Raw genomic sequence first — 72,089 nt, forward strand, 5'->3', positions numbered from 1 at the left:
AGGAGAAGGGAGAGGTGACGACGGTGATAGGACCTAGGAAGGCCCTGAAAGCTGTCAACCTCAACGAACCGCGCGCCCAAGTCCACCTCGGACATCTGGGCGGCAAGCAGGAGCAGCGGTGGTATCTGGACTCTGGTGCCAGCAACCACATGATGGGCTCCAAGGCAGCCTTCTTCGAGCTTGACGACGATGTTACCGGTATGGTGAAGTTTGGTGATGGCTCAAGGGTGGCAATCCAAGGGCGCGACACCATCATCTTCAGGTGCTAGAACAGGGAGCACCGCGCGCTAACGGATGTATATTACATCCCGCAGTTGCGTTCAAGCATCATCAGCATTGGTCAGCTGGATGAGTGCGGTTGCGAGGTACTGATCAAGGACGGAGTCCTCAGGATCAGGGACCGGGAACAATGACTTCTTGCCAAGGTGAAGGGGTCCCTGAATTGGTTGTACCTGCTCGATCTGAAGGTAGAGCAGCCAGTGTGCCTGGCGGCAAGGCACACCGAAGAACCATGGCTGAGGCATGCTCGGTTTGGACATCTCAGCTTTGACGCGATTGGTCGACTGAAGAAGATGGTTTGAGGGCTACCCCACATCGAGCACGGAGGCGAGCTATGTGATAGCTGCCTGGCTAGGAAACAGAGGAGGCTGCCATTCCCAAAACTGGCCAAGTATCATGTGGGGCACACTCTCGAGCTCGTCCATGGTGACCTCTATGGGCCAATCATGCCAGCCACAAACGGTGGTCGGAGGTACTTCCTCCTGCTCATGGATGATTGAAGTCACTATATGTGGCTACAACTCCTGATGAACAAGGACGAAGCGGCAGTTGCGATCAAGAAATTCAAGGTGCGTGCGGAGGCCGAGAGCGACAAGAAGCTCCGCGTGCTGAGGACTGATCGTGGCAGCGAATTCACTTCAATGGAGTTCATTGCATACTGCTTGGATCAAGGTGTGGTGCGCCACCACACCACGCTGTACTTGCCATAGCAGAATGGCATGGTGGAGTGAAGGATCCAGATGGTGGTCGACATGGCTTGATCCATGATGAAGGCAAAAGGCATGCCGACAAGGTTCTAGGGTGAGACGGTGACCACAGCGGTGTTCATCCTCAACCACGCTCCCGCAAAGGCCCTGAAGGGCAAGATGTTATTCAAGGCTTGGCATGGACGCAAGCTGAGCGTGTCCTTCCTTCGGACATTCGGCTGCATTACCACATCAGGAAGACGAAGCCAATCCTCACCAAACTAGAGGACAGGAGCACACAGACGGTGTTCCTGGGCTACGTGGAGGGTACCAAGGCATACCGGCTCTATGACCCACGCAGAGACAAGGTACTTGTCTCACGCGACATCATGTTCGACGAGAAGGCAGCTTGGGACTGGAACAGTCTGAGCACGGGGGAAGCTGGTGGCTTCACTAGCACCTTCGTTGTCAAGCATTTGGTCATCCACGGTGGTGGAGACGCTGGGGAAGAGGTGTTGAGCACTTCAGGAGGGGTGCCAAGCACTCTAGCAATAGAGCCAAGCACTCCTGGGGATGTCCTGAGCACTCCGAGAAGGGTGCCAAGCACTCCAGGAGTTGAGCCAGGAGGTCCTACAGTGGTGTCAACCACTCTAGGATGGGTGCCGAGCACTCCCGTAGTGGAGCCAAGCAGCCTTGCAGTGGTGCCGACCACTACAAAACTAGTGCTGAGCACACCGGGGGGGGGTGTAGACCACTATATGAGTGGTGACGAGCTGTCCAGGAGTAGTGCCGAGCACTGAAATCGGGGTGCTGAGCACTCTAGGTGCTATGCTGAGCACTCCGGTGGAACAGGGAACTCCATCAATACCGATCGAGTTCGCCTCACCTCCAAGTGACATCACTGAGTTTGAGGATGCCTTCCACGATGGTGAGGAGGTGCAGTTCCATAGGCTGGACGACATCGTCGAAGGCACAGGGCCCTCAGGCCTAGCGGGTTGGCTGCTTAATGATCAAGAGCTGCTGCTCGTCAGCGTAGAGGAACCACCCACTTTCGCGCTGGCCGAGCGTGATGGAAACTGGTGACGGGCGATGCTAGAGGAGATGAAGGCGATTGAGGAAAACGAGACATGGGAGCTCATCGATCCACCTCTAGGATGCCGTTCGATCGGCCTAAAGTGGGTGTACAAGGTCAAGCGGGACGAGCTCAGCGCCGTTGTCAAACACAAGGCGCGCCTCATCGCCCGAGGCTTTGTTCAGCATGAGGGCATCGACTTCGAGGAAGTCTTTGCGCCAGTAGGGCGCATGGAGTCTGTCCCTTTGCTACTAGCCTTGGCAGCAGCAAAGGACTGGCGTGTCCATCACCTGGATGTAAAATCAGCCTTCCTCAATGGCGAGCTAGCAGAGACGGTCTTTGTCAGGCAACTTTTGGGTTTCCCCGTTAAGGTAGCGGAGCACAGGGTGCTCTGACTGCACAAGGCGCTTTACGGGCTGCGACAAGCCCCACGAGCGTGGAACGCCAAGCTTGACGCCACACTAGGCGAGCTTGGGTTCCAGCGGTGCGCAACCGAGCACAAGCTCTACACACGGTGATGGGGAAGGAGGAGCTTGTCATCGACGCGCGTGCTGAGGACATCGATAGCTTCAAGCGCGAGATGGCAGCTCATTTTTGAATGAGCAATCTCGGCGCACTCTCCTACTACCTCGGCATCGAGGTGAGACAAGGGAAAGAGGAACTCATGCTCAGTCAGACCTCGTATGCCTTGAAGCTGTTGGAGCGGAGCGGCATGGCTGAGTGCAAGCCATGTGTGACTCCGATGGAGGAGTGACTGAAGCTAACGAAGGCCAGCACCGTGGCGAAGGTGGATGCAACACTCTACTGGAGTATCATCGGCGGTCTGCGCTACCTAGTCCACACGAGGACAGACATTGCGTTTGCCATGGGCTACGTCAGTCGCTTCATGGAGGATCCTAGAGAGGATCACTAGACTACGATGAAGTGGCTACTGCGCTACATCAAGGGGACGATGGATCAGGGAATCATCTTCCCCAAGACCGGTGGGAGTAGGCTGCAGCTCACTGTGTTTAGTGATGCAGACATGGCGGGGGACATCGACGGACAATGGAGCACCTCTAGCGTGCTTGTCTTCCTTAGGTCGGCTCCAATTTCATGGCTGTCGCTGAAACAGAAGGTGGTGGCGCTGTCTATGTGCGAGGCAGAGTACGTAGCTGTGGCCACAGCAATGTGCCAAGTTGTGTGGCTACGCCGGCTGCTGGGTGAGCTGACCGGTACGGAATGTCACCCACCAGCACTAATGGTGGATAACCAGCGCACCATCGCCCTCGCAAAGAATCCGGTTCTTCTTGACCGGAGCAAGCACATCGACGTGAAGTTCTACTTCCTCAGGGACTATGTCGATGGAGGGCAGACCATCATCGAGTTCATCGAAACTGGTCGGCAACTCGCGGACATCCTCACCAAGTCGCTCGGATGTCTTCAACTCATAGAGCTAAAGGAGATGATCGGCATGGAGGGGGTTCAAGGGTTAGCAGTAGGATTAGGGGAAGAATTGTTAGATAATCTACTGTTCCCTTGCGTGAACACACGGTAGAGGAAGGCGGCGCTGAAAAGGTACTCTGTTGTGGTACTGTAGCCATTGCAGGGGCAGGCGCCGAAGGGCTCACCCGCCTCACTATAGCCATAGCAGGAGGAGGCGCCAGACTTAGCCCTGCTGTGTTATCTAGTCACTATTGCAGAATGACAGCTGTACTAGGATTAGATGGATAGAGTTGTATATATAGTTTGCCACTGCAACTCAGTAAAGAGAGTTTAGATTTGTCATCTCCTATATAGGACTTCGGCCAACGCTGGTGTCTCTGGCTGTGTGTGTATGCTCTGTTCTTCCTGTCTTCTTCTATCTCTAGCCATAGTGTGTGGTCGAACAATGTCTGTCATGCTCGGCCGTGGTCGGCAAGACTAGTGAGTGGTCGAATCACCTGAGCCGGTGATCTTGTGGGCTAACATGAAGTCATTTGTAGTTACATTACATGATGGCACAGGTCGGCGGGTTGTCCTCGAAGACAAGCATCGGGTACAGCATAAGCAAGCAGGCCGGTGGCATGGGCGTCGGGCAGTGCGACGGCATGCACGACCGGTACTGGTAGCCGCCGCCGCCAACGCTGCTGCAGTAGTGCGGGGGCTTGGGCGGGCTAGGCGAAGGGATGCACGGCTGGCAGCCACCGTAGTAGCACAACGACGACCATGAGGGGGTTTCTGTGGTGGCAGCTTGGACTAGTGGCAACCAAAGTGCAGCGTGGGGCAGCTGCACGGCCATGCGCTGGGGCCGGGCTGTGGGCACGGATATGGGTAATAAGGGCACAAGTATACTAGCTTGCACATGGGTTTGGGCTTGGGCTCAGGCTCCGGCTCGGGCTCCTTTTCTTTGATGACCTCGATGTTCTTGATGATCCTACTGGCCTTGGCCCACAGGCTGTAACTGAGCTTGTTGGCTTCGAAGGGCCTAGAAATGATCACCTTGTCCTTCTCATACTCCACCTTCTCGATCATGAACTCGCATTGCTCTGCGTACATACACACATTTAATTTGCTTGCCTGATGAGTGAGTGAACCAAGACGGCTACTTTTTTTAGCTGCCCTACCCATTCCATAATCTAAGATGTTTTGATTTTGTTATAAGTGAAACTTCTTCAAATTGACCAAGTATTGTATATATGTACAAAAAGGTTAACATCTATAAATCAGTTTTACTAACTAAGTGCACCATTTAGTATATTTGTATGACACATTTGTCTTGTGTTAAAAACATCTCTGAGTTTTTTCAATAAATTCAGTTAAAGTTGAAGATGATTGACTTAGGTAAATCTATAAAACATGCATATTACATTTTTGAACAAATAAAAGGAAATATTTATATATATGCACCTTGGATGCAGCACAGGACCTTCTGGATCTTGGTGCTACAGCGGCCGCACTCCACACTACATGAAAAATGGTTTGTAGCAACGAGACAAATTTTTTGTAGGGGCGGCTGGTGATGGAGCCGCCCCTATAGTGGCATGCTTGGGAGCCACGAGACCAGCCGCCCCTACAAATGGGTCGAATTTATAGGGGCGACTCACTCACCAGCCGGCCACGGTGTTGATATTTGTAGGGGCGGCTAGTGATTGAGCTGCCCCTATAAATGCCCGCGTATAAATACCTCCGATTTGTACGGGCGGCTCAATCACCAGCCGCCCCTATAAATGATCAACATATAAAACAAACTGCAGCATCTTCTTCCTCCTCGGGTCACTCACTCCAACCCATGAAAGAAAGGTGGGGAGGCCTTGGGCACCTCCCAAAAATTACTCTACTTAGGGGGAAAGGTTTTGGTCTCAAATCCTTTGGTGGAGAGGTTGTAGAAAGTAAGAAAATACTATTCCACACTTTTTTTTGAAGTTTTAATGGTTGGTTAGTGAGTAATTAGAGTTTTGCTTTTCTCTCTCTTCTATGGTGCTTGAGCTACTTATGAAGCAAATTAGACCCAAGTTTTGAATGTACTTGGGTAAATTAGGTAGGGGAACAAGGTCATACCGTTATTTGGTCCATGTTTCTTGATTTTAGTGAACAATTAGTTTATTTTATGGATGTTTCATGTGCATGTAGATCTAGATCTAGGGTTTGGTTTTTTTATTAATTTTGTTTTTATAAATTTATGTTTGATGAAATTGGACTAGGGTTTGCATGAAAGATATTGGGTAAAATATAATTGTTGCTAATTGTTGTCTTTGAATTTGTTTATTGTAATAAACAAATATGTATTTTAATTATTTATGGATAAATGGGCCATTAATTAATTTTTCTCTACCATGGTGTGTTTGTATGCTTCATGTAATTATATTTGATTTATATTCATATATATCTGAAGTATATACAATGTTTGTTTTGTTGTTGTTGTAAAAGATGGAGTATAGGAACTCTTGGATGTATGGTTCGTTAAGGTTCAAGGCATGTTTCCATGAAGAGGTGGATAAATTTATTGAAGCCGCAAAGAAGCATGCATCGACGTTGACAGAGAATCAAGATACAATTATTTGTCCATGTGAAGATTGCAAGAACCGTATGGCATGGACAGATGTGACTATCATCTGATCACATTTGATTATGTGAGGATTTGTTGAGGACTACACAGTGTGGATTCATCATGGTGAAATGGTTATTGTTAACGATGAGGATGAGGAGTAATACGACGACGAAACCCTAGAATCCCTGTCCCAATATTCAGCAGAGCTTGATGCACGAATGGATCTCGAGTTTGGCAATGAACAAGGTGGTGATGCTGGTGGTTGGGATGGTAACGATGAAGGTGGTGCCAATAATGATGGTGGAGCACATGTCAGGGATGAAGATGATTTGGAGGATATGATTCAAGCCCTTGGACCATATATTTTACTAAAGAGCCTGAAAGGTCTAGAAAATTAAGAAAGGGTGACAAAAGCATCAAAGGAGACTGTGTATGGTGTTGAAAAGGGCTATCCGACACATTGGACATTGCTACATTTTATGCTTGAGCTACTCATCCTGAAGGCTAAGTACGGTTGGTCAGACTATAGTTTCAATGATCTATTGCGTCTCCTATCATGGGTGCTGCGATAACCAAACTCAGTTCCCGCCAACACATACCAAGCGAAGAAGGTCATAAGTCCATTGACAATGGGGGTTAAAAAAATCCATACATGCCCCAATCACTGTATACTTTTTCATGGCGAAACGTTCAAGTCACTGGACAAATGTCCCTGGTGTGGGGACAGCCGGTACAAGAACAATGACCTTTACGATGGGGACGAAGCCTCCACAGGGAAAAAGAGGAATAAGGGTACAAAAAAGGTGGTACAAGAATCTCAGCCCCCAGAGGACACTCCATTAGGCAACGATGCAAAGCAGAGAAGAATTCCTGTCTTGGTAATATGGTACCTACCAGTGACCAACCGCTTGAGACATATCTTCCTAAACCCTAAAGAAGCCGCACTCATGACATGGTGGGATGATGAGTGCAAGGTGGATGATGATAAGATTGCACACCCGGCTGATTGTAGTCAGTGGAAAAGGTTCGATGAGAAGCACAAAGAATTCAACGATGACCCAAGGAATGTACAGTTTGGCTTGAGCACCGATGGAATGAATCTCTTCAATGAGAGGATGAGCGACCACAACACTTGGCCAGTGATCTTGACCATGTACAACATCCCAATGTGGTTGTGTCAGAAGAGAAAGTACCTTCTCCTCACTATTCTTATTTCTAGCCCTAAACAACCAGGCATTGATATAGACATGTTCCTCGAGCCTTTGATGCAAGAAATGGAGAGGCTATGGAGGCATGGGGAGTCAATGTACGATGCGTTCCGAAAGGAGGACTTCATATGTAGAGCAATAATATTTGTTACTACCAATGATTACCCCATGCTGTTTGCTTTGTCTGGACAGATCAAAGGGAAGACGGGATGTTTGGTTTGCTTGGATGGTACTACATGGGTGTACCTAGATGCATCCAAAAAGATAGTTTACCTAAGGAACCTACGCTTCTTAAAGACAAGTCACAAGTACCGCAACAAATTATTCTTTAGATTTTATGACAACACCCCTGAGATTGAACCCCCTCCGGAGAGACGTCATAATGGAGAACACGTGTATAGAATGGTGAAAAACATACGCGTCGTCTATGGAAAGAAGAATCCAGATGGGACGAATAGAGATAGAAGCACACCCCCTGTCGAAGGCATACCTTTCAAGAAACAATCGATCTTCTTTCAGTATCTGCCTTATTGGCCAGACTTGGAGGTCCCCCATGCCATTGATGCTATGCATGTGCAGAAGAATGTCTTTGAGAGTCTCATTGCTACCTTGATGGACACAGGCAAGTCAAAGGATGGTCTAAAATCATGGAAAGACATGGTGCAGCTAAATGTGATGCCACAGCTTCACCCGGTACCTAAGGCTAATGGAAAATACACTCTACCCGTGGCATGCTTCAACCTAACACCAGACGAGAAGAGAGCTATATGCACTTTCCTGAGGGGGTCAAAGTCCCAACTGGGTTTTCAGCAAATGTGAAGAAGCTAGTGTCGATGAAGGACTTGTCAATAACACACTACAAGGCTCATGATTGTCATGTGATGCTGATAGTGTTTCTACCTATTGCAATCAGGGCTATAAAGCCAGAGTTCTTGAAAATGGCCATCACCCGCATGTGCTACTTCTTTTCGAAGATCTCATAGAAGACGATTGGCAAGCAAGAGCTGAGTGACCTACATGAATTTATGGTGGAGACACAAAACCAACTATAGATGTGTTTACCTCCTGCTTTTTTTATATAATGCCACATCTCATGATTCACATGGTTCAATAGATACAGGCGCTGGGCCCTTGCTACTTGTATGAAATGTGGTCCTACGAGCAGTTCATGTCGGTTCTAAGTCGATACGTGCATAATTGAGCATACCCAGAGGGCTCCATGATAGAGGGTTACAATACTGAAGAAGTCGTCGAGTGCTGTCAAGAGTACCTAAAAGTATAGAAAGGGATTGGTAAACCCGATTCTCGTCACAAGGGTAGGCTAGCTGGGAAGGGCACCAGTGGTAGAAAAGTATCATCGACCATGATTACAAAGAGGTGAGTCGGGCGCATTACAGTGTCTTGCAGAATACACAACTAATGCAACCGTACATTGATGAACACTTGACTATCATTATGGCGGAGAGAAATGGTCGTTCGGATGATTAGGTCATGAAACAGCACAAGCAACGACTAACTACATGGTTGAAGGACCAAAACATACCGCCTAGAGAAACCATAGACTCTATTACCATCAGTAGGTTGGCGGAGGGGCCATCGAGACAAGTGACATCTTGGAATGCTTATGACATCAATGGGTATACGTACTATACCCACGCAAAGGATAGTAAATATATGAACCAAAACAGTGGTGTTCGAATAAAAGCTCTCGATGGATTGGGGCGAAAGATCCAATACTTTGGCATCATTGAAGAGATATGGGAACTTGAGTATGGAAGGGATATAACGGTGGCCCTATTTCGATGCCGCTGGATCAAACAACACCAACTGAATGAGATCGGATTGAGAGTCCTGGACCTCGAGAATCTAGGCTACCAAAATGACCCTTGGGTGCTTGCTTCATGTGTCGCACAAGTTTTCTATATGCCTGACCCACAAAGTAACCTCCCTCCGAAGAAGACAAAGCACGTGGTTGCCTTCGGGAAACAGCACATTATCGAAGTTGATGGCATGGATGATGTTGAAGCTTACAATAACTACGATGAGATGCCGCTATTCACAGACTTTCCTAAGAAGATCAGGGTTGTGGAAAAGAACCTGCCCAAAGACATATTGCCATGGGAGCGAAAATGTGTCAAGAGAAAAGTCGTTACAGCGGGCTAGCTAGTTGTTGAACGTGGATTATTTGTGTAAGTGTGTGTTTGTAAGACTTCATTTATGCATGCGTGTAAGACTATGTATTTATGTATGTATGTAAGACTATATATTTATGTGTGTGTGTGAGACTACATTTATGTATATGTGTGAGACTATCCTTTGAAACATACAGATAAATCTATTTCAACATCCACTCTATTACTACTAAAACTTTATAAAATCACTTAACACTTTATGAAATGAAGAAATAGCCAAAATAAAAGTAGGAGATCTTGATGAGTTATACAACTTTTATATTCATCACCTTTACCGTTGAAATCATTTAGTGGTTGAAAATCAGGTTTGAAGCTGTCATTTTCTAAAATTCAAAATTTGAACTATTCAAATTTTGACAAATAAAAAGATGACCAAAATAAAAGTTGTAGATAGTGATGTGTTCAACAACTTTTATATTCATCACCTTTACAGCTGAAATCATTTACTGGTTAAAAATCAGGTTTGAAGTTATTATTTTGTGAAATTCAAATTTTGAATTGTTCAAAATTAGTGACAAAGATAGATGACTAGACTAAAATGATAGAGCATGATTTTAGAAAATTTTAGGAAAAAAACAATCACATTTGGAGTTAGTATGAGGGAGAAAAACTAGTTACAAGTTTTAGCCACAGATTAAAAAGAGAAATCACACTTGTTCATAATTGATCATCATGAACAATTGTTATTTTTCTTTTTAATCTCTAGGTAAAATTTGTAACTAGTCTTTCTTCCTCATACTAACTCCAAATGTAATGGTTTTTTTTCCTAAAATTTTCTAAAATCATGCCCTATCAAGTTACTGTATTGATTTGATCATTCTTTTCGTTTGACAAAGTTTGAACAATTCAAATTTTCAAATTTAAAAAAATAACAAGTTCTAACAAGATTTTGAAACACCAAATGATTTTCAGCTGAAAAAGTGATGAATACCAAAGTTATATAACTCATCAAGATCTAAAACTTTTATTTTGATTATTTCTTCATCTAACAAAATGATAGTAAACCTTGTTCACAAATCAACATGTCTCTCGTATAGTTTATGAAACTATGAGTGATATGTGAATTTGTGAACAATGTTTACTAATACTTTGTCACATGAAGAAGTGACCAAAATAAAAGTTATAGATAGTGATGAGTTCAATAACTTTTATGTTCATGACTTTTATAGTTGAAATCATTTAACGTTTTAAAATCCTATTTGAAGTTGACATTTATTGAAATTCAAAATTTGAACTGTCCAAATTTGGTCAAATGAAAAGATGACCAAAATAAAAGTTGTAGATAGTGATGTGTTCAACAACTTTTATATTCATGACTTTCTTATTTTAAATAATTTAAGTTTTCAAAATCTTATTTGAAGTTGACATTTATTGAAATTCAAATTTTGTATTGTTCAAATTTGGTCAAATGAAAAGATGACCAAAATATAAGTTGTACATCTTGATGAGTTCTATAACTTTGATGTTTACAAAATTTTCATTTAAGGTCATTTAGTGGAGATGAAATTGTTTTAGTTGTTTTAATTTTTAAATTTTCAATTTTTAAAATATTCTTTTTGTAAAGAACAAAATATATAATTATATCTGTATATATGTATATCATGAAATTGTTTATATATATTTTTATTTATACATATATAGAATAATTAAAAAATTATTATATAAATTTACATTGTGTTCTTTATATATAAATTACAAAATTATTAATTAAAATAAATTGAAAAATATTTGTAGGGGCGGCTTACTCAGGAACCGCCCCTACAACTCGATTTGTAGGGGCGGCTTACTCAGGAACCGCCCCTACAAATGACCTTCGGTATATAAGCTCGGGAGGTCAAAATTATTCTAAGTCTTGGGCGCTTTCTTCTCCACAACGCCGTTAGGCTGAAGTTTTTCTCTACCGCCGCCGCCTCTGTGCCCTACCTCCGCCGCCTCCGTGCCCTACCTCCACCGCGCCCTACCTCCACCGTGCCCTACCTCCACCGTGCCCTACCTCCGCCGCGCCCTACCTCCTCCGTGCCCTACCTCTGCCGCGCCCTACCTCCTCTACCTCTGTGCCCTACCTCCGCCGCGCCCTACCTCCTCCCTGTAGGGCGCCGGCGCCGACGCCGTGGTGATGGCCGTGTTCGCGGACGGGTCCCTGTTCAGCCCGTTCCTGTTCGGCAAGTTCTTCGACCCAGCCGACGTGGGAGTTTGAGTCCGACTAGGGTTTGAGAGGCCAAGGCCGGCCGGCCCACCGTCGCCCCATCTCTGACCTCGACCTCTGACGCTGTGACCTCCATCCCTTGGCTCTGTCCTTGAGGTCTCTCGGCCCGCTACCGCGCCGTTCCAGCGTCGCCATGCGGGGTTCTTCCTCTGACCTGGAGAGCCGCCGCCGCCTGTCTCCATCCTCGACCTCCCTCGCTATGGCCTCCGTCTCCTCCAGGTACGCCAATCCCCTTCTTCATTCCTACTTCTTCTCCAGGTATGTGCTATAGGTAACTTTTATTAGTCTTTTAGTGCATGCCTTGGTGCAACAACTCGACTAGAGTGACTAGTTTACTAGTCATATGACTGGTAGCTCAATTTAGGCATGGACGACTTGACCTCAATGAGTTGGCCTTGGAATTTTATCCCATTTCAGTTTGAGGCCACAACCCAGTAGAGTTCTAGTGATATAATGTGATATTGTGCTCTCCATAAGTTGTGCTATGCTAGATTGCTACTTGACTTGCTACTTTGCTAGTGCTACACTGCTACTTACTCTGGAATATTTAATCTATATTTGTGCTAGTCTTTGTGCCTCTGCCACCGATTATAGTTGCATATTTATAAGACCAAGTAGAGGTGCAATCTTGTGAAAATCTTCTTAGGCAAATCTACTTTGTTTCTACATACCCAAATCTAATTTTTTTAAAGTTTCACTCACATGTCAAGTGCATTAGTAATATAACACATATGCACATACTCCAGGTCCAGTATATCCCTCACCTAAGCAATAACAGAATATTAGTAGCCATAGTTCAATTCGTAAGTGATAAGTGTATTTAATGAACAGAAAAATTAAGAAAGGAAGCCTAACAAAGCATATTAATTCCTCTCAGGGTGATGTTTTAAAAGAATAGTGATTGAAATACTATACCTAATTTTTAAGGGAATGTTGAAAACGGCGCCACGATATATCAGATAAATGGCAATGGAGATACTGCTGTAGTGTTGATAGAAAGTGATAAAGTTTATGCCTAAATAAAGTCATACAACAGAAAGAAAGACAGGCAGTTAGTGCCAGAAACCAAAATAAAGCCACATGACTGTTCATTATAGGTAAAAATGCTATTCATGGGCACAGTACAAGAAATTAGAAATGAGCCAACAGGATGAGCAAGATCCAGTATGCTTTGTTGACTTGCTAAAATTAGTTTACGCAATTGCAAATCAAATATTTATATCTACTACATATGCAACTGAATGGATAATTGCCTAATTGGATATGAACTTTATATCTACTTTACTATGATATGAACATGCCTATGTATATTGCATTCCCAAAGGAATACCAGAAGCAAGATAAGATTCAATAATGTATCAAACAATTTAGGAAAAAGTATTTCATTCCTAATATTTCAGTGACAGCATAAAACTGATAACTGGAATATAAGGTTGGTGATTGGGTGCCAAAGTTTTAGAAAGATTCACAATGTAAGTACCTCACTTTCATTACAAAATTTAATTTCTTCAACACATCAGGTCTGCTATCGCTGGAGCGACTGATGAACTGTGTCAACTCCTGTGATAATGTAGCAAGAGAGTCATATATTCATATACATACCAAAGAAGTGCCATTACCATATGCTTTGCTTTATTAATTTGCTCCATGTTTACCCGTTAATAACCCATCACTATAACTGATCAGCCCAGCAAATTATTGACCAAACTGATCAGCCCAGCAAATTCTGAAGCCATTTCATCAATTCTTTATTTCTAAAGCCATTGCAGTGTGTTGATTTCATCAAACAGCAACGATTTAATAACTAGCAGAAGCCATTGCAGTCTGAGGGGGCAGCAGCCAAATGTCCTAGCAATTTGCCATGTCTCCTGCTAGTACTAGACTGATTGGTCTCTTCTTTAACTTTTTTTGGATCAATGTCTCTTCTTTAACTGAAGTGTATTGTCTTGAATCTGTGAACCCCAAGCAGAACCATAATCTTGAATATGTGATTTCACAGACAAACCTGTAGTTCTTGATCTTTTAGTCGGCTGAAATGATATGGCTCCTTATAAATTGATGTGGGATTATCACATGTCAGCACAGGTTGTTCTTAATCTTCTAAGTTTGCTTGGTGGAAATGCTACTCTAGTTTGCTAAAGATATATTTCAATAGAACAAATATTACATATCTGACTAGCTGAATTGAAACCTTCTTAACTGCAGAGTTCTCAATTCATGTACTTAATCCACTGTACTTGCTTCCAAGCTTTGTTTGCTGCTTTGTGCCTTTTCTTACCATGCCTCTACTGCAGAGGTCCTGAGTAGACGATAAATTGGGGCTTGATGATGTAGGTGTTATTTTCATTTTTGCATCTCTGCTACTAGACGTTCAATAATTTGCTGCTTAATTAGTACTAGGTACTTATTTAGTTTAGTTACAAATTCTGGTTTCATGTCTTCAATGTGGTTATCAGTTTCATATCAAACTAAAACATTAGGTTCTGGTTTCATGTCTTCGATGTGGTTATCAAGTTACAGTTTCCGATTTTTTGGGCATAGAATTTGGCTTTCATGCTATCAGGTTCAATATAATAGAATTGGGCATAGAATTGGGGTTGGTTATATCTTAGTGTGCTGGTCATTCTTGTTTCTTCCTTTTAATTTGCGGTGTCATATCTCTAAAATTTGTCAGCTTGGTCCCTGGTATCAAGTTCTATTGGGGTTTTCTCTGAAATTGTGCTGTCCTCCTTTAGGTGGGCTTGCCCTCTGCTTTAACTTGTACTGAAAACTTGTAACAGATGTGATTCCTTAAGTTTAAATATCTGTACTCGAGAAAATAATAGGCATGTGAAACTATAACATTTTGATTTCATATACGCCATGTCAGTCCTAAATAATTTTAATTTGGTTCAACATCTTATGGCTTGATTTTTGTGGCCAATCTGGTAAACAAAATCCAAACCTAGATTCCTTTTTTTTTGTTTGAACCACATAGCAGTGTATATGTGTATATGATCATATGAATGAGCTTGAACAATCTATGTGGTATGAGTTGCCCATTGCCCCTCTCGGTTTTCGGTTCATATTTTTATTTGTAGAATTTGCTAGTACTTAGGCACATGGGTGTGATTGCACTTGCGTGGGTGGATTAAATGCTCGACGATAGAAAGTGGTATGAGTTGCCCATTGCCCCTTTTGGTTTTCGGTTCATATTTTTATTTGCGGAATCTGCTAGTACTTAGGTACATGGGTGTGATTGCACTTGTGTGGGTGGATTAAATGCTCGACGATAGAAAGTAGTGTAGTGAGACAAACAAGACAGTCTAGGGTTATTAGTGTGTCGATTACTTTCAGCATTGTATTATTATTTGGCTAGAAATTTTCTCTACTGTTGAACAGCATTACCTGTAGTTCTGTTCTTTAATCTTATGAGCTATAACCTGTGTTACCTCTGTTCTTACTGTTCTAGACATCAGTAATTTGATCTTGGTTATATTGCTGTTTTTCTAGGCATTTAATATTTGTTCTAAAACCCTGAAATTGGTAAGATTGGACTGTCTCATTAGTCTAGGATCAGTGATCACCAACAAGCATTGGAAGGCTGCCTAAAGCAGTTACCCACTGATTTGAGAGCAAATATATATAAACAACCATGTTTATGCACTTAATAAGCATTCTTCATCTATATACTTGCCATGATAAATGTTGAAATGATCTTGAGTAGCTATATTTCTTTTATACAAGCTATGGAAATGATCTGGCTCCTTTTTTATCACATTTATTATGGATTTTGTTTGGATGAAATGCTTGTTATATTCGGAAATAGAATAGAAGCATGTCACTTATATCTCAAAATTAACAACAATCCAAAAAACCAATCCCTGCAATGGCCTCTAGTTCTGATGTCATTAAGGCTGAAGCATTCAACCTGAGCTTGTGGTCTTGTCCTAGAGTAACCAAAAGTTGAAAAATGCCAACGTGGTCAAAGAATAGGAGTACGATTTTTTTGTTTTAACATATACCAACTATTATATTGACATAGTCGGATGGTGTATTCTGATTGTCTGATCTGCCTATCAGGTTTGGAAGATATTAAGCATATGATGTTTATGTGTGATCGAGCAAAGTCAGTATGGCAATCCATGCCACAACTTAGACTCAACTCAGGCATATGAGGTAGCTCATATGATGATCGAATGGCCCCCTACTTATAAGCAGCTGTTGTTTTTTTGCCACCTTTCCTATCCTCTATGTTTGGGAAGCAGCTGCTGCCTTTTTTACACCTTTTCCTCTCTATGTTTGTTAAGCAGCTGTTGCTTTTTTTGCCAAATCTTCCCTCTCCTCTCCTCTCCTTTATTTTGCCGATGATGAAATTGTCTAAGTCCATACATTATATGAAATATGAGTTGATGATCAAGAACTTGTGAGGAACTTGGCATCATTAGCAGCTGCTCCTACATTATCTTCTCCTCTCTTCTCTGTTATGATGCCTTGATGCTCCAAGTTCATGATCAAATAAAGATTGACATGTTTCTGAGGCCTCTACTACTGCTACTACTTATTTTTTTGATATATTGTTGTTTTATATGACTACTTTGGTTTATAGACCTTTTTAATTTCTTATACCTTCTCGTGTATCTAAAGCACACTTTCTTGCGTCTATTAGAACAAAGCGTGAAATAATGTCGCGGACACCAGACAGTGTAGCCCGATGCCCCGAGCATGATGAGCAGCCAACCTATGAGGAGCAAGCACTAGAGGACTAGCTTACTCAGGAGCAGTTCAATAACGAGTTAGAAAAGGATTTAGAAGTGATGCTTACTTAGGAGCAGTGTGACGAGGAGGAAGGGGGAGCAGAAGGAAGAGCAGGAGAGGCTGCTGAAGGCGAAGAAGAAGAGGATGATGATGATGATGACTCAGAAGAGGGATATGTAAGTCCCGAGGATCCTTTCCCACGTGAAGTTAGAAGGAGGCCAACGGAGGAAGATTTGGACAAGGATTTTGACCTGAACGAGGAGGTAGGGATAAAGCCTTAGCTTATAAATTTTGCTAAAGCTTTGGCTGTGTTACCTCTGCTAACACTTTAACCTGTCATATATACAGGTCCCTCCTGAAACTCAAAAAAGTCGACGTCGTCGTCCGTGACTCTCGCTGGACAAGACGGAGTAGAGAAAAGGAGAGCAGAGGCAACAGCCACAGAGACAGACATTGAGGCCTCTGCTCCACAACCTTAAGACACAACCACGACTACCAAGCCTAAGAGGAAATGAGGGGATAGAAAAGCAAATCAATATCCAGATAAGGCATGCTATGTGATAACAGAGGTCGGGCCAGTAGGAGAGATTCTTGAGCCGAAGGAATTAAGAGGACAATTCCATAATGCAATCAGGGCCCTAGTAAGAGATAAATTGAACCCAGCAATCCCTAACTAGAAAGAGGTACCAGAGAAGAAAAAGGATGAACTATGGGATAGGCAGCTAAAGCTCAATTTTAGATTTCTGGAGGGTAAGCATGAACTAGTAAAAAATGCTTTTAGGATGATGGGAGAGTCATTCCAATATTGGAGATCGGAGCTCAACAAGAAGTATATCCAAAAGGGGTTAACTCCCTTCAACGAGTTCGGCAACATAACTCCTAGTCAATGGGAGGAGCTCGTGGCTCAGAAGACTTCACCGGAGGCATTGGAGCTCAGTGCCCGTAACACCGAGCTGGCGAAGAGGAACAAACACCACCATCATCTAGGCCCCGGTGGCTACTATGCCAAGGAGGAGCAGTTTAGGAAGATCGACAATGAGGCCGCAACTGCTGTGAATATCGATGTGACGAATTTGAAGGTACGCTCAAGGAATTGGATATATGTGAGGAGTACCGAATCATCCGGCGGTAATCTTAAATTTGATAAGCCGGAAACCCAAGAGGTAGTATCAAGGATACTGAAATATGCTGAAGACAAAGAGAAGGGCTCATTCAATCCTTCTAGAGAGGGACAAGCTTAGCCTTGGCTTGGGAAACAAGGAGCACATAGGCTACACCAGGGGGCTAGGGAAAAGGATGACCTGGAAGCAAGGATTCGAAGAGAACATGCACATGTACAAGAAACATGATAGAGACCGGGAGACTAATCTTGAGCTCTAAGTGAAGGCTCTAGTTGTGAAGGCGTTGGAGGAGCAAGGACTGTCTACAGAGCCACGGATATTAATGACGCCGCCGGAAGAACTGGCATTAGTTGGCAGCCCTCCAAAAGTTCCTAGCAACCAAGGTTCTACTGCAGCCACAACCCCCGTCGATCACATACAGGAACCAACTAGTTACACCTTGGTGTTTCTTAGCGGCCAGCAAAACATTGTGATGGAGGTGGCAACAGGTGTGGCACATCCTCCCGGTGGCTTACACCACAATAATAAGATACCGCTGGCCTACACTAGGGTCGAGGTGCATACCGTGAAGCCTAAGTTTATGTAGTGGAGGATAGACTATGCAACTCCCAAGGTGCTGGTGTTACTCGAAGACGTAATGGGACAGTTCATCCTCTGGCACAAACATGACATTATATTGACTACTTCTTCGCCGCATCCCCCTCTCCCAAATTTGGAGCGAGTTGTTGAGGTCGGGGAGATATTTTCACCGTCTCGCGACCACCACATTTCTGAGATGCCACATTCTTCCCCGCCTCCTAGCGAGCATGTGCCTGATAAGCCACAACCTTCTCCAGCTCGTACCGAGCAAGTGCATGATGAGATGCCGCAGTCTTCTCAACAAGCACAGCCGATACATGAACAACGAGTGCCTCCTGAAGAAGGTGATGCACAAGACAATGAGGACGTGCCTGAATGGGAACTTTGAAAGAAGCATCCAATCACCATAAGACCAATTTATGTTTTGATGAAAGACGTCTCGTTGGTGCATAAGTGGTATTCCCATGACCAGTTCAAGCCTAAGAACCAAGTTAAAATAGTCCCATCACGGGCTTCTAAGGAGGCCGTCACTAGCAAACTCCACCAAACAGCAAAGCAGTATCCAAATGTTGATGCCATCAAATGGTCAAAGGATTGCCCGAAAACATATAAAAGAGGCAAGCCCTTCCTACCAAATCGGGACATCCAGTGCCTACCACCTGGAATGAGAAGGTTCCATGATTGGTACTTGCGTGTTCTCCCAATGAGCATAGACCTCGTACAAGCATGTTTCCCCACCGGCACATTTGGAAGCCCAGCTGGAAAAATTGTCTTTGACTTCAATGACATGCAGACATGCTTTCACCTTAGAGTAATGGAGATGAATCTAATTCGCACGTGGTGCCTGTAAGTCCTTGTCCTCCCGATATGATATGAATGTAATCTTTGAATTTTATTGTAACTAACCCACGCCGTGATTTATAGAATGCAAGTGCACATTGTAAAACAAATGCCAAGTGTGAAAGCCAGATATATAGACCCTCAAGCTATAGCACAAACAAATTTTAATTAGCCTAAACAGTGGAAACTGGATGACAAAGAGCTAGCTGCTGGAAAGACCCTTCGGGAGAAAGAGCACATCCGTACGAAGAAACTAAGAGAAGAGTCCCTTAAGGTTTCGGCATACATTGCCCTGGCTTTTAAAATTCTTCAACAACACTCTACTATATGGCTACCATACAACTTCGAGTAAGTTCAACTCTATACTTAAAGCTTTGTTCGATATATTTTATTCGATGCAAAAGAGCTTATCTAGTTCTATGATTAAATCCATGCAGCAACCACTGGATTTGTATAGGCGTTGATGTCGGGAGGAGCATGGCATGGGTCTTTGATTCAATAGATAGGGACCCAGTGATATACAAAGACTTCATATCGATTCTCAAGACGTATACATATCGACAATCCTCATTAGCTTATATGTTTATATACATACTTGTAACGCTCACTTTTAGATACTAACAAGTTGTATTTGCTAAAATAATTTGAACAGGGTATTTAGGTTCTATGTCACTAAACATCACGGAAGGCATGATCCAGTAAGGAAGGAAAAGCTAGCTATAAAAACACTATGTGCGGTAAGTGTAACTTACTTCTTCGGTGCCCCAAGCAGAAGCCTGGGAGTGTACATTGTGGATACTATATATGTTCTATGATGAGTAACACCGGTGCCTACAGGAAACACCCCTTAAGGATAAGTTTGAACCTCTTCACCCGTAGCATAAAAACTTCGTACATGGTATGAAATACTAAACCAAAACTTGTTCTCTTGTAGTGGAAAGAAGAGAAAGAAATGAAAAGAGACCCATACAAGGATGACCAACTCTTAGAGCTCGTCGGCGACCTTTGTAACTTCATATTGGACCAGATTGTACACGTCAAAGGCACCTACCATGATTGAGAGTCCGACTTAGGTAGAAATCCTCAGTACCAACACATTCGTGAGACTGAAAGGCTAGCTCTAGGCCGTTGATAACAATGTGTATGGAATTTGACATTGGTTTTACCTTGTGAATTATGTCTATTTAATGATGGATTGTATATATTCTTGTGAATTGGACTTGTAATTGTAGTTTATATAATACTCTTGTGCTTATAGTTTATATAATACTCTTGAGCGAACGCGGTTCGAAACGTTGGTCGCGGGGTGTTCGATGGGGCGTTGAGCGAACGCGGTTCGGAACGTTGATCGCTCACTCGCAACGCGAACGCGGGAATACGCGGAAACAAACAGGGCGGTTCTGGTCGAATTTGAATTGTAAATTTGAATTTTTTTTACCGGGAAAATATACTGTAGGGGCGGTTCTAGACTAAACCGTCTCTACAAATAGGTATTATAGGGGCGGCTGGTAATACAGCCGCCCCTATAAATCGATTTGTAGAGGCGACTGATAACACCAGCCTCCTCTACAAATCGATTTGTAGGGGCGGTCTGGGAACCGCCCCTACAAATGCATGATTAATTTGTAGACGGTTTGGTAGGGGCGGCTGGCTAAACCGCTCCTACAAATAGTCTTGAGCCGCCCCTACAAATGATATCTGTAGTAGTGCCAGGTCCACCGTGATCTTCAACTTGCCCATCTCTGCACCACACAAACTTGCATGCGCATGCCATGCGTGAACTCAGCTTAATTAGTAGGAAAGGTCTAGAAAGAAATGTGCCTTTTAATTTGTGTTCCCTGCTGCACTTTTGCAGAGATCGAACCAACTCACTAGCTAATAAATACTACAAATTCTTTCTTCTTTATGACAGGGTACGAAAGTTCACCTTAATTTGCAAGTGAAGACGATTCTTATGAGCAAATGAAGGGTGCTTGTGTTGACGAGCTATATATATTTGGGAGAGGAGCGAGACTTGTCATCTTATCAATCAGATGAGAGAGCAACATACATATATATAATAATGTCTATATATAGATGGTGGCACTGTGTGTACATATATAGATATAGCAGAGGTTGCCTGCGAACGACGCGATGCTGCAGTAGTCACAGCGCAGCAGCATCTGGTGTAGGGATCACGTTCACGCCTGCAGCGATGGCGAATTAAAACGCGTGCATGTATCGATCGATTCTGGAGGGTTAGGATTTCATGCATGAACCGGGTTCAACTTCTCCCTCTCGTACGTCCTCTCTTGCTTCTCTGTCAAGAAAATTTGGTGCAAGGCATTGTATGTACATATATAGATGCTGTGTATGTACATATATAGATGCTGCATGCCTGCATGCATGGCTGCATTGCATTGGGCTCGCTGGTAGGTTACAACGACGAATTTGAGTTTGTGTGTGTTCCATAGTCGTCCAGGCGGGTTGAGTTGTTGGATTAGTTGTTGCTATGGTTGACGACGACCTGCTGTGCAGTAGGCTGCTACATACAGTACGTACGTCCTAATTAATAACCCTAACGTCAACTTCAGCTTGCTACCACGTACAGTTAGCCACTGGTAATCATTGAACGCCGCCTAATTAAATCAGTTGCTCGGTGGTCAGCAGGATGGTTCCAACGTATGTAACGCTGACTGATTGCCAACTAACCCAATTGATAATGATTGATTACCAACTAAACAATTGGTATCTTCATTACCTCTACTAAATTTGATCTCAATATTCGGTTTTTGTCATGCTCTTCAAAACTGGGATCGTCTCCTCTGTCGGATCTTCTCTATCACCGGTCATTTGTTTCACGCACGTGCTTCCGCACATGCTACAATATCAAGAGACATAACAATTAGCTAGATCTTAATGTCTAATATCTGTGACTAATAAAAATTGCATATATATGATTTATATGTTTTTTCTTTATTTATTTTCTAAGACAATAGATATATAGATGCTACGTAATCTATATCCGACTGTGATGAACTACTCAATTAGTTCTCTATATACATTGCTTTCTCATCCTATACATAGTTTTCCCTTTTCATAGCTACTCTGTGTTCATTTTCTAAGACATTAGACATGTGATGACTTCATTGAGGTGGAGAACAATGAACTCATGAAAGAGAGGTGGAAAGGCTCAAGAAAGAGTTGTCTACATGGAAAGGAAAGTATACAACTCAAGATATAACCATGACAACATGGTGAAAAAGATTGAGTAGGGTGCAATTGTGACGTGATTCAAGTGTCACAAAGAAGGACACAAGTGTAAGAGCTCAATGGTCTCTCTCAAACTCACTCTCATGAGCTCATCCCAAATCCTAATGCTTGTGTTCATGTTGGACGAAGGAGAAGGTGAAGCTGAGATCAAGACTGCCACCTCCATCTCAAGTGTAAGCTCATGATCCTCATCAATCAAACCCTTGTGTTCATCTCCCTAATTCATTTGCTCATATGCAAGGCAAATTTCCTCTTACTCTCCAATATCGAATCAAGCCTCTCCCATGGCACAAGAAGGATAAGTAGTGAAGCTTGAGCTTCGTGGATGCATGTTTGAGACCCTCATATAAGTAAGTTCAACATCATCTCCCACTCGATCTTGCTCCCAATCTCAAAATCTAGAATAGAGTACCCCACACTAGAGGCATGAATGTTGACCATACCATAGGCTACACAACCCTAGGACTTTGCACAAGCACACCATTGAAGTCCCTAACAGACCCTAGGAACACCCTTCACAAGCCCTAGACTGTAGACATCAAGAACACTAAAAACACCTATGAACATAGGTTCATTTGACTATTTGATAGGCCTTCATTCCGATTTTGATAGATTGTCCACGAATGCATGGATCGTTTCATGACACATTTAGTCCTTTACCCAAAGGCACGACAAACCAGGATTCCACGGACTATCCGTTCAACATCGATGGACTGTCTGTTGTTCTACATAGAAGCTTTCCATAGGCATCACACGTTAGACACACTTGACATACCCTCTATCAACCCATGAGGAATTATATCACGACTCCACTGACTATCTAGTAACTTTTCCCTTAACCACCAACACCACCATAGGCATCACACGTAATCCATGACGGACTATCCATCAACACCACCAAAAGCCCTACGGAAACTTTTCCCTTAACCACAATCCATGAACTGTCCTTCCTTTCATGTGGGACTATCCGATGAATCACAAGAAAGTCACACTTAGTTATGCCTTAATCTTGAGGCTTAGCCAACCTGACCCTGACCCATCCTAATGTAGTATCATCCTTAGAAACCTCCATAAGATCTTGTTTATGATCCTCTCTATCTTCTTAAACCTTACCATCTCGTTTATCCAAATTTATTGATTTGCTCGAGTCCTTCTGAATTGACCTTTGTTATCGCTCTCTTGCAGGTCAACATAACGTGATGCTCGTATACAACTAGTCATGATGGCTTAATATCACCAAACCATCATGACATGCAGGCACCTCTATCTAAGAAGCCCTATTTTGGATACGTATATATGTTTCATATGTTAAAAAGGTAGTGCACTCACGATAAGGATGTTAATTAAACAAATTTTGATTCATTAATGGTAGCTCAACTCACACCTAAGCTAATAGACTTAGTTAATAACCTCTTTGTAATCAGACGTATATCCCACTTGGTTGACCTAGACTTGATAGAATTCGAATGTGAGTGGGAACTCACATTCGCGCGTTATAGGAAGGTACACTGGGTTTCTTAATCAATTAAAACTTGAAGGAAAAGGAAAACTTGATAGGCTCTATAAATTTATTATGGACAACCTTGAACTTGACTTAAGTAGATAAACTTGCTTGTGAGATATAGCTCAATGAGGGGTAAGGCTTGTGCGAGTGTGAGATCTTGAGTAGCATAGCTCGTGGAGAAGTTAAGGACTGCCTCTTTGTCATAGTGAGTCAGAGTAACCACTCGTACAAACCACATATTATTTATGGGCATGATAAGCCTGGTATCTAGTGGTGACTAGATATAACCGCGTGGATTCGGCTTGAGTTGTAGTATGGGATAGCTAAAAGGGCTACTACCTCGGCTCATCATTGGACTGTTCATGGGCGATTTAGCCATACTAGTGAAAGGTTGGGAACTTGAGGCAACCCTTATTCATGCACCAATTTTATTGGAGGTACTGATAAGGACATGACTACTATGCCCAATTTTTTTCTCAATCTTCCACGACACATAAATTTGAACTCCTTTCAATTTCTCAATTAGTCTATTATTAGTTTATGAATAATATTCAATTACTCAACCATAGAGAGGGGTGTTGTTTTCAAATCATATATCATGACACAAGGCTCTTATTTTGAGGTAATTACTGCCAAATTTATTCTAGTGGTAAATGTGGACAATGTAAAAAGCAAATATTTGAATGATCTATGTTAGTATTTTTCGTAATGTCAAAGGTAGGGTATATAGAATTAGACATCGAGGTACTTGTGTCAGTTTTTCCTAAGGAAAAGTCCCATTTACTCCCTAATTTTGTGTTCTATTTATCCTATAGAAGTTCTGTTGGCCCAATCTATCCCTTAATAAGATTTGTATTTTTTTCTGCATGAGTTTTAAATTTAAACTTTATGGGAAAATATGTTACATCATAATATAATTTTCATCATTATTTTTATATGTTTGGACCTAATAGTAAATTAACATATAGATACAAGAGATTCAAAAATAATTATGAAAAATAATAATTTATTTTCTTACATAATTTATAATGTCAGGTAGCACCCCACAAAATTGAACACAAAATTCAAGTTGAATGTGCAGAAACAAAAAATACAAATCTTAGGGGATAGATTGGACAAACTGAAGTATTTGTGGGGTAAATTAAACACAAACCTATTTAGGCGGCCATCCGCACAACGTTTTAGATCGAAAGTCATTGGTAAATTTGAAACTTTCCTGTTTCATAGTGTTGATGATAGAATTTAGAAGCATTTGAGGGTACTTGGATTAATTTTTTTCTCATAATGATAAATGTGTATAGTGTTTATATATAGACATATTAGGTCCAATCTGTTGGGAAATAATGACTATTGCCTTCAGCGATGAATAAAGTTTACCAAATTGATTGTCAGAGTTTTTAGGTATATATACATTAATTTGATAATTTTAGCGTGTCTTGTAGAGCATTAGTTTATACTCCCTCCGTTCCAAATTATAATTCGTTTGACTTTTTTGACCCCAAATTTGACCGCTCGTCTTATTCAAAAAAATTATGCAAACATAGTCGAATTTAAGTCATTCTTGAAGAACTTTGGTTAATAAAGCAAGCCACAACAAATGAAGTGATATCTAGCACAATTTTTTAAATAAGACGAGTGGTCAAACTTGGAGTCAAAAAAGTCAAACGAACTATAATTTGGAACGGATTTAGTACAATTTTAAAGTAGCCTGTATTAAGTTTAAAAGAGCTAGTGTTAGTAATAGAAACAATAGAGATTTTGCCGCCATAGCATCGACAAGTAGATCTATCTCTAATGCAGCATGATGATGATCCGACACACATATATTTGACACCTGTATACATTGGCATAGATGAAAATTGCATCGCAGAAATGTATTCCTAGAAAGATAATATTCTGTAAAATATCATATATTTGATGAACTGCCGTGAGTTTTGGTACACAGGTAGCTACTCACTGATAATGAAATGCCCAAGCATTTTGTTAGGTAATAGAAAGCCACTTCCATAATTAAGTAGCTAGGCATGAATACAAACCACACATACGTAAACATATACTCAATTACCTAGAGTATGATCTGTTTTGTTAAGTCTGGAACCAGTAGCAGCAGTGGCATGCAGTAACATTACATTACGGTGCAAGCGCCATAGGGCGGGCTGTCGTCGCAGACCATCATCGGGTACGGCATGGCCGTCGGCGGCAGGTACGGCGGGTAGCCGCCACAGTAGCACGATGGCCACGTGGGGCACTGGCACGCAGGCGGTTTCGGCGGTGCAGGTGGAGGCGGTGGTGGAGGTTGTGGCGCCGGCGGTTCGGGCGGCGGCTTCGGCTGGCACCCACAGTGAGGCTTTGAGCAGCTGCACGGCCATGCACCGGGCTGTGGGCACGGGAACGGGTAAGGGTAAGGGTATATCAGCTTGCACGGGGGTGGCTCTGGCTTGGGCTTGGGATCAGGTTTCGGTGGCGGCTTGGCGACCTCGATGTTCTTGATGATCCTTCCAGCCTTGCACCACAGCTTGCTGGACAGCTTGTCGGCGTCGAATGGGCCTGAGACCAAGACCTTGTCCTTCTCGTACACGATCTTCTCGATGACGAACTCTCCTTCTGTGCCATGAAGATACGATCATATATATTAACCATGACTCCCTAAGAGCATACTAAGTATATATTGGCCTGAACTGGAATGAAAGATGGTAGGAGTACGTGCCTTGTTGGATGCAGCAGAGGATCTTCTGGAGCTTGCTGCTGCAGCGGCAGCACTCTAGGTTCACGGTGATGATGAGCGTCGGCATCTCTGCACAGCACATCAACAAAAAGCATGGATGAACCAACAATGGAGGTGATTCCCGATGAGCAGAGCATCTCTGATTCTCTGCTGTAAGCTGTTGCAGAGAGGACCACCTCAGATCAAGTGTGCGTAAGGCCTCTAGGTTTATTTGAGCTCACCTTTGCTTTGCAAGCCGACTCTGAAGAAATGCAGGTGTGATTTCCAATGAGCAGAGCAGGTCGATCCCGCCGGTGATCAGTGATCGATCAGCGAGGTGCATCCGTGCGCGGTATTATAGCAGAGATGCGCCTAGCGGGAAGCATTTGGTGGGGAATCACATCCGGATGGTTCGGGCCTTTCAATGCCGTTTGGAACCAACGATGGTGAAAGCCACAGACGTGTCGACGGCTGCGATTCCGAATGTTTGTTTGGATGCTGCGTGATCGACTGATCACAGGGCTGAGAACGGCAGCCACGTCCATTCACGGGCGAGGTGCCCGCTCCAATTTGGTGCCCTCACTTCCTTTTCCTCCCCGTGTCATCCTATCTTTGCTTTTCTTCAAAGGAAATTGTCAAGCAGAGTTCTATTCTAAGTGCATGAATGTTGGCAAGAGGAGGAAGACGCGAGCAAATAGCAAGGTAGGAGGAGTACGAGTTTGTAATAGGTATAAGTCGTCGGATTAGTTGCCGCTCGGTGGTTGTACTTAATGCGTGCCTCCTACTACGAGGACGACTCATGTCTACAATGAGATCATACCCTGTATAATACTTTACTTACATAGAAGCAAAGAGTATATGTTTAATTATTAATTCTTTTGCAATTACAATGTGATCATACAAACGCACACAAATTGTTTAAGGCATCTCCAAAAGAGCCATGAATTCTTGGCAAAAAAAAAGTGCCATGTATGTTAGCTCATCCTCGCTCCGTCTTCTAAATTATAAGACGCTTTTGTTTTTCTTCATACATAGCTTTTTTCTACATACTTAATGTATTGTAAAACCGATGTATCTAGAAAAGCCAAAACGTCATATAATTTGAAATGGAGTGGTCATCAGTTTTTCATATGCGAGGAGAGAATGGAAGAGCTGGCTCTTCATGATAAGCTAGTCTCTTGCATATCTTTGAATGTTTAGTGTGACAACACTTAGTCCTCACTACAAAAAAACATTTTTTTTATTTTAGTTGCGCCTTTAGGCCCTTTTATTTCAGCTGCGGCTAAAAATGATTTCCGAAAAATTGGTGTAAGACTCAATCAGCCACTAAAAATAGGTGTATATAACACACTAAAATTCAAAATTTTCGAAATCAGGTAGGGCGAAGGCAATATCGCGGAACTGCTTGACCCACAAAGCGACAAGGGCGTTCGTGTCTTGACCTGAGCCGGCAAACAGAAGGAAGGCACGGGAGGAGATCAAGGTCCCGCGCGGCAGCAGAGATTTCAGAACGGACGCTCAATAGGGGCGTGAGGCCGACGGTGGTGCCGCGGAACAGTAGGTGCCACGATGAGTTTAGTGGAGTGGGATATGGCTGTGGCCTCCACCATCTTCGCCGACAGGAGACGCCATGGATGGCCTCCTACAGGTGTCAGATCCTGACCACACCTTGATTGATGGGGATATGATGAGGGAAGGAGAAAGGAGCTAGCATCTTCCTCAACCTTGGTGGCAAGGCCGTAGAGGCATGACGATGCAGCAGTCCTAGAGTCAGATCTCCGAGAGAGCGGCTTCACCCTTTTCAAGAGACGGCCAAAATTGATTTTCGGAGGCAGGCAGCACATCCGCCTCCGAGCTGTCGCCTTCATTAATCAAGATTTACATAATTGGCACAATTGCCCGTCTCCATTATTTGAGATTTTCACGGTCTGCACAATTGCTCGCCTCCATATACAAAACTCAGAAACAAAAAATAAAAACCGCCAACGAGCCTATTGAACAAATTGAGCCCGTCGAGCCTATTGAGCCCGTCTCCGCAGTCTAACCGATTGTTATCGTCGTAGCCCGTCAGTGGTGGGGAGGCGGTGGCGGTGGAGCAGCTATTGCCGTGTTGAAGCACGTGCTGGCTGGATCCGTGGATGCCGTGTCGGATCTGCCACAAGGACCTCAGCTGCCAAGGCTCCATCGCCGCACCATGGATCTGCAGTGTCGTTGAGGCTCTGCCGTCAAGGATCCGTCTGCCACGCCGGGGATCTGGGAGATCCACAGCCGCATGGACGCCATGTTAGCTCCATCGCCGTGGATCCACGAGATCCGCCGCCACAAGGACAAGCTCTGTCGCCGGCCACGCGATGCGGTGAAGGATCCTAATGGCTAGAGGGGGTGAATAGCCTATTAAAAATTTCTACAACAACACTAAGTAAATATGTTAGACAATTAAGCGGCGAAGCGAGTGTTGCACTAGCCTACTAAAAAAGCAAGCCACCTACCATAATTCTAGTGTCTATGATTTCTAAACACACAATGGCTATGTAACTACGCTAAGTTAGTGTGCTCTCAAAAACTAACTAAAAAGCCACACTAACTACTAGACCCGACATAAGCTTGCTCTCAAAACTAATTACACTAAAGAGCGATACAACACTAGAAATATAAATGCAAGGTAGGGGATGTGATGATTATACCGTCATGTAGAGGAATTGAGCCAATCACAATGATGGAGCCAATCAATCACAATGAATACCAAGAAATCCTCGGACAAGATGACATAAGTTTTTTTACCGAGGTTCACTTGCTTGCCGGCGAACTAGTTCTCGTTGTAGCGATTCACTCACTTAGAGGTTCATGCGCTAATTGGCATCACACGCCAAAACTTCAATAGTTTGCCGCACAACCAACACAAGATGAGGATCACACAAGACACGAGCAATCCACTAGAGTACTTTTTGGCTCTCCGACGGAGAAAGATCAAGAACCCCTCACAATCACCACAATCGGAGCCAGAGACAAGCACCTTCATCCGCTCGACGATCCTCGCTGCACCAAGCCGTCCAGGTGGCGGCAACCACCAAGAGTACAAGTGAATCTCGCAGCGAAACACGAACACCAACTGCCTCTAGATGCAATCACTCAAGTAATGCACTTGGATTCACTTCCAATCTCACAAAGATGATGAATCAATGATGGAGATGAGTGGGAGGGCTTTGGTTAAGCACACAAGGTTGTTATGTCAATGCAAATGGCCAAGACAGTGAGCTTGAGCCGGCCATGGGGCTTAAATAGAAGCCCCCACGAAATAGAGCCATTGGGCTCTCACTGCAGCCTGTTGCAGAGTGACCGGACGCGCCGGTCAGATCGACTGGACGCACCAGCCCCAACATCTGGTCACTGATCACCGTGCACGTGTCCCATGCGTTCAACCTCGCGTGTACGATTCCAACGGTCAACTCGCTTTCCTCGCGCATGTTAAAGAACAACCGGACACAGCACGCCGAGACCATACGCACCACGACCGCGTCCAATTGCCTGCTTGCCCGCGCGCCCAACACCGCAATCTGACGAACCACTGCGCGACCTGACTCTATGCCACATCGCTTTCAATCAGATCCAGTAAGGGTGTAGAGACGATTTTCGTCGATCGGACGCGTCCGCTCAACCTTGACCTGACGCTGTCCAGCGTCCGGTCCATACTGCCGCCACGCGCCAACAGAAATGTTGCCACATCACCATACATCAGCATCGATCGGACTCAACCACTGCGCGTCCAATCGCTTTCTTCCCGCAGCGTCCGGTCACGAGATTGAAGCCGAGCCGGTTGTCCACTACTGACCGGACGCGCAGGTCCCGTGTCCGGTCCTACGTCGGGTCAGCTTCAGTGACTTCCTCGACTTTCCAAACTTCACCACCCTTGCTCAAATGTGCCAACCACCAAGTGTAATACCTTGTGCACATGTGTTAGCGTATTTTCATAAATATTTTTAAGGGTGTTAGCACTCCACTAGATCTAACTGCATATGCATGAGTTAGAATATTTAGTGGTACTTTGATAACCGCATTTCGATATGAGTTTCACCCCTTTTAATAGACGGCTATCGATCCTAAATGTGATCGCACTTGCTAAGTTTCTCGATCACCAAACCAAAAATCTCCTATCAAGTTTCAGCTTTGCCTTGAGCTTTTTGTTTTTCTCTTTCTTCTTTTCCATGTCCAAGCACTTGATCATCATGGTCACCACACCATCATCATGATCTTCACCATTGCTCCACCACTTGGAATAGTGCTACCTATCTCATGACCACTTTGATAAACTAGGTTAGCACTTAGGGTTTCATCAATTCACCAAAACCAAACTAGAGCTTTCATGCGGGCCATGTGAGCATCGCTGCCGTCTGCGTGACGTGGCCCCACGAGCTCCACCGCTGGCCGCACGTTGAGGGAGAGAGTGGAGAGGGAGGAAGGGAGAGAGAGAGTAGAGGAGAGGGCGTCGTCGGCTTCCAGTTTGTGGGGGAGAGAGAGAATTGAGAGACGAGAAGAAACATTGAGTCTAGCTTATATATGGGACTATAGTAATGGGTCGGCATGGGCTCCGGGCTTATTTGCAGAGGTGCGCCTCTTAAGGGCGGTCCGTCTCTAAAAATGACCACTGTTTTAGAGGTTGATCTCTTAAGAGGCCCGTCTCCGTAAATCGATTTTGAGAGACGGGTATTTTTTGGTGTCTCCGTAAATAGAACGACCACCACTATAAATCAATTTTAAGAGACGAGCAACTTTGGGGTGTCTCTGTAAATAAAATGACTGTCTCTGAAAATAATTTAGTATTTTAGGAGTCATGTAAATTTTGTGACCGTTTCCATTAATAAAACTAGCTGTCTGCTAAAATAATTTTGAGTAGTGTGTGTTTCTTTTTTTTTCCTTTTTTATGGTGGAGTGACAACACGCATGTGTTAGGGAGACAAGGGACATGATCTGCAGTCCCTGCCCAACCTGTCCTTGCTCTACACCTAACTTGCCCCACCCCGTGAGCTTTGAGTAGGGATGAAAACTGATAGGATAAGGACGGATATCACCGATATTACATTTATTTTTATATTTCTGTCCGGATTCGGATTCGAATACGGATAGTGTCAACTATGTCGGATAGGATACGATTGGATATCGACATCATAAATATGCGATTTGAATATTCGGATACGGATGCGGTCTCGGATGTTGGATATCCGGACTCGGATACGAACAGATCTCAACCCCTCTAAACGGATTCGGTTTCGAATACGGTCGGAAAATATCCGTACCGTTTTCATCCCTAGCTTTAAGAACCAATTTGTACTTATCTAGATAAATTCCAAATCAAAACCCGCCCCATAAACCCCTCTTCAACCCGCCCAATTAGCATGTTTACTCTAGTCAAACACTTAAATCTCACTTCTTGGTTTGGGTAGCTCTCCAGATGCTTCACTAACCTCTCTTCAAGTGCTGGGTATAACGGTGTCGAACAGCTCTAAATAAGCTAAGGTAACACTATGTAGAGGGTGAAGAAACTGCTAATCGTTGAAAAAAAGTATGCAGAGACACAGAACACCAGATGATTCTCCGGTTTAAAAAAAAAAAAAAAAACCTGCCAGATCAATCCCTCACTCTACACTTCGTAGTTGGCACTCCCTTGGCCGTGCGGTGCCCATTGTAGTATCACCCCTGTCTCGGTCTCTCCTCTAACTTTATCTATCTCAATCCCACCCAATTCAAAAAATCTCCAATCACCCCTGTCTCGGTCTCTCCTCTAACTTTATCTATCTCAATCCCACCCAATTCAAAAAATCTCCAATCTTTTCTCCCTCAAATTGAAGCTCTTGCAATGCCACCAGCTACGCAGTGCAGCTGGCCCACGGCCAATGGGGACAGGCACACCAGCGCAAGGCAAGGGGCAAGCCACACTGCCAAAGGTGACCAAGCGTGCAGCAATCCCAATCCGGCAAGCGACGATACAGGCTACATCGTTGAGGACCAAAGCTAGGTCTGAAAATACCCCAAGTCCAAAATTATGGATGCGCCGTTGCTTTCTTGCATCGGCCGTGGCGATTCCCTGTCCTTCCGTTCATGTCCACCGACGGAGTCTTGATGGGCTCAACATCATGGTGAGATAGGCTCGACATGTCAGTCATGACACTGGCCCGCGAACTACTGGACTAGCATATAACCCATTGGTGGTTCTTCTTCATCCTCCGTTTGTCTCAGCTCGTTGCTCTAGGACTTTCATGGCTGCGCCGGTTACAGTTACAGATTGAGCGCAAGGAGAAGTATGTTAGGCCACACGATCACCGGCTCAGGTGAGTCGACCACTTACCAGTCTTGCCGACCACGGCCGAGCACGACAGGCGTTGTCCGACCACACACACTATGGTTAGAGGTAGAAGAAGAGGAAGAATAGAGCATACACACACAGCCAGAGACACCAGCGTTGGCTGAAGCCCTGTATAAGAGATGACAAATCTGAACTCTCTTTGTTGAGTTACAGTGACAAACTATATATACAACTCTACACCTAGTATAGCTGCCATGCTGCTACAGTGACTTGATAATACAGTAGGGCTGACTCTGGCGTCTGCCCCTGCATGTGACTACAGTGAGGCAGGTGAGCCGTTCGACGCTTGCCTCTGCAACAGCTATAGTAACACAGCAGGGAGCCTTTTCGTTGTTGTCTTTCCTTGTGTGTGTTCACAAAAGAAAGCAGTAAATTATATAACAAAGTAAAGGATTCTTGCAGGCACAATTACGAAACTCGTACACATTACAAAGGGCAAATTATAGTTGGAAGCTAGTACACAAATTACTACGTGTACAAAACAAGGCATGACATGTTCGTATAACACACTGCACGAAGCAAGCACATCTGCACACACACACAGTAACTTCAGTATAGACAACAAGAATAATGGCACCGACCGAACTAGTGTACGTCAGATTATTCAGGTCTGCGAGGCCCAGTACTAATCGCAGCACAGCAACAGGTCAATGGCGACAGATGATTCGCATGTAGCCATGGATCACATGACAGAGCACGAGTTCTCATCGGCGACGACATTGCTGCCGGCCCACGGGGGCGGCCAGACCGGCGGCTGCGGTGGCCAGACAGGCCAGACCGGCGGTGTCTGGCCGCAGCCACAGCTAGCGTGGCTCGAACAGCTGCACGGTGGCGGCGGGGGAGGCTGCGGCTTCTCGCAGCACTGGCACTGCTGCTGAGGCGGGCACTGCCACGGCCAGCTCTGGCACATCCCGGTGTTCGGCAGCGGGTACGGGTACGGCACAACCTTGTACTGTATTTTGGCCGGCGGTGGCTTAGGCTTAGGCTTTGCTTCCTCAGTCGGCTTAGGCTTGGGCTTGCAGTGGTCACAGTCACAACATTTGTCAGGCTTGGGCTTGCAGTGCTCACAGCAACAACATTTGTCAGGCTTGGGCTTGCAGTGCTCACAGCAACAACATTTGTCAGGCTTGGGTGGCGGTGGAATCGGCCAGACGTCCACGATGATGATCTCCTTCACGACCTTCCCAGCCTTGCACCAGACCTTCTTGCAGAGCTTCTCGGGGTCGAATTTCCCGCGCACCACTACCACCTTCTTCTCTTTCTTGTCCTCGAACTCCACCTTCTCGATGCAGAACTCCTCTGCATCAATTAAAAAAAAAACAAAAAGATAATTGACCGGCCGATTTATTGTTGCAAGCACAGATCAGAATTCAGACTCATAAGCTAGTAGTTGCAGTCTTAATATACAGACTAAAATGTACCTTTGAGGGAGTCTAGGACCTTGGTGATCTTGTCTCTGCAGCGACAGCATTCTAGGTCCACCGTAATCACCAGTATACCCATCTGCAAACAAACATGTGAAACAAATAGCATTGGCGAATTGCCGAACAGAAAGTAGCAGAGCATCAGCACATCTCCTGCCATCCTTTCAAGTGAAAAACTATGTTTTAACGACGAAAAAGAACCCCCCCCCCCCCCCCCCCCCCAAAAAAAAAAAAAAAAAGAGAAAACATGTGCCATGAATCTCTTCTTCTCAGGCATACTTACTTCTTTACTCTCCGCTGTTTGGTAACGAGCTGAAACGAAATGCTTCTTTTTCTGGGTAACAGACACGAGTGCTACAATGTACCTTCTATATATCAAACTGTGGTAGAGAAACGAATGCAGAAAGGAAAGCTGAAGGATTTGAGCTTACCTTTCAGCTATGGGAGTCCACTGCCGATGAGCAAGAGAGGAGTACCTCTGCAGGGGGATGGGGGACGGTTATATATATATACAATATAACGAAGCAGAGCTAAGCCTTGTGTGAGGCGTGTTGGATTGGATCACATCTTGATAATAGGTAGGGAGATATCTTGTATCTACTTGCTGATGAGATGGGGAAAGGAGTGGACCTGCTGTAAAGGAGAGGTTGGCTGGGGCTGGTCCTCCAGGACATGTCTAGCTACTCTCCCCTTCCCGTCATCTTCTAGCGAAACTTCAAATATGGAATGGTCTCTTTAAGTAAAGATGGCAACGGGGCGGGTTCGGATCGGGTGGAGTGTCTGGGCACCCAAAACCGAAACCCGAACCTGAAACCTGAATCTGCCCTGAAAATCGATTCGGGTGAAAATCCAACCCCGAAACCAAAACCCATGGATCCCAGAAACCCGACAGATTAACCGAAACCCGAGGATATTGCAATTAAAGATGTACAGAACATGCAAGTAGCAGCTATGATACACGACATGTACAACATACATGGTATAGAAGATAGTCAAGGCATCCAGCCATTTACAGAACACACACTATCCAGATATTACAGTCAAACAAAAGTATTACAGACCAAAGTGGCAAAGTCCAAACAAAAGATGTTACATACATGTACAGGCGTACATGGTACAGAAGATAGTCCAAAGTGGCAAAGTCCAAAAATCCAAACAAATATTACAGTCCAAACAAATATTGCAGCGCCACAAAGGTAGAATTGGAGAAGCAACCCAAGTTCAGTACGGTTCACATATTACAGTCCAAACAAATAACAGTCCACACACTGTCCAGGTTATTACAGAGTTCATCATTCATCAATTATGGTGGAATCATCTTCATCCTGTGAAATAAAAATAGAGAGTAGCTCATTACTTGAATGTTCAATGCATTGTAAATTCACAAATTGAATATAGAAGGAAACAACAGCACTACCATTTTTTCATCTTTTTCATCAAGACAAGTCATCAAAGCACCAACAAAAGTAGAATGAGACCCTGCATTGATGTGATTTTCATAAATTAGTTATATAACTTATACGGAATGAAAACCACATACTTATAGAAATTGCACTTACCTAACATGTCGTTATGAGACCATGCTTGCATACACATAAGTGCCTCAATTATTGATGGTGCAAGCCTACTACGATGTGGACTAATTATTCTCCCACTAGTGCTAAAGGCTGACTCGGATGCCACCGTTGTCATAGGAATAGCAAGGACATCACGTGCAATTTTTTTTAATGTTGGGTATTTGAGCCCTGCATGTTGCCACCACAGAATGATATCCAACTCTTGTGTCCTAGGCAGCAGTGGCTCTTCCAAGTACAAATCTAACTCTGTTCACACATAGGTGGAGGTCATAGCTGGCTGTTTGGACATGTAATCATCAAAAGTGTCAATCCAATCTTCATCATCCATCTGAGAAGGAGCACTTGGTCTAGTTTGAGCACCATCTGTTGTGGCAACATCCTCCATAGAATCTTGGTATTTCAAAACCAGATTGTATAACAAGTTTTTAACTTTGTTGACAGCTTCCATAGCTACACTTTCTGACCCATGAATTTTGAGAAAAAGAGCATTCAACAATTGTAATTTATACCTAGGATCTAGGACAGCAGCAACAACCATCAAACCATGCACATCTGACCAATACTTGTTGAATTTCTCTTTCATTTTAATAGACATTTCTTCTACCTTAGAAATTTCACTGCTTTGCCACTTCCTAATTGTCAAAAAAATGTTGCATATTTTGGGGAAGAAAAGGTTGGCTGTGACATATTTAGTTCCTGATAGTAGCTCAGTTACATCATAGAACATCTTTAACCTATCACAAAGCTCTCTAGCAAACTTCCAATCATCTTGAGATGGAACACAAGGAGCACGAGAAGCAAGGCGCTCAAAAACATCTTGGTAAACTAGTGCAGTGCTAAGCATAATATAAGTAGAGTTTCATCTAGTTTTACAATCAAGAGCAATTATTTTCTCATATTTTCCTTTCATTTGTCCTGCCATTTTCTCAAACTTCTCATGTCTTTTAGGAGTGTCCGACCAATATGCAACACTATCACGCACATTATCAATTCCCTTCTCCATGACACTCATTCCATCTTTCACAATCAAATTTAAAATATGTGCAGCACAACGCATATGAATTAATTTGCCCTTCAACATACAAGAGAGGAGTGGTAACTTGCCTTCCACAACTGCCTTGTTCTTTGCAAGGTCATCACCATCGCTGCCAATCATGGTCTTCATGAGGTTATCATTGACACTACAGTTGTCAAGAGTTATAGTGGACAGATTCCTCTCAATATGCCAATCTAGGAGAACTTCATGAAGAACCTCTGCAATAACCTCTGTTGTATGTGGTGCCAGAACATAAATAAACCTACAACAATAAGAAAACTTTTTAGCTAATAAGAAAACTTTTCTCTGGTGGTTTGCTGTCCACAAGAACACAAAATGATGTGATTTATTATTACCTAATAAGAAAACTTTTAAGCTTCCAATCTTCATCTAGAAAATGGGCTGTAACTACCATGTAACATTTTCTCTGGTGGTTTGCTGTCCACAAGTCCGTAGTAACAGCAACACGAGCACTCAATTTCTTGATGAAACCTTTGGTGAAGCAATCTATGGTGAATTACATCAAGAAATTGAGTGCTCGTGTTGCTGTTACTACGGACTTGTGGACAGCAAACCACCAGAGAAAAGGTTACATGGTAGTTACAGCCCATTTTCTAGATGAAGATTGGAAGCTTAAAAGTTTTCTTATTAGGTAATAATAAATCACATCATTTTGTGTTCTTGTGGACAGCAAACCACCAGAGAAAAGTTTTCTTATTAGCTAAAAAGTTTTCTTATTGTTGTAGGTTTATTTATGTTCTGGCACCACATACAACAGAGGTTATTGCAGAGGTTCTTCATGAAGTTCTCCTAGATTGGCATATTGAGAGGAATCTGTCCACTATAACTCTTGACAACTGTAGTGTCAATGATAACCTCATGAAGACCATGATTGGCAGCGATGGTGATGACCTTGCAAAGAACAAGGCAGTTGTGGAAGGCAAGTTACCACTCCCCTCTTGTATGTTGAAGGGCAAATTAATTCATATGCGTTGTGCTGCACATATTTTAAATTTGATTGTGAAAGATGGAATGAGTGTCATGGAGAAGGGAATTGATAATGTGCGTGATAGTGTTGCATATTGGTCGGACACTCCTAAAAGACATGAGAAGTTTGAGAAAATGGCAGGACAAATGAAAGGAAAATATGAGAAAATAATTGCTCTTGATTGTAAAACTAGATGAAACTCTACTTATATTATGCTTAGCACTGCACTAGTTTACCAAGATGTTTTTGAGCGCCTTGCTTCTCGTGCTCCTTGTGTTCCATCTCAAGATGATTGGAAGTTTGCTAGAGAGCTTTGTGATAGGTTAAAGATGTTCTATGATGTAATTGAGCTACTATCAGGAACTAAATATGTCACAGCCAACCTTTTCTTCCCCAAAATATGCAACATTTTTTTGACAATTAGGAAGTGGCAAAGCAGTGAAATTCCTAAGGTAGAAGAAATGTCTATTAAAATGAAAGAGAAATTCAACAAGTATTGGTCAGATGTGCATGGTTTGATGGTTGTTGCTGCTGTCCTAGATCCTAGGTATAAATTACAATTGTTGAATGCTCTTTTTCTCAAAATTCATGGGTCAGAAAGTGTAGCTATGGAAGCTGTCAACAAAGTCAAAGACTTGTTATACAATCTGGTTTTGAAATACCAAGATTCTATGGAAGATGTTTCCACAACAGATGGTGCAAACTAGACCAAGTGCTCCTTCTCAGATGGATGATGAAGATTGGATTGACACTTGATGATTACATGTCCAAACAGCCAGCTGTGACCTCCACCTATGTGCGAACAGAGTTAGATTTGTACTTGGAAGAGCCACTGCTGCCTAGGACACAAGAGTTGGATATCATTCAGTGGTGGCAACATGCAGAGCTCAAATACCCAACATTACGAAAAATTGCACGTGATGTCCTTGCTATTCCTATGACAACGGTGGCATCCGAGTCAGCCTTTAGCACTAGTGGGAGAATAATTAGTCCACATCGTAGTAGGCTTGCACCATCAATAATTGAGGCACTTATGTGTATGCAAGCATGGTCTCATAACGACATGTTAGGTAAGTGCAATTTCTATAAGTATGTGGTTTTCATTCCATATAAGTTATATAACTAATTTGTGAAAATCACATCAATGCAGGGTCTCATTCTACTTTTGTTGGTGCTTTGATGACTTGTCTTGATGAAAAAGATGAAAAAATGGTAGTGCTGTTGTTTCCTTCTATATTCAATTTGTGAATTTACAATGCATTGAACATTCAAGTAATGAGCTATTCTCTATTTTTATTTCACAGGATGAAGATGATGCCACCATAATTGATGAATGATGAACTCTATAATAATCTGGACTGTGTGTGGACTGTTATTTGTTTGGACTGTAATATGTGAACTGTACTGAACTTGGGTTGCTTCTCCAATTCTACCTTTGTGGCGCTGCAATATTTGTTTGGACTGTAATTGATGAATGTTTGGACTGTAATATTTGTTTGGATTTTTGGACTTTGCCACTTTGGACTATCTTCTGTACCATGTACGTCTATACATGTGTGTAATATCTTTTGTTTGGACTTTGCCACTTTGGACTGTAATACTTTTGTTTGGACTGTAATATCTAGACAGTGTGTGTTCTGTAAATGGCTGGACGCCTTGACTATCTTCTATACCATGTATGTTGTACATGTCGTGTATCATAGCTGCTACTTGCATGTTCTGTACATCTTTAATTGCAATATCCCCGGGTTTCGGTTAATCCGTCGGGTTTCGGGGATCCACGGGTTTCGGTTTCGGGGATGGATTTTCACCCGAATCGATTTTAGGGGCGGATTCGGGTTTCAGGTTCGGGTTTCGGTTTTGGGTGCCCAGACACTCCACCCGATCCGAACCCGTCCCGTTGCCATCTTTACTCATGGACAATAATCATTAAAGCAAGTTCTTTCCTAGCGACATCTTGATCAAACACATACTTCTCTAATGTGACAGTGCCATCTTGTGGGTTTGCAGATATTTTAAGAGTAGACTGTGTTAAACATTTTCTAGTAGCTCTGTCCTGACATACAGCAATGTGATTCTTCAAGTGAGTTGTACCATTTCTTGTCTCCCCACCTAAATGTTTTTTGCACCATTTACATTTTGCTTTCCATACCCCACTTACATTAATCAAATCAAAGTCTTTCCATACTTCAGATCTTAGCTTCCTCTTACTACCAACAGGAACATCATCTTCTACCTCTACCACATCATTATTACCTAGAGTAGCAGAATCAGTTGCCGGTGCTGCTGAATCGGATGACGGTGCTGCGGCTGTAAGACGTGAACGAGTTTGAGGACGAGAACCCACATATTGAGATGCAGCAGCAGCAGCTTGAGATCCACTTGAAGCACCAAGAGCCAACATTGCTCGCTTCCTGACAAATACAAAAAGGAAATTCGAGATGTAGGGAAGGGAATTCGAGATGAAAAGTTGTGCAGTATGAAACAAGATGAATATGTTGTTGTTCATGTTCTAGTGTCCAGTGAGTTGGCTGGACAAAGTGATTAATGGATATTTGACTTAAGAAAAAAAGACGCAAACTGATGCTTTGGTGAGGTATATTTGTAATCTAATGAGCTATCGGTTTGGTGTTTTTTTCCAAGATCTGGGAGTGTTGGCTCATGCCTATTTGCAGATTTGCTATGTCTGCCTACAAGTAGGGGGATAAAATCTCGAATTCTGATATGTGAGAAGAAAATTCGCTTGATTAAATTTGATAAACATGGCAATTCGTTATATCTCCTAGCAAAGAGAAGGGTCTGTTGGCCGCTGGGGATTGGAGCTTGAGAGGTGCTCGACAACAGAAGCCTGCCACTGAAAGTCGAACAGTCTGATCTGAACTCTGCAAAAAAGGTGGATGTGACTGGTGTTAAGATGTAGAAGCAAATTCAGCGACTTATAATGTTCAGAGCACTGGCAGTATGCTGTAATCCTACATACTGCATGGATAAAATGCAGCTGAACCGAAACTGCACAACGATTTACCGTCCAAAGAAAGAATTACGTATGCAGAATAATAGGAAGGAGCATTTGGTGGGTCTCAGCCTCAGGTTCAGAGAAAAATGAAGGGGTTGTTCAACTGGCAACGCATGGCTGTCGATGTTCAAATCTGAGACAAATCTTAGAAGGAAAAACTCGGAGAAGCTAACCACTGGAAGATTATGCTTCAAGACAGCAGTAGGTGAGAGTACTTGGGGTTGGGGTCTTGGGGAGCCTGCCGGTTGCCTCTGGTGAACTAGTTCACCGCAAAGCAGCAGCAAGCCAGCGTCGCCCGTCAAGGACCGAGTACTCACAGGAGTCGCTGATCAGGATGCGCCGCCGTACCTGCGTGCGGCCGTGTAGGAAGGAACGAGCCGCCGTCGCCCGTCGCTCGTCGCCCCGTCGGGTGGATGCGGCTGTGCAGCTGTGCGGCTGCAGCGCCTGGGTGGATGCGGATTAGGGCTGAGGGGTGAGGGCTGAACGATTCCACGCTTATATACTTAGGCTTCCTAGGTGGGATTCTGGTGGGCTGAAAGTTTTGGGGGGCCGATGGAGCTCCACGGGTCAATTTAAAGATCCGCTTCAAAACTGCGGTATTTCGGGTATCCGAACCCACAAATCCGTGGGTGAAAACCAGGAACCGAAACCGAAACCGAAACCGAAACCGAAAACCGCGGACCCGAAACCCGCGGTTATCCGCCCCAAACCCGATCCGCTGCCATCCTTACTTTCAAGAGTTTGCATTGGGGGTACAATACAATCCCGTTCCAACTCTCTTGCCAGACTCGAACCCTGCCTCCTCCTCAAGTTCCACCGACGCAGTGACAGGGTCACCGTGCATGGCCAAGGTCCGCGAGAAGCCGAGGAGGACGGCGAGCTCTGACGACGGCGCGGCCACGAAACAGCCCAGGCCAAAAACTTGGGCCGACAACCCACACAAGCCACATGTTTCTCTTCCATTGGCCAACCTCGCCGCTAAGCTTTTTTTTTTTTTTGAATAACATGAAAATGTTTTTTTTTTAAAAAAAAAGAGCAGAAAAAGGTTCCACAAAGTCCGAAAGCGAACACCAGTGTGGAGGGCCAACGGGGCTAACCCAGTCTCCAGTCTTAGCTTTGCCGGAGCTCATGATCTCCGACGATGGCAACCTGGTCATCATAGCCCATGGCACCAAGGTCTGGTCTACCCTAGGCCAACAGCACCGTTGCTGTTCTGGTGGCCGCTTATTTTGGTAGAGCTTTGACTACCCAACTGACACTTTGCTACCCGGTGCAAAATTGGGCAGAAACAAGGTCACCAGTCTGAACCGTCGTTTTGTTTATTTCAAGAAGGAATTTGAATGACCAAGCTCCTGGTGTTTATTCCATTGGCCTAGCTCTTGGCATAGATGAGAGCATGAGGCTGTCTTGGAAATTATCTTCTTCTTTTTTTGAGTGGATGTCATGGAAATTATCTACAGAGTATTGGTCTTCTGGCGAGTAATTGCCCACAGGCTCAACATGTCAGTCATGACACTTGGCCCACGAACTACTGGACTAGCGTATAACCCATTAGCCGATCTTCTTCCTCTGTTTGTCTCGTTGCTCTAGGACTTTCATGGCGCCGCTGGTTACAGATTGAGCACAAGGAAAGATAAGGGCAAAGGATTCTTGAAGGCACAAGTGCGAAACATCAGCAACTCGCTGTAGGATCTACCAACGAGGGTGTGTGATGGACCTCGCCCACCCCACCCCCACCCCGCCCCCTGCCCCTGGTGGCACCGGTGACGCCACACCCTCTCCTCCATCAATCCAGCTCCTAGCTCCAAATCGAGCTTTTTTTATTTTTAATCCTTTTTATTTAATATTTTAATAATAATAGTTCCTAAAAAAATAATGCGGATCTGACCTTTTTTGTCATGCCAGTACCGCTACCGCGACCAAATAACATTGTCGCGCCACATGCATTGACGTCACAACATCCGCCACGTTAGACGACGTTTTCGACGTGGAAAACCTCATCACGCCACTCCCGTTGGCGTGACAGTATTGTTATGTCGTACCGTGACAAGACTGAACCTAAAAAAATATAACTCTTTAATACGACGTTGGATGAAGATAAAATTTATATGAAAATTGTGGACCTCGATGTGATCTACAACTTCATAGTTTTGAGTTTTTTTCATTTAAGGATGTTAAGATGCTCAAACAAATAATAGAAAATTTTAGAAGCATAATAATCGCGTACTAGTGTTTGTCGCCTTAGAAAAATAATATTGTTTTATATGTTACCAAATGAAGATATATTTTGTATCAAAGTTGTAGCCCTTAATGAGATCGACAAGTTTACAGTTTTAAGTTTTTATATTTGAGGTCGTTATAATACTCTAAAAATTAATATAATGTTTTAACAGCATATTAATCATGCAGTAGGTTTTGTCACCTTATTTAAATTATTCTGTATCATGTTTGATGTCAAATGAAGATACTTTTTATATTAAAGTTATAGCTAACTATGAGATAAACAACTTTTAAGTTTTGATGTCTTTCATTTGACATAGTTAAGGCACCCAAAAAATAATACAAAATTTAAGAGCATATTAGTCGTGTATTTTATTAGAAAAATCATATATTTCTTATTTAATATCGTATAAAAATACTTATTAAATGAAAGTTGTAGATCCCATTATGAGCTACAACTTTGATATACAAATGGAACTGCTCCAGATGTGGCTCTGGACGGACGTCCGCGGCTGCAGTCCATTTCCACGCCTCATTTCGCACGTCCACATGAGGGCCTGCGCCGCTCGGACGTCGCCCGCCTGCGCCTGCGTTTCGTGCACCCACGCGGGGCCAATGCCGCCCGGACATCGCCTATGTTGTGCTCCCGTGCGGGGACCGCTCACGCCCCCTCCCGCTACCCACGCGTATCCCACGAGCAATACCTGATCTACTTTTGAAACATTTAGATGTAAAAACTTGCAACATAAGAAGACAGACGAAACACTTGAAACATGTGTCTAAGCAAAAACACATGAAAAAGCACTTGAAAACCATTAGAAAAAAGGCAATATTTAGATAAAACACATGCAATATTGTAGCAACCGGTTTTAAGAACAAAATCAAATACACACCATATGTGGGCCTAGGAAGTCAAATCTCACATATAACTATAAATAAAGGTAATATCAAAAGACAATGCTCAATATATAACGTACTTAGTATAAAGGGTATTGTTGACACCGTTTTTTGCACGTGTCAAAATGATCAGAGTGGGCTAATCGGTAGGAGGAAAGTTACTGTATACGCTGACAGCCGATGAAAATCAGCTTGTAAAGATGGTTGCCGATGAATGGTGGTGATCGATGGAAAGGTTGATTTAGACTCGGGCGTTGCCGATAAAGTTGGAGATGTTATTGTCGATGCCGATGAAGGAAGGCTTGAAAACTACTACCAATGAAACAGGAAGTATGCCAATGGAAAGGAGGTCGGTGAGAATTCCATCGTAATTGAGGCGGACAGGGAAATAGATAGGAGTTGATTTCCTTTTCTATATTTGTTAGAGTATGATTCATGTAAGAGTCACGTGTTTCCTTAGATATGGACTTGGTGTCCTAGTCGTATTTGGTTATGTCTCTTTAGATCAGGGTATAAATATAGATTGAGGGGCAATGTAATATAAATCAATCAATATATCAAAACCAATTTTTACTCCTATTTGCATCTACTTACTTTTCGGCGACTTCGTCAATTTGCATATTTTTTTCTTTTTATGAGTTCTCATTGATTCGGCGAGTTGCATAGCTTCAGTGCGACCTTCGGCGATTCTCGAGTTCCGTGTGAGTACCTCTTGGCCGTGACTTCCGGGCGTATCGCTGTTGTCAGGACCAAAGTGCTCGTATCTTCATCCTTGTCGATTAACAGGTCAAATCGACTGGCACGCTTTGGATATCGATTCGGGTATTAGCCCTTTGTGTTTGTAGATCCACTTTTGCATCAACACATCTTTTGGCACGCTCGGTGGGACAAATCAATCCAATCAATATGTTCAATCCCGAGATCAATTCAGGGAACATTATCGCGGTATCAGAAGAAGATCTTAAGGAAGAGCAGAGGCAGGCTATGGAAAAGGCTGTAGAAGAATACAGGCAGCTTTGTCTGAAATCGTTTAGCCTAAACAAGAGTGGACAAGTCATCCAGAAGCAAGATTTGCCGTTGCCTCGGCAGGTTACCTTTGACTCCAATCCTAGTAAACTTCAAGAGATGGTTAATTCTATAGTAAATCATGCTTTGATTAATCATTCCAATGTGCTGTCCAATACTGTTCATAATGCTGTGGTTCGAACTCTTAAAGAAGGATAAGCGTCACCGTATTACGTTGGGCCTGCCTATCACCAACCAGAGCCAGCATCTGTCAATACTCCATCGGCTCCCTCGGCCAGTTGTGGGTACAGAAGTTACTTCTCCTCCAGTATTGGCAGGCTTACCTAATATTCAATCTACACCGATACGATCAGATCCGGTACTACCAAGAGGACGAGTTCAACTTAATACAGATCTATCGGCATCAGCTATGTCAGACCCTGTGTCTCAGAATAGCCAGATTCCTGCTAATTGGTGGGGATATGGTATGCCTCCGGAGTCATCTGCTTTCAATCCTGGGTTACCTCAAGTGTTTGATGCAGTAGGAAAAGCTCCTATACTATCGGCTGTTTCGCCGATGGCTCAAGTGCCTCAATATGCCACAGCAACTACTGTGCAACCAACTCCAGGAGGTTTCCAGATGCCTTTGGTTCAAATACCCAATTCAAGTCCATCGGCAAGCTTACTGCCGATGCAGCAGAAAGCTCCTGCTATGAGTCAAACTGGGGTTCAGTTCATGCCTCAAGCTGGTTATAATTATCCAACAATGTCAGCAAATTACCAGCCATCGGTAAGTTTTGTACCGATGAGTTCTAATAATGGTTGGTCAGGACAGTTACCTGTTCAACATACAGTTCAGCAAAATCAGCAGGTTGCAGGGATTCAACAAGGTCATATGCAAGCTGGTTTCCAGAATCAAGCATCGGCAGCTCAGCCGATGAATCCTTTCCAACAGGTTAATGGACCACAAGTAACGGCAAATATGCCAATTGCTGGAGATCGTGGGCCACAAAGATATGTGGAGGGATATCAGCAGGCACCTCCTGTAGAAATTCAGCCAGTTCGTCAGCAGGAGGCTGATGCTTTTTGGGCCGATAAGATAGCAGAAATTATGAAGGATCAGTTTGGGATAAAGCCCAAAGTCAATACTTATTCTTATCAGACTCCATACCCTCCTGCATATGATTTAATTCCTCTCCCAAATCGGTACAAGGTACCAGATTTCACTAAATTCTCTGGACAAGATGATACATCAACAATGGAACACGTCAATCGCTTCATTATTCAATGTGGAGAGGCAGCTAGCAGAGATGAATTAAGAGTTCGATTATTTTCATCATCTTTGTCTGGATCGGCATTTACATGGTTCATTTCATTACCACCAAATTCTATTATTACTTGGGTTGATCTAGAAAAATAATTTCATAAGTATTTCTTTGCTGGAATCCATGAAAAGAAGCTTACCGATTTAGTAAAATTGAGACAGCGTAATGATGAATCGGTAGAAAGCTTTGTGCAAAGGCTACGAGATGTAAAAAATAAGTGCTATAGCCTGGTGCTGGATGATCGGCAACTTGCCGATCTGGCTTTCTAAGGGTTATTGCCACATCTTAAAGACATATATGCTTCTTAGGAGTTTGAAAGCCTCAGTCATCTTGTGCAAAGGATCTCTGATCAAGATACTAGGGTTTTTGAACCTAAAAAGAATTGGAGTAAAAAAGTATCATTTGTTGAAGAAGTAGGAGATTCTGATTCTGATGAAGAACCAGTTATCGGCTTAGCTGAGTGGGTTAAGAATAAAAAGCCGATATCTTATCCCTTTGGTCAGAAAGAACCAGAAAAGTTTACCTTTGATATCACCAAGGCCGACAAGATATTTGATCTTCTGCTTCAAGAGGGCCAAATTAAGCTGTCACCTAATCATGTGATCCCATTGGCAGAAGAGTTGAAGAAGATCTTGTACTGCAAATGGCACAATGCAACTTCACACAGTACAAATGAGTGTAAGGTGTTCAGGCAACAGTTACAATCGGCTATTGAATCTGGGAGAATTAAGTTTGGTACTTCCAAGGCCCAGAAGCCGATGAAAATTGATCAACACCCTTTTCTAGCAAATATGTTGGAGGCCAAAGGGAAGACCAAGGTATTGACGTCAGAGGCTGCTGAGAAAAACGCATCAGTGGATCCCCAACATCGGATAACTACCGATGATGCAAAAAGTAAGGGTTTGCTGGGAGAAAGCAGTAGTTCCAAAAACCCTCCTCGACCTGGCATTGTGATTACCCATCGAAGGCAACAGGAGGGTTGGCGTCAGCGTAAGGACCGATATCGACAACAGCAAGAAGAGAGACGTCGGGAAGAATGGTATCGACATAAAGATCATTGGAGGTGCCCGTTTTTCATCCATTGCTGGGAAGAAGGTATTAAATTGCCAACTGTTAAAAATTGTCCTGAGTGCAATGGTTATTATGGGGTCAATCGGTCAGAAAGGAGGTTTCCACCTAGCAATCAGGGTTTATTTATCAATGAGCCGATCAGAGGCAGGACATCAGTGCATGATCGACTGGGGGGCAGACTTAGTGTACATGAAAGGCTTGGTAAACGCGCTGGATATTTTCTAAGGAATCAAGAGGAGCTTGAGGAGATGGCAAACGCAAGAGTTTTTGATGAAGAAATATTCTACAGGGACCCTAATATACGCCGTGTAGAATCAACTAGGACCTGTTATCAGCCGGTTTGGAAAACCAAGTTTCCTCGATGGTGCCCGGAGGGTCTGACAAAGACACAGAAAAGGAGGATGCAACGTGAGCATCAGGAGGATTTATACCAAGAGGAAAATTCCTCCAATGAGAGGTCTAGTCATCAGTAGTGGCAGGTAAAACACAAAAATAAGGGTCCATCGGCAGATGTTAATATGGTATTCATGTTGCCGATGGAGTTTTTGGCACTATCTGATAATGAGGAAGAAGTTGTTCTCTCTGATCAAGTAGCTCAGTTGACACTAGATCCAATGATGGCTGTTTTTGAGAAACCTACCGATGACGAGAGACAGCATCTTAAGGCTTTGTTTGTGAAAGGCAGAGTTGATGGGCAGCCTGTATCTAAGATACTTATCGATGGAGGGGCTGCGATTAATATTATGCCTTATGTGATGTATCGGAAACTTAGTAAGGGAGATCAAGACTTGACTAAAACCGATATGATGCTGAAGGATTTTGAAGGCAATGTGTCACCGGCTAAAGGGGCAGTATGCGTTGAATTGACCATCGGCAGCAAAACCTTGCCGACGACGTTCTTTGTTATTAATGGCAAGGGTGCGTATAATCTGCTTCTAGGGAGGGATTGGATTCATGCTAATTGTTGTGTTCCTTCTACAATGCATCAATGCCTCATACAGTGGATTGGGGATAAGATTGAGTTTGTCCCTAGTGATTCTTCTTATATCATCGTATCGGCAGAATCAGATACTTATGAGCGAACTAAATGCATATTAGGAGAAGTTTGGGAAAAAGAATTCCTTAGAGTTGCTGATTATGAAATTTCACCGATCCAAGTAGTCGGTTCTGAAGAGGAGTTTTAATGGATAGGTTTGCCGATGATGGAAAATTAGGTCAAGGGTTCACATCGGCAGATGATTTAGTAGAAGTAGATATTGGTGATGGCGATAGGCCAAGACCTACTTTTATTAGTGCTAAGTTAGATTTCAAGTGTAAGCAGCAAATAACTGATTTGTTAAAAGAGTATAAAGATTGTTTTGCTTGGGATTATACTGAGATACCTGGATTAGACCGATTGATAGTTGAACATCGGTTACCTATCAAATCTGGATTTTGGCCACATCAGCAGCCAGCGCACCGATGCAACCCTAATATACTTCCTGACATTAAGGCCGAAATAACTAAATTAATTGAGGCAAAGTTTATTCGGCAGTGTCGATATGCAGAGTGGATCTCTAATGTGGTTCCTGTTTATAAGAAAAATGGAAAACTTCGTGTTTGTATTGATTTCAGGAATCTTAACAAAGCCACACCGATGGATGGCTATCCAATGCTGATTGCTGATTTGTTGATTGATGCTGCAGCCGGACATCAAATTATCAGCTTCATGGATGGTAATGCAGGTTACAATCAAATATTAATGGCTGAAGAAGATATTCCCAAGACTGCTTTCAGATGTCCAGGTCATGTAGGGTTGTTTGAGTGGATAGTCATGACGTTTGGTTTGAAAAATGCCGGCGCTACTTATCAAAGAGCTATGAACTTTATTTTTTATGAATACATCGGCATATTAGTGGAGATCTACATTGATGATGTAGTGATTAAGTATGGAGATATCACAAAACATCTAGCCGATCTACGAAAGATACTAGAGTGCACAAGGAAGCATGGATTGAAGATCAATCCTAATAAATGTGCATTTGGTGTATCGGTAGGTCAATTCTTGGGTTTTATGGTGCATCAGCGGGGCATCGAAATCAGTGGGAAGTCTATTGATGCAATTAACAAGGTGGTTGCTCCTATCAATAAAACTGAATTGCAATCTTTGGTCGGTAAGATTAATTTCATTAGAAGATTCATATCTAATCTGTCGGGTAAGATCAAGGCTTTTAGTCCATTACTTAAATTGAAAGCCGATCAGGAATTTGTATGGGGAGCTGAGCAGCAGTTAGCCCTAGATGAAATTAAGAAATATTTAACAAATCCTCCAATGCTAGTTCCACCTCAACACGGGAAACCTTTCAGGTTGTATTTGTCAACTGATGATATCGTTAACGGTTCAGCTCTTATTCAAGAATTTGAAGGGAAAAAACGTGTTATTTATTATTTGAGCAGAAGATTAGTGGATGCTGAGACAAGGTATTCGGCCATCGATAAATTATGTATGTGTTTATACTTTTCTTGTGTCAAATTAAGACATTATTTGTTATCTGCCGAATGTACGGTCATATGCAAAGACGACGTAGTCAAGTATATGCTGTTGATGCCGATATTAAGTGGTAGAATCGACAAGTGGATTTTAGCATTATCAGAATTTGAACTATGTTACGAATCGACTAAGGCAGTTAAGGGGCAGGTTATGGCTGATTTTGTCACTCAGCATTGTAATACAGTGGACTCTCTGGAGGTTGCTCCTTGGACACTTTTCTTCGATGGGTCCACATGTGGTGAAGGAGCAGGTATTGGCATTGTGTTGATTTCACCTCAAGGAAGGAAGTATGAGTTTTCATTGCCGATTGTTGCTACATCGATAAACAATCAGGCTGAATACCAAGCCTTGATAAAAGGGTTATAGTTGTTGAAGGAGATACGTGCCGATGCTGTTGAAATCTTTGGTGATTCTATGCTAGTTATAAATCAATTGGCTGGGATTTATGAATGCCGAAGTGAAGTTTTAATTTCGTATTATAAAAGATGTTTGCAATTGTTGAAAGGGTTTAGAGATTTTCGTCTTGAACATATTTCTCGACTGCATAATAAAGAGGCTAATCGACTAGCTCAGCATGCTTCAAGGTATCAGCCTATTCAGGAAGTGCTAACATCGGCAGTCGATACCGATGACTGGAGAAAGGAGATTATCGATTATTGAAAGGATCCATATAAAAAGGTTGAAAGACATATAAGGTTCCAAGCTACCAAGTATGTGCTCCTCGATGATGAATTATATTATCGAACTATAGATGGAGTTTTACTCAGATGTGTTAGCAGTGATGAATCGAAAAGCTTGATGGGTGAAATTCATGGAGTGTGTGGAGCGCATCAATCGGCTTTCAAGATGAAGTGGATGATCAGAAGGAATGGATACTATTGGCCGACTATTCTTGAAGATTGTTTTAAATATTATAAAGGATGTTAGGGGTGTCAAAAGTTTGGTAATATTCAAAGAGCGCCTGCATCGGCTATGAACCCTATAATTAAACCTTGGCCGTTCCGGGGATGGGCTATCGATCTCATCGGTCAGATTTATCCGCCATCGAGCAAAGGACATAAATTTATTCTGGTTGCTACCGATTATTTCACAAAATGGATTGAGGCAATTCCTTTAAAAAAGGCGACATCGGCTAATATGATCGATTTTGTGAAAGAGCATATTGTTTACCGATTTGGTATTCCTCAAACTATCACTACCGATCAGGGTACTATGTTTACATCGGGAGAATTTGATGAGTTTGTTGTAGGTATGGGAATTAAAGTTTTAAATTCTTCTCCATATTATGCTCAAGCTAATGGTCAGGCTGAGGCTTCTAACAAAGGGATCATCAAACTCATTAAGCGCAAAATTAAAGAAAATCCTAAGAGGTGGCATACAGTATTAAATGAAGCCTTGTGGTCATATCGGATGTCATGTCATGGTACAACCAAAGTAATGCCTTATCAGTTAGTATATGGACACGACGCAGTATTGCCTTGGGAAATTAAAACTGGCTCTAAGCGAATACGTTCTCAAAATCAGCCGACAGCCGATGATTATGATACTCTTATGAAGGATGAGTTGGAAGATGTGGCGGGTCATCGGTTGAGGGCTTTAGTTAGCATCGAAGAAAATAAGAAAAGTGTAGCCAGATGGTATGACAAGAAGGTGAAGGTAAAGGAGTTTGCCGATGGAGATCTGGTTTGGAAATTGATTTTACCGATTGGGACTAAAAGTTCAAAGTTTGGAAAGTGGTCTCCTAATTAGGAAGGTCCATATCGGATAAATTAGTCTGTTCCTGGTAACGCATATATTCTAGAAACCCTCGAAGGGGTTGTGTTTCCTAGAGCATTAAATGGAAAATATTTAAAGAAATATTACCCTAGTATCTGGATGGATGCATAAAAGTATAAGTGCCGATAACAGTCCTATCGGCTAGAATTATATAAGGATGTCAATGTCTCATAAAGTGCCGATGCAATAGACAAGATTTACAAGTTTAACAAGGATTGGATAGCCAATATCGCACGCAGGCGAATCTGGTCGGCTTCCTTCATTTCTTTAATGTCTTCATCGGTAGCACCCTCCACAGGCTTGAGTTTTTTCTTCATGGCCAAGGCTTTGCGAGCCTGGATGTCTCTTTCTTGCTGAAGGGCCTTGATGGCATCGGGTAGCTGGCTTTCTTCTTGTTGGGAATGAGTTAAGGCTGCCTCGACTTCTTTCAATTTAGCCAATAGAGCCATCTTCTTTGCCGATAAATCTAAGATTTTCTGCTTAAGTTCAGCGCCCGAAGTCTGCAAGTTGCCGATGCCCTTGTGCTTCTCATCGGCAATCTATTTCAGTTGTAGCATCTCTTCTTTGAGTTGAGCCTGAGCTGCTCTATCGGCAATGCGTTGAGTAGCCCGTTGGTATTGCAGTTGGCGGCTTTCTAAATGGGCTGTTGGGAAGAGTGCTTCTTCAACATCGGCAGGGACCTGGCCATGGATTGTTTTGAAAATTGCCTTTGTGGGGTCCGAGTCATCTACCAGTTGGGCGGTGTCCTGCTGTAACAAGTCCAGGAGAGCTTCCAACTTGGACTTAATTTCTGCCGATATTGTTCCCAGTATAAGGGAAGAACTTGTTTCCTCTCCATCATCGTTAGAAACGTCAATGGCAAAGGAAAATAGGCTGTTTGGGGAGTCTTGTTCCTGAGAAAAAGAAAAAGAGGTCAGTTAAGGATAAGCATGAATATTATAAATCGACTAGGTCAATCAGCTTACATGTTTCAAGGCAATTTCTTGTACTTGGCTGGAGGAAGCAGCCTAGAGTATGCCATGTGGAGGATCGGCTGAGCTTGCCAATGGGATATCCTCTGCGGCCTCATCGATGGTTGGCCCTTGGGGTATGATGACCAATGGTATGTCCTGTACAGGAGGATTAACTACTTGATCAGTTGCATCGGCTGATTCTGGCTGGCTTGTAGACATTGGGGCAGATGTGGGGATCGGCATGGACTTCTATCGTTTTGGCTGTGCCTCGGCATCTGTTAAGGCTTTGCGCTTTGCTTGGGCCTCAGCAACGGTTGGCTAGGGGCATCGGCACTTGGTTGTGGAGCTTGAACATCTGGTACGCTTGCCGATGTACCCATTTGTTGCTGCAAAACAAGTGTAAGGTATGATATTTAACAGATAAAATGTAAAATCAAAGGAATACCTCTGAAGGTTTGTCAGAGGTAGTGGTGCTTGATGTCAGAGGAATTGCCGATGACGATCCAGCAACGGCTCTTACACCCTGATGATTAATGTTAATATAGTTTGTTATTGGCATGAGTAGAAATAAACAGGGTTGTTACCTTGAATGCCTTGATCAGGGTTGTAGCAGCAGCCAATGGAGTGGCCCTAGCTGTAGCCAATTTGGACTTGGAGGTGATGGTCTTGGCACGGGTCTTCTGGTGAGTCAAAGCAGCTAAGGTGGGGGCGTTGTAGCCGATTGGTGATATCGGGGAAACAGGCCGAAGATCGAAGGGTTTCCCACTTTTGCTCATAGATGATGCTGGGTTGTTAACCTATCACGAGAAAGTTAGTTACCGATATATGAAAGGAAAAAGCAGAAGGGAGTTAAAAGAAACTTACTGCGTCATCGGGGATGGCGTATTCAGGGTCGATCATGTGCCGATATGTGTGAGCAGATGTTGCAAACAATTGTTCCCTCTACTCTCACCACCATTGCTTATATGATTTGGTGATGAAAGATGTTGGTGTCCAGATGGATATATCGACATCTGTAGTATCGGCATCGAGGGAAAGTCGCACTACCCTGCTCCAATCTGTTCCGCAGGTGATTGTTTCTCTGGGTTTGATCACATCGGCAAAACAAAGATTGATTGGTAGTTGCCCAAAAGCCAATTGATGGGATACTGCCGATGGATTGTAAAATTCATACGTGATATTGGTGTTTTTCCCACTACCGAATGTGTTTACTGGGATTGCCCTAGGAGTAATGATGGCCATCATGAGTTCATTATCCTGATTCAGAGTGTCATCGGCAAAGTTGAAAAGAAGGGGGAATCTGTTTTCTTCGTCAATATAAGGTACCTAGGCCCTATGATCACGAGAAAGACCATTGTAGAAGCTTTGGAAGAATCTACCGATCTGGTCTTCATTGGCCTCTGTTCCAGGGAGGACAATTATGGCTTCACCAAAATTGAGGGGTGAGCGTGTTGCCGATTCCTCATCCCCAAGCATGTGGTCTTCAGCAATTTCTCATAGGAATTGTTGGGCAAAGAAGTCCCATTGCAAACGTTTGTGCATATGGGCATTCAGCCACATGTTGATAAACCACCACGGGCCTCCTAAGTTGCCGATGGGTTCGCCAAGCAAAAGTTTCTGAGAAACTTGATGAAGAAGATGATAAGTGGAGCTCAGAAGGTATCGGCCAAGAGGGAACCTTACACCATTGGCCAAGAGTTCAGCCGCGGGGAGGAAGGCGTTGGTTGGTCCTACTGATCGACCACAGAAGATAATTTTTTCTAACCACATATTCAAGAATGTGGCATGTTCCCTCTGGTTAACTGTCCTGGTCCTCTGGCATTCTTGAATATATCCCGTCCAACCGCCGATGTTGTGGGTATTCACCCTATATTCAGATTTTCTGCCATAGATGGAGCCTTCATCGGCAGTTGACTTATCTCTATGCTGTGAGCATGTGGGTCGAGGTGGTTCAGATGGATATGGTAACTGTTCGCACGATAATCAAGGGATTGTACAGATGATTTGATGGCAAGTAATCATGACTTGAAAGAGATCTCGGTACAGGATATTTTAATTCTAAAAATGGCGGCATTATTATGTTAGGATCTTGCCGATGGATTATTGTTTCGGTATCTTAACCATAATCAGGGCAAAGAGTGGTTGGAAATTGTGCGATATTTACTAAGGTGCGTGAATCAGGACTAGATTTGATTAGATTTGATAACAGATCAAGTTTTGGCTTAGAGGATGAGTTACGGTAATTGGGCGAAGGCAAACGTTATCTGGAGTAAATTTTGGAGCATTAATGGTTTTATACTCCGAAATTGGGGGGCATGTGTTGACACCATTTTTTGCACGTGTCAAAATGATCAGAGTGGGCTAATCGGCAGGAGGAAAGTTACTATATACGCTGACAGCCGATGAAAATTAGCTTGTAAAGATGGTTGTCGATGAATGGTGGTGAACGATGGAAAGGTTGATTTAGACTCGGGCGTTGCCGATAAGGTTGGAGATGTTATTGTCGATGCCGATGAAGGAAGGCTTGAAAACTACTGCCGATGAAACAGGAAGTATGCCGATGGAAAGGAGGTCAGTGAGAATTCCAACATAATTGAGGTGGACAGGGAAATAGATAGGAGTTGATTTCCTTTTCTATATTTGTTAGAGTATGATTCATGTAAGAGTCACGTGTTTCCTTAGATATGGACTTGGTGTCCTAGTCGTATTTGGTTATGTCTCTTTAGATCAGGGTATAAATATAGATTGAGGGGCAATGTAATATAAATCAATCAATATATCAAAACCAATTTTTACTCCTATTTGCATCTACTTACTTTTTGGCAACTTCGTCAATTTGCATATTTTTCCTTTTTACGAGTTCTCATTGATTTGGCGAGTTGCATAGCTTCGGTGCGACCTTCGGCAATTCTCGAGTTCCATGTGAGTACCTCTTGGCCGTGACTTCCGGGCGTATCGCTGTTGTCAGGACCAAAGTGCTCATATCTTCATCCTTGTCGATTAACAGGTCAAATCGACTGGCACGCTTTGGATATCGATTCGGGTATTAGCCCTTTATGTTTGTAGATCCACTTTTGCATCAACAGGTATAATCTTAGACAGCAAACAGCGGAAAGGCAACTCCGATCTTCGGGTGAAGAATTCAATTCCACAGGGACAACTAACGGGTTGATCATAAGCCTAATTCCTCCAAACTCTAGTAACCTGGTATCCATCCGGAATTTTTCCAAAGATTTAAAAAGTAAAGCAAGCGTAAGTACATGTCGTACTCAACAAATATAACATGGGGTTCATGAGGCTCAAAAGACTGACACTAGTTTAACTACGATTAGCTTTTAATTAGTCATCTTTTACCAATTGGGTGGCAACAAAGTTATCATAAGCCCGTAAACACATGATCAGGTAAATATGGATAATGAATTGCATAAACAATAATCATTAGTGAACATTTTTATCATCAGTATCATCTGTGTTCATCATCTATTCCGTAAATGTTCCAAGGCCGCTCGTGACCGTGAGCATGACTGATATATTAGTTTTACACTATGCAGAGGTTGTACACTTTCACTGTGAGTCGTGATTTACCCTTTCGCCCAAGGTGATCTGCCTCTTGACCCACTATCTAGGAAGGTCGGTAGGGTTCACTATAAAGCCTTTTAAAGGTTCGTCTAACAAGTTAGGGCCGCTAAGGTTTCTCCATCAATAAGCATGAACCCCCTCCATGGAGTGACTAACAAAATACAAAGAAACCAAAGTGCACCCTCTTGGTAGGCCGAGATCATACAAATCGGAGCCCCTCTTGAGCCATAAAGGTAACCACTATCAAGCTAGAAAATATCCTCATACTGAGCTAAAGCCAAAGCCATGTAGCCCTCACAGCAGTACTATAAGTCTCGAATGATCACTTATAGGTAAGTCCTTAGGGAGAGGAATCTAGAGCATTTAGAAAGTAGCTAAACACTCTAGCCCGCTATTTCCATGTTGCTAAAAAATCCTATTTTAGTGTTTATTGCATATACCATTAGTCAAGTTACAAGATTATGGTTGTAGTTGAGCGCTAGCAAAGCTACCTAATGCAATAACCCAAAGGCATCAAGGTACAAGTACAAATTACTAGGAAATCCTTAGTGGTAGTCAAGGTAGACACATGCAGTATGAATTAAATAATTAAAGGTATATAGGACAACAAGGAAGATCCCATGCTATACTTGCCTTAAAATTAGATCCTTCTTCAAGTCCAAAACTGCAAAGATCTGCTTCTTGATTCACCACGTATAACTCACCGACTGGACATGATCATAAAGCACCACACAAGCATCCATGCAATCATACACGAAGCAAACAATGGATCTAAATTAGAACAATACATCAATCATAGAAAAATAAGTAAAAGAGTTTAAAACACAATTCTACGCATCGCTATGAACACACAGTCAATAGAGGCACGCTAATCGAAGCTATGGTTTGAGAGAAACGACTACCGAAAGATCTACTCATCAGAGAAAGTATAAAAATATAAGCTTCATGTGTTTTAACTATATAAAAGCTTATATAAATTGAATTAAGTCAAATTTAGATTTGAATTATAGAACTAAAGTCAAACAAATCATATTTTATTTATAAAATTTAGTTGCATAATCATTATTCCAAATCAGAGTTTAAACCATGAAATTCTAGAAATAGGGACATGATAAACATTGTTACTAACGTGTAGATCTCATTGTAATGAATCTAGCGCAACTTGAACGGGTCAATTCGGAGCTAAAACATAAAAGATATCAAATAAACAAGATTTCCTTTATTGAAATAATAGATTAAGTCTAACCTTGAATTTTAAAGTTGAAAACATATCTAACAGTAGTATGAACATGTAGATTATGAAATTACGAACCTAACGCAAGTTGAACGGGTCAAATCGGAGTTAAAACAGAGAAAATATGGCCTACAGAAGATAGTGACAATTCTGTAAATAGATGAAACTTAATTTTCGAATTAAAATAAATAAAATCTTGTTTTTAAATCCGGCGGAGGAATGTGGAAACTATTTTAGAGAAAAATAGGGGTCCTTTTGAAAGAATACAGGGATGGCGGGTTGAGACCCAAATAGTTATAACGACCTTTTTGCAAAATTCACAGTGAAGGGGTATCTTCTAATCTAGGCGGTTCATCTAAGATCGGACGGTTGAGGATGATTAGGAGAGATGGTCGTCGGCACAGTGAATCTGGCGATGGCACCATGGCTGAAGCTTCACTGGCATCTGCCCATATGATGATTCTGGTCATCATCTACCAAAAAAACACGAGAAGGGAGAGCAAGCGACGGCGGATTCAATTAAGGGTTTGGGTGCAGCAGCGGCCGAGCAGCGATGGCACAGGGCTCAATTGAGCGGGTCGGGGTGCATGGTGATGCTCTAGTGATCTCGCACTGGTGGTAGAGGGAAGAAGAGGTCAGGGGTGGTACTCACGACATCGTTACCTCACGGAGAAGCTCGACAGGGTGCTCCAAACGACGATGAAGCGGCAAAACAATGAGGCGAGCTCGGCGATGGTGGATTAGGGTTTGCGGCGTCTGTGAGCTCGGATGGAGGTAACGACTTGTGCTAGGATTCAGCGAGGGCATACCGGTGCTAGGGCTCAGCTTATATAGGGCGGTGTGGCATAGCGCGCATGGCAGGGGAGGAGTCGGGAGCGGCGCGGACACGGCCTTAGAACGCGTGAGTCCAAGTCGAGTACGACCGGAGGTAAGGGATAGAACTGACAAGGATGGCCCACCTGTCGGTGAGTGCAGGTGTGGGACCGGCTTGTCATCCAACAGAGAGAAGAGAGGGGACTCAGTGTCCGCGCAGGATGTGGCCGAGTTGGGCCAGAACGCGAGATGGGCCTGCGGAGTAGCACTACTGGACCACGTAGAAAAGCGGGGAGCGGGTAGCGGGCCGTGTGGCTGCTGGGCTGTGGTGGAAGGAGCACCAACGCGACTTGGGCTGGATCACCGGCTGGGCCTGCGTAGCGAGAGGGAAGGCCGAGCTGCGCTCGCGCGGGAGAAAAAGAAAAGGATGGGGAGGAGTAGACCAACTGCTGGGCCGAAAGAGAGGGAGAGCGAGAAGTGTTTTTCCTTTTCCAAATCTTTTTCCTATTTTGTTTTCAAAACCAAATTCAAATGTAAACCAAATCAAATTCAAATAGAGTTTAAAATACACTTTTCAATTCAAATAAAAATGAGCAATTTTGGTAAGTTTTCAAAAATAAATTTTTATAACTTTTTAAATGCATTTATTTCCTAATTTTCGTTTCTTTTACTTCAAATCCAACTTCAAAAGCATTTTGAATTCATTTCGAATTTTGGATTTAACCACTCATTACAATAAATCAAATGCACTGGCATATATGTACAAACATGTTGCTACCTTATGATAAATTTTAAATTAATGAAAATTTTTATTTTCCTATGTTTTTATGAGCACATAAATTCAAAAATTACCTCATTTTACATCTACTTCAAAAAGAGCAAATATTAGGGTGTTACAAATATACGTGTGAAACATATGCAATATCCAGATAACACACTTGCAACATACATTTGAAAAAATGGATGAAACATTGGGAATATATGCTTGCAACATATGCAATATCCCTATCAACTTTTGCAACATCTGTATGAAACACTTGCAACATACCTCTAAAACATATGTTTACAACACACACTTTTTCAATGCAACATGGCGTGGGCGCCATGGTGAACTGAAGCGGTGGAGGCGGTCACGACAGCTGATGGCGGCACCCAATGAGGTGGAGGCGGTTGCGGAGTTGGACGGAGGTGCGCCACCACGGTGGATTCAGCCATGGCAGGCCTACCTGTGCACCGCGTCTCGGGGATGGCGGTAATGAAGGATAGGGTCGACGCGACCGAAGAGCTTGGCGATGAAGACGGTGACATGGCCCTGCGCCTCGGTGACATCGATCCACTATAGCGGACCAGGGTGAATCTGCGTGGCCGGAGCGAGCGGTGTGTGCGGAGCAAGGCGCGCAAGCAAGAGCGAGCGGCGCTTGCAAAGTGAGGCATGGGGCGGGAGTGAGCGGCATGTGCCAAGCGATGCTAGCAGAGCTTTTTTATGTGTGGATGATCGATGTGTCTGATGAGAACGGTTCGAACGCCCTAAATAGAGCATTACCGATATAAAAAGTACCTTCATTTGACACGGTACAAAAATAATATTTTTTCTAACGATAAACGCTAATACGCAATTATTATGATGCTGAAATTTTATATTATTTTTTTAAGCATCTTAATGACTCTAAATGTGACAATTGAAACTATAAAGTTGTAGATCTCGTTAAGAGCAAAAACTTCGTAGTAAAAAGTATCTTCATTTGCCACCATATAGAAAAGATATTATTTATCTCATGCGACAACGACGAGTACATGGTTATTATGTTCCTAAAATTTTGTATTATTTTTTGAGCGTATTAGCTTCCTCAAATTAGAAAACTCAAAACTAAAAAGTCATAGATCTCATTGATATCTACAATTTTCATATAAATTTCATCTTCATCCGACGTCATATCGAATAGGTATAATTTTTCAAAGGTTCACTCATGTCAGAGCAACTCCAACAGTAGCCGCCAAATCAGGACCCCTATTTTAGATTTGGGTGCTTCCCCTCATTTTTGTTAGCCCTCTATTTTGCATTTGCTCCAGCAGAAGCAACTAAATCAAAGCCCCCAAATTCTATTATTAGAGACTGATCATTGAGACCCACTTGTCATCTTCAATCTTTCACCATCTGAGCTATCCCAACGCACGTAGAGGGGGTGAGAGGCTTGACTAGCAGCATGGACTCCCGGCATCGAGCGTCGGCGGAGGGAGGGGAAAGAGCCAGCGGTGGGTCGGGCGTAGCCGATGGCTGTGCGGTCCTGCTGGGTAGGTTTGATCCGCACCTCTGGGTGTAGCCGCCGTCGACCGCACCGGCAGGGTTGGGGCTCCTGCATGGGTTGGGGCTACTATGCTAGGAGGAGCACTAGGAGGGAGGGGCTACGGCGTAGGGAGCAAGAGGGAAGGGGCCGCGCCGGGGAGGGGCTCGCCAGGCAAGGGCCGCCGTAGCTTCCTGCTCGCAGGCGGACAGGAAGGGCTTATGCATGAGCCAAATGCGCATGGAGAGTAAACCAACGGATGGGGGTCGGGGTGTTGGGCCAACCAGAATGGGATCCGGTGGGAGGATTTTGGTGCCCCAAAATTTGGGGTCCGTAGTAGAGGCCCTACTGGAATTCGATTTTTGAACTGAGCCCCCATATTTAGCTATGGGGCTCAAATAGGGGCCCTGCTGAAGTTGCTCTCACGCTACTTGAAATGATCAAGATGCACAAGAGGGCGGTGAATTGGGCAAATTCTAAATTTCTTTACAATAATTAAACCCTACGGTTAGCCCAACTTCACCCCTTGTGCCTAGAAAGTGTTTCTAATGTTCTGCCGCACAAAAAGTCTTGCAACCTAAGTTCCAATCCTACTCTAGCATGGCAATTCTATGAATGTAAAGACAAGAATTGAATTGCTCTAAGTAAATGCTCAAAGTAAAGAGAGGAACACGGCGATGTTTTGCCGAGGTATCAGAGAGTTGCCACTCCCCACTAGTCCTTGTTGGAGCACCCATGCAAGGGTGTAGCTCCAACATGATCCGCGTAAGGATCAAGTGCTCTCTACGGGTTGATTCTTTGACACTCCATCGTGGTGAATCACCCACAACCTCTCACAACTTGAGTTCGGTCATCCACAAGCTCCGCCAAATGATCACTAAGCTCCCAATCACCACCAAGTCGTCTAGGTGATGGCGATCACCAAGAGTAACAAGCACGAACTCTCACTTGACCACGACAAGCCTAATGAGAAGGGTGGATGCACACTTTGCTACTCTTGCTTTCACTAATGAGGTCTCACTCTTGGATTCTCAAATCTCAATCACCTCACTAAGACCTTGCTCTTCTTGGCACTCTCAAGGGTGTTTCTCAGCTGTTGGAATGAGCAAAAGTACCCCCTCACCTGAATGGAGGAAGTATTTATACACCCATGTTCAAAATGAACCGTTATGTGCCTCTATGGGGTGACCGGACGCTTCGATCATGTTGACCGGATGCTCCGGTCAGTTCTCTCTGAAACCTAGTGTTTAAGTTATGACTGGACGCTGGACAGCGTCCGGTCAGCACTGATCGGATGCATCTGGTCACGATTTTCCCTCTCTGGAACCTTACTAGAGTCGACCAGATGCTGGCTCACCTCTCAGTGTCCGGTTGTGTCCAGACGACTTCACCTTGATCAAATAAACTGACCAAACTCTGCGCCAGCATCCAGTCACATCAGAACCAGCGTCCAGTCAACATTTGATCCTCCATTCACTTCCATCTCACAATCATATGTGAATAAAGTTTGCTCCAATTGATCTAAGGGCTTTTTAGGAGCTACCTAATGCTAGATTAAGCAAGTGTGCACCACACCTAACCCACTAGACTCACCTAGGTCAAGCTACCCATCCATACCCCCCTTAATAGTATGGCCAAAGGAAGAACAAAGTCCTAAACTACTCTAAGTGTCTCTCCCACTCCAAACGACACTTAGAACTAGTCCATCCTTAACCTTGTCATCCATCCTTTGAAAACCAAAACGATTTCCATCGTAGGGGCATGACAACCATGATTGCCCAATTAATCTCCATTACCATGACCTAACTTAATTACCTCTACAAAACACATGTTAGTCATAGTAATTATGTATTGTCATTAATCACCGAAACCCAACAAGGGGCCTAGATGCTTTCAATCTTCCCCTTTTTGGTGATTGATGATAATACCACCTCGAGTATGTGAAAGAGATGAGGTTTTTGACATGCTTGGTTCATATAAGTTTTTGACAATAAGAACAAAAGAGTTAGGCAAGCTTATATGACCCAAGCCAACATGATGTACTCAAAAGATATGAAATAAGCATGAGTACAAGTAATAAAGCTCATTTGCATCGGAGTAAACCGCGGAAGCAAAGCAAATGAGCATAACACAAGTGATATGACATATAAATAATTCAAAGTAGAGAGCACACATGTCAAATATCACGATCATATAGATATCACTATCACATAAATATAGTTTGATGCATGAAAGTAAACACATGAATGCATAATAGTGTATCACACATAAAAACCAAATATAATAGATAATCTAAACTCCCCCTAGATAAGTCGCTCACCCTAAGTCTAACATACTCGATCCCTCTCCTCCTTTGGCATCAAACACCAAAACCTAAGGGTCAGGCGGGGCTGCAGCGGACGAGTCGGGTGCTAAGGTATGAGGAGCGATCTGGAACTGTGTGCCATCATCATCTGATCCTAAGCTCTGAGCTGTCTGACCCTCTATAGCTAGAAGTGATGCTGAAGTGATCTGAGTCGGATCAGGGACTGGTGTGGCCTGAGACTCTATAGGTATGACTGTAGTAGGTGGCTCTGATGATGAAACTAAAGAAGAGAGTGTCTCTGTAGTCCCGGTAATAGGTGCAACTATGGAAGGACCTGGGACATGTAGATATGGCGAAGTTGGCTGCCCTGTCAACTCACTGAAGGTAGCACCAAGGCTCCTAAAGACTATAGTTTCTGGCACAAGCAGTGAGGAAGTATGAGCCGATGTGAAGCCCATCTAAAAAGGTGTGAACTGCAGGGCTGGCACTAGAGAGGCAAACCACTAGGACACCTGCTCTATTGGAGAAGGAAACTATGCTGATGGCTGTCCCTGACTCTGAAGCCCACTAGGCTATACAACTGGAGTCATAGAAGTGGTGGCAGGTTGGCTGATCTAGGGTGAAGGCTATGGCAGTGGAGCCCCAATAGCTATCACAACATGCTGCATAAACCTGAGTAACTGCTGCTATATGAGAAGCTACTGCTAATGCATGGCCTACTGCTTCTACTATATAGCCTACTGTTGCTGCTGGATCGCCTACTGCTATCACTAAAACTCATCCTGCCTGGTCTAAAATTATGCGAAAGTAGCAGCGGTCTCCTAGGTCTGGTGAGCCTGATCCTGCCTCATCCGCTCAAGGATAGCAAGTAGAGCGGGGTCTGTCTGTGGTACAGGTGGAGCTAAACTGGAGCTACCGGCCTCATGAACATGTCATCATGGAGGCATCTGAGGGATAGCATGGTAGTCATCATTTGAGCTATCACTAGGGTTGCTCTCGACCATCCCCTCCTACTGAGCATCTAACTGCTCCTCCTCTATAGCTACTATGCCCTTGATGGTCTTATCCTACTGGGTTGCAGTCTCTAGCACCTCTAGGCGATGGCGTGACTGGTTGGGTGTCCTCCCTGCACTATGGCGGAGCATCTAAGTCATGTTGTATACAGGGAACTCTGTAGTAGCACCATTATACTCTATCAGCATCTTAGGTGGCCTCATAATAACTGCCATGTGTATCAGAAAAGTAATCCAGTGGGCATAGAGCAACTATCGGTGACCTCTGAACCCCTCTATAATAGTATCCTCCATCTCTGATAGAAGGAGATCCCAAATATCAAATACAGTCTGCTGCATCAGAGAGTTTAGAAGCCACAGTTGAATGTGAGTCAATCACTCATGATATCCCATCCTCGGAAGTAGTGTCCTCCTCATGATAGCATCAAGCACTCTAGCTATAGGAGTGAGATCACTAGGACTCCTGCTCGACCCCTCACCGAAAGGCTCTGTGAACCAATGGCAGACTAGATCTGTAGGGGGTACAAGACCACCGTGAGGGCATCTGGGAGGCACTGTCTATCCATAGCACACCTCATGTAGCCGGATGGGATGCTCTAGAAGCCTGAGTATCTCTCTGACCCTAAAGCTCATCAGCCTATAGTCTCTGCCTCTGAAAGCAAAATGTATAAATCTATGCTGTGGGTCAATCCAAAGTGTAGCATAGAACTCATGGACCCAAGATGGAACATATAAGCCTATCCATCCGAGTAAGTCTATCAACCCTAAAAGTAGGATAGGGAAGGGCGAATATGCTCTCCAGCTGCTGCTATAATGGACTCAATGTTGCACACCCTCTATGATCTAAATACAGCCCCACTGTTAAGATATGCATGATAAAAATCCTCCTATAGTGGTGTGTAAAAGCCCTCTGATGCACGCTCATCCCACCTCGGCGGAAACCACTCCTCAAATTGAACAAACCTAAGTCACTAGAGGCAGATCCTATGGTCTAGGCGGCGAATGAGAACCCCTCCGCTATGTCTCTGCCCTTGGTGTCACCTTGGTACAAGTACGACTAGAGTGGCATAACTATGGCGGAGGTGTCGGCTCTATCTCCTCAGAATGCACTCCTTCCTAAGTCTGCTCTGCTGGCTATGGCTCCTGCTGTGACTCCCCCTAAGGCTGACTCTCATCAATGGTGACACACTATCCTCCAACCATGGTTGTCCCAGCTGGACCACCATGACGACGCTCAACCTCCTAGACAGTGGCCCTCTGAGCTGGTGAAAGCTGATGTACAATGACTACACCACTCCTAGCACCTCCTGCCTCTGCACGCTCTGCAGCAGCTACAACTGCGGCTGCTCTAGCTATATCAACATCTAGATACTTGTGCTTCTTCGTTGCAAGCTTCTTCGTCGCCTTGCCTTTTGACTCAGAAGGCAGGCGAGGCAGGGGCCTCAGATCATCATCACTAGGACCACCTTCGACGTTCTTAACATGGGCCATCTGAAATGAGCTGCTGCCTCTGACAAAGATCAACTGCCAACTATCACTTTTGAGGCTTGGCCTCGATCCGTACTCATGAGCTTGGCCCTGAGTTGACTGACAACTTCCAATGAGACCTTAGAAACACCAACTCGCTGCACGTTAGAATAGATTGGATATATGAATAATTACAATATACCTAAAGATACGAAACCCTAAGAAAGCAAGCAATAGATATGAAATTGGAAAGAGAGCTTGCTACCTGATGAACCGGCGATCCGAAAAGAAGAGGAACGACAATCGGGGAACCACTGGGAGGCACTATGAAGCTAGGGTTTGCAATGCGCAGCGAATCGTTGGATAGGGTTCAGGTAGGGCTCTAGTGGTAGCACTAGTGAAGCTAGTGGCGTGGCGGTGCTAGAGTAGGGCACAGGCACAATGGCGCTAGGGCACTGCGTGGGCGAGCAACGGTGCGGGCATAGCGTGAGCAGGGCGTGGCGGCTCGGGGTGCGACGGTGTGAAGGCACGGGCATAGCGTGAGCAGGGCATGATGACTCGGGGTGTGGCGGTGTGGCGGCATAGGCGCGGGAGCAGTGTGGCACGCGAGCACTGGAGCAGGGCGACGCGACAAGCGGTGGATTGCGACGACTCAGAACTCAGCGATGTCGGCGCGGCAAGCTTGTAGGATGAATTAGGTCATGGCGCAATGGATTTGGTTATAAGAGGTCCCTCGATGGAGTAGATAAGGAAACGGAGAAAAGAGTTTGAAACCCGCATGTTTTCTACTGACCGGACGCTCCGGTGGCAACGACCGGACGCTGCCACCCAGAGTCCGATCGATTCCAGAGAGGTCCAAAACCCCTAAAATCATGATCGGACGCGTCCGATCACCACTGACTGGACGCAGCCAGAGTCCGATCGATCCTGACTTCGTCTTCTTCGCTTGACCGACGTAGGATCACCTTTTGACCGAACGCTGAACAGCAGAGTTCAGTCACTCTTCGCAGCATAGTTCACCTCCTATGAACTAACAGAACGCTAGACATCATAGTCCGGTGCAGCGTCCAGTCACTCTTTTCCAGCAAATCTTCAAAGTTCCTTCGTGTTGCCTGTTTCTAATTAAGTCCCAACTTCAATAAGACTCAAATAAACACCAATTGGGATTGATGTGAGTAATCTCTCTCAAACCCTCAATTTTTTCAAAATATTTTGTCTTAGGCTATAATTCTTTTTAAGAAAAAAAATAGGCAATAAAAGGGTGATTGAAGAGAAACAACAAAACAACATTCATGCATATGCAATGCAATACTTGAAAATAAATCTAGTTGCTTGTCAAGTTTGATCCAAGGTTAAGCTTCTTCACTCATTTTTCGGCGGTTATCTTAACCATGTTAGACAAGCCCTATATGCATTACCAGAGATTAAACATGTTGTATATTACAATGCAATGCAAGGGACAACACAAGCTCATTTTCTAGTGAAGTTACTAAAATCAAGAACATTGAGCTCATTCCGCAATCGACAAAAAGTCGCCTTATCTAGCGGTTTAGTGAAGATATCCGCCAATTGATCCTCGGTCCTTACACCTTCTAATGAAATATCATTCTTAGCAACATGATCTCTAAGAAAGTGATGGTGGATATCTATGTGCTTGGTGCGAGAGTGTTGAACCAGATTATTTGCAAGTTTTACCGCACTTTCATTGTCACACAAAAGAGGTACTTTTTCTAGAACTACTCCATAGTCTAGCAAAGTTTGTTTCATATAAAGTATTTGTGCACAACAAGCACCCACGGCAACGTATTCTGCTTTGGCGGTGGATAAAGCCACACTATTTTGCTTCTTGGAGGACCAAGACACAAGTGGTCTACCAAGCAAATGGCACCCTTCGGATGTGTTTTTTCTATCAACTTTGTAACCAACATAATCCGAATCAGAATAGCCAACCAATTCAAATATTGCTCCTTTGGGATACCAAAGGCCAATGCTTGGTGTGTGCTTAAGATACCTAAGGATTCTTTTAATGACAATCAAATTAGTTTCCTTAGGATTAGCTTGAAATCTAGCACACATGCATACACTAAACATGATGTCAGGCCTAGATGCGGTTAAATATAACAAGCTATCAATCATAGAGTGGTAGAGAGTTTGATCAACCGTGTTACGTCCCTCATCTAGGTCGAGATGTCCATTAGTTGGCATTGGTGTCTTGATTGGCTTATATTCATCCATCTTAAATCTCTTGAGAAGATCATTTGTATATTTCTCTTGAGAGATGAAAATCCCTTCTCTCATTTGCTTGACTTGAAAACCAAGAAAGATGTAAGCTCTCCAATCATTGACATCTCAAACTCTTTTGACATCAATTCACCAAACTCTTTGCAAGAATCTTCATTTAATGATCCAAAGATGATATCATCAACATACACTTGGCAAATAAAGATATGTCCATCAAGCTTCTTGGTGAATAGTGTGGTATCGATTTTCCCAATGGTGAAGCCCTTCTCAATGAGGAAGTCCCAAAGGCGCTCATACCAAGCTCTTGGGGCTTGCTTAAGCCCATATAACGCCTTGGACAACCTATAAACATGATTATGATATCTAGGGTCTTCAAACCTGGGAGGTTGATCAACATAGACTAGTTCATTAATAAAGCCATTTAAAAATGCACTTTTCACATCCATTTGATATAGTTTCATTTCATGATGTGATGCATATGCAAGGAGGATACGAATGGCTTCTAGTCTTGCAACTGATGCAAAGGTCTCTCCAAAATCCAACCCTTCAACTTGAGAGAACCCCTTTGCAACTAGTCTTGCCTTGTTCCTCACAACAACGCCTTGATCATCTTGCTTGTTGCGGAACACCCACTTTGTTCAAATGACTCTTGCGCCTTGTGGTCACTCTTCAAGAGTCCAAACTTCATTGTGGGTGAAGTTGTTCAACTCTTCATGCATGGCATTTATCCAATCCAGATCTTGAAGAGCTTGTTCTACCTTAGTAGGCTCAAAATAAGAGACAAAAGAGTGATGTTCAATAAACGAAGCAAGCTTTTGAGAGCGAGTCATTACTCCCTTTGATGGACTCTCTATGATGAGATCTTGTGTATGAGCTTATAGTAGAGGTGAATTTCTTCTATCAACCACTTGAGGGGGAGGTTGTGGAGCATCAACATCATGTGCTTGTGTCACCATTTGCTCATGGGAGATATGAGTGTCTTTATTTTCTACTCTTCCATCTTTATCACCATCTTGTGGCACACTTGATGAAGAAGGAGGATTGATCACTTGTACATCATATTCATCATCATTAGGCTTGATGTCTCTCACCGGAATGTTCTTCATAGCCTCCCTCAATGGTTCATCACCTACATCATTAAGATTCTCATGTGCTCCTTGGGAGCCGTTAGATTCATCAAATTCCACATCATATGTTTCTTCAACCAAGCCGGTGGCATAATTAAATACTCTATATGCTTTGGACTTTGATGAGTAACCAACAAGAAAACCAATATCACAACGTCTTTGAAACTTCCCTAGGTGTTGCCTCTTCTTGTAGATATAGCATTTGCAACCAAACACCCTAAAGAAGGAGACGTTCGGCTTCTTCCCATTGAGCAATTCATAAGGTGTCTTGCCAAGAAACTTTTGGAGGAATAGGCGGATGGATGCATAGCAAGCGGTGTTGATAGCTTCTGTCCATAGAGCTTCAGGAGTGTTGTACTCATCAAGCATTGTTCTTGCAAGAGTGATCAATGTCCGGTTCTTTCTCTAACTACACCATTTTGTTGAGGAGTATATGTTGCGGAGACCTCATGCTTGATCCCAACTTCATCACAATAGGCTTCTATATTTGTGTTGTTAAATTCTTTGCCGTTGTCACTTCTAATCTTCTTGAGCTTCACTTCAAACTCATTTTGTGCTCTCTTGGCAAACTTCTTGAAGCATGATACAACTTTGGATTTGTCATGAAGGAAGAATACCCATGTGTATCTTGAATAGTCATCAACAATCACAAGACAATAAAGATTTCCTCCAAAACTCTTGTATGTTGTTGGTCTAAATAAGTCCATGTGAAGGAGTTCTAGCACTCTTGTGGTTGACATAAAAGCTTTTGTTGGATGAGTATTTGCAACTTGCTTGCCGACTTGACATGCACTACAAAGCTTGTCCTTCTCAAACTTCACATCCTTCAACCCTCTCACCAAATCATTCTTCACTAGCTTCTTGAGTGAGTTCATCCCAACATGAGCAAGTCTTCTATGCCATAGCCACCCAAGTGTTGTTTTGGTGAATAGACAAGTCTTCAAATTAGCATCTTTAGAGGTGAAGTCCACTAGATATAGGTTATTGTATCTAAATCCTTTCAATATCACTTGATCACCATCCTTCTTAGATATAATAATTTCCTTCTCGGTAAACAAGCATTGGAAGCCAAGATCACATAATTGTCCAACAGATAGCAAGTTGAAGCTCAATAAAGCAACATATAGCACATTTGAGATAGAATGATCATTTGATATTGCCACTTTGCCCAATTCTTTAACCTTGCCCTTTGAATTATCTCCAAATGTGATTCTTTCTTGTCCATCTACTTCTTCATCTAGTGAGGTGAACATACGAGGATCACCGGTCATATATTGTGCGCAACCACTATCAACAACCCAATGACTTCCACCGGTCTTGTATTTCACCTACACACAAGAGATCAAGCTTTAGGAACCCAAACTTGTTGAGGGTCCTTTACCTTCTCAACAAGTGACTTTGCTACCCAAATTTTTTTAGGCCTATTCTTGTTGGGAGGTCCTAAGAACATGACTTTCATCTTACCACTAGAATCCTTTCTAAGCATGTAATGAGCATTGAAAGCAAAAGGTCTAGCATGCTTGGGCAAGGGTTATGGTGGTGGAGTTTAGCACCCATGGACAAAGTGGTCTTCTTGTCCACACTCAAAACATCTCTTTGGCTTTGGCTTTGACTTGTGTTGTTGTTGAGCTTGAGCCTTCTTCTCTTGGTTTGTCAAGTACCCAATGCCACTTCTATCTATCTTCATGACGGTGTTTATTAGTAGCTCACTTTGAAGATGCTTGCCTCTTGTTAATTTGCTCAATCCAATCTTAAGATGCTCTTTCTCCAACTTGAGCTTCTTATTCTCTTCCTTGAGTGCATCATTGTTTTTCTCTTCCTTGAGTTTCTTGTTCTCTTCTTTGAGCTTCTCATTCTCAAGAATCAAGTCACCATCATGATCAAGAGTTTCTAGCACTATAGTGTTGGTGGTTTTGAGCTCTTCAAGATCATTCTTTAGCTTTTCATTGTCATTCTTGAGCTTGACATACTCATCATAATTATCGGTCTCAACCACTTGCTTGCCCTTGCTACTAGAACTTTGCTCAATGCTCTCAATGATCAAATCATCACATGATGTAGCTATATCAATCTTAACAACATTGTTAGTAGCATCATGTGGCTCATTGGATAAAAATTCTTGAGTAATGACAAGATTATCATGATTAATCTTAAGAGTAGTATATTCTTCTTTTAGCATGTTGTGGCTAGTGATGAGCTCATTGTGTATCCTCTCAAGTTTATCGTGTTTATCTTTAAGCTTTTTCTTAGAAGATTTGAGCTCCTTGAATTTGGATGACATAGCATCATTTGCTTCTCTAAGCTCAACACTAGCCTTTTCGGCTATATCATATTTAGCTAAAAGAGAATCATTCTTAGCTTCTAGCTTGTCATTCTTAGCTCTAGTCTTTTTAATGATCCTAGTATATTTGTTTAGCAATTTGACAAGTTCATCATATGAAGGTGATTCAAATTCATCATCATCACTATCACAATCATCATTGTTAGCATGATCATCACTACTACTATCATCATCATTTGATATCTTTCGTTCACCTTTGGCCATAAGGCATAGGTGTGTAGAGGATGATAGTGTTGGTGTTGGTGAAGATGATGAAGAGTCAATCACAATGGCGGCCACCTTCTCATTGTCACTATCATCATCGGATGAGCAACTTGATGAATTAATGTCCATGGGCCAATCATCGATGATGTATGCCTTGCCATTCTTCTTTTTCTTATGGAAGTCCTTCTTTTTGCCATCCTTCTTCTTGTATGGCTTGTTTTTCTTCTTCTCATCTTCTTCTTCATTACTTGAGTCATCTTTCTTGTCCTTGTACTTGCTCTTGTACTTGTCTTTCTTAGGCTTTGTGCATTTGTGTGCTAGATGACCAAGTTCTCCATAATTGTAGCAATCCATCTCCGAGATTGGCTTCCTTCTAGAGTTAGTGAAGAACTTCTTTTTCTTGCCATCAAACTTTATGCCACTCTTGTTAAGCTTCTTTAGCATCTTGGCGGTTCTTCTCACCATGAGAGCAAGACTTGCATCATCAATTTCATCATCACTTGAGCTCTCATACTCAAGTCTTGCTTTGCCCTCCTCTTGGCTAGCCTTGAATGCTAAGTCTTTGTCTTTCTTCTTGGTAGAGGATGAGCCATCTTGTGGTGTGATGTGCATATACATCTCATGAGCATTGATCTTTCCTAAGATTTGTGTTGGTGTAGCGGTGGAAAGATCACCTCGATGAAGCACGGTCACAATATGCCCATATTTATCAATGGAGAGGACACTCAAGATTTTTCTTACAATGTCAGATGATTGCATTTGATTAAGTCCAAGCCCATTAACTTTCACTACAAGAACATTCAAGCGTGAGTACATTTTATTAGCACTTTCTTTAGAAAGCATCTCAAATGAATTTAACTTTTTCATGACAAGATGATAGTGTTCCTCACGCTCGCTCTTTGTTCCCTCATGGAGCGC

The 72,089-nt window shown here is 43.3% G+C and overlaps 3 protein-coding genes, 1 long non-coding RNA gene and 1 pseudogene across 8 annotated transcripts; 1 reads left to right on the forward strand and 4 right to left on the reverse strand.

Annotated features, from left to right (window-relative positions):
• Nucleotides 1-12,332: 12,332 nt before the first annotated feature.
• On the reverse strand, nt 12,333-13,238 carry LOC136495448 (uncharacterized). Its single transcript, XR_010769003.1, has 3 exons — nt 13,133-13,238; nt 12,568-12,667; nt 12,333-12,416 (listed from the first exon to the last, which is right to left on the reverse strand). It is a non-coding gene; the product is annotated as an uncharacterized lncRNA (long non-coding RNA).
• A 12,339-nt stretch (nt 13,239-25,577) lies between these two features.
• LOC136498392 (protein PYRICULARIA ORYZAE RESISTANCE 21-like) lies at nt 25,578-26,990 on the reverse strand (annotated as a pseudogene).
• A 6,165-nt stretch (nt 26,991-33,155) lies between these two features.
• LOC136496840 (protein PYRICULARIA ORYZAE RESISTANCE 21-like) lies at nt 33,156-34,845 on the reverse strand. 5 transcript variants are annotated; one of them, XM_066492597.1, is made up of 4 exons: nt 34,603-34,845; nt 34,455-34,525; nt 34,169-34,250; nt 33,156-34,046 (listed from the first exon to the last, which is right to left on the reverse strand). In XM_066492597.1, exons 3-4 carry the CDS (start codon nt 34,248-34,250, stop codon nt 33,430-33,432), a joined length of 699 nt encoding a protein of 232 aa, XP_066348694.1. In that variant the 5' UTR covers nt 34,455-34,525; nt 34,603-34,845; the 3' UTR covers nt 33,156-33,429. The 5 variants fall into 5 exon arrangements, with proteins under 5 accessions (XP_066348694.1, XP_066348693.1, XP_066348692.1 ...); XM_066492596.1 differs by lacking the exon at nt 34,455-34,525 and having other exon boundaries at nt 34,603-34,649; nt 34,802-34,820; XM_066492595.1 differs by lacking the exon at nt 34,455-34,525 and having other exon boundaries at nt 34,603-34,844.
• Nucleotides 34,846-35,463: 618 nt separating this feature from the next.
• Nucleotides 35,464-37,199, reverse strand: LOC136495724 (zinc finger BED domain-containing protein RICESLEEPER 2-like). Its single transcript, XM_066491578.1, has 5 exons — nt 37,141-37,199; nt 36,853-37,046; nt 36,622-36,765; nt 35,589-35,650; nt 35,464-35,496 (listed from the first exon to the last, which is right to left on the reverse strand). Exons 1-5 carry the CDS (start codon nt 37,197-37,199, stop codon nt 35,464-35,466), a joined length of 492 nt encoding a protein of 163 aa, XP_066347675.1.
• A 94-nt stretch (nt 37,200-37,293) lies between these two features.
• LOC136495725 (zinc finger BED domain-containing protein RICESLEEPER 2-like) lies at nt 37,294-39,109 on the forward strand. The gene is made up of 5 exons (XM_066491579.1): nt 37,294-37,436; nt 37,531-37,724; nt 37,812-37,955; nt 38,923-38,984; nt 39,077-39,109. Exons 1-5 carry the CDS (start codon nt 37,294-37,296, stop codon nt 39,107-39,109), a joined length of 576 nt encoding a protein of 191 aa, XP_066347676.1.
• Nucleotides 39,110-72,089: the final 32,980 nt, after the last annotated feature.

This window comes from Miscanthus floridulus, chromosome 12 (assembly GCF_019320115.1).
Source record: "Miscanthus floridulus cultivar M001 chromosome 12, ASM1932011v1, whole genome shotgun sequence".
NCBI classification, from domain to species: Eukaryota; Viridiplantae; Streptophyta; class Magnoliopsida; order Poales; family Poaceae; genus Miscanthus; species Miscanthus floridulus.

What these genes read in the sequence shown, in the direction of transcription:
- LOC136496840 (XM_066492594.1), bottom strand. Translation starts at nt 34,331, where the DNA reads ATGGCAGGAGATGTGCTGATGCTCTGCTACTTTCTGTTCGGCAATTCG. An exon ending in GGTCCTAGACTCCCTCAAAG is followed by an intron (nt 34,047 to 34,168) that starts GTACATTTTAGT and finishes TAATTGATGCAG; the next exon opens with AGGAGTTCTGCATCGAGAAG.
- LOC136495724 (XM_066491578.1), bottom strand. Translation starts at nt 37,199, where the DNA reads ATGGTAGTTACAGCCCATTTTCTAGATGAAGATTGGAAGCTTAAAAGT. An exon ending in GAACAAGGCAGTTGTGGAAG is followed by an intron (nt 36,766 to 36,852) that starts GCAAGTTACCAC and finishes TGATTGTGAAAG; the next exon opens with ATGGAATGAGTGTCATGGAG. An exon ending in GAAAATAATTGCTCTTGATT is followed by an intron (nt 35,651 to 36,621) that starts GTAAAACTAGAT and finishes ACATCAATGCAG; the next exon opens with GGTCTCATTCTACTTTTGTT.
- LOC136495725 (XM_066491579.1), top strand. Translation starts at nt 37,294, where the DNA reads ATGGTGAATTACATCAAGAAATTGAGTGCTCGTGTTGCTGTTACTACG. An exon ending in CTTAAAAGTTTTCTTATTAG is followed by an intron (nt 37,437 to 37,530) that starts GTAATAATAAAT and finishes TTATTGTTGTAG; the next exon opens with GTTTATTTATGTTCTGGCAC. An exon ending in GAACAAGGCAGTTGTGGAAG is followed by an intron (nt 37,725 to 37,811) that starts GCAAGTTACCAC and finishes TGATTGTGAAAG; the next exon opens with ATGGAATGAGTGTCATGGAG.